The sequence below is a fragment of the Bufo gargarizans genome, chromosome 8 (assembly GCF_014858855.1).
Source record: "Bufo gargarizans isolate SCDJY-AF-19 chromosome 8, ASM1485885v1, whole genome shotgun sequence".
Taxonomy (NCBI): domain Eukaryota; kingdom Metazoa; phylum Chordata; class Amphibia; order Anura; family Bufonidae; genus Bufo; species Bufo gargarizans.
Window position 1 is genome coordinate 165,776,955 of NC_058087.1, and position 72,089 is coordinate 165,849,043.

Here is a 72,089-nt window from a genome sequence, read left to right on the forward strand (position 1 = left end):
GGACATTGATTCAACTCAGAGCTGCAAATATGTGTTTTTAAAGATGGAAGATTGATATCTCCAGATTGATAACTCCATATTACTATTGCTACTATGGAAACATATCAGTGTCTTAGTGGATATCAACCTCGGTTCATTTATGCTGCTACGATCGACTTTTTATTACTCTATTTTACTCTATTGTGTGAATTTAACATTAGATTTTAGTCATTAAATACATATTCCATATGTAAGAGTGTCTGCTAATTATTGGGTTCCTGCAGACTTTACCAAGTGTGATCAGGTTCATGCAGTTCTTACCAAATGTGTCACGGATGGTGTTGCAGAAAACAAGAAGTAACAAATAAAGATCCGACTGACTTGATCCCAAACTAAGGAACAAAAGGGTGAGCCCTATTAAAGCCCTATAGCTCTCCCTGACTGCTCAGCCCATGCAAAGATCTCTGTGATAGAAAGTTGCATGTCCACGTACCTAGACTGAGTGACACCTGAAAACCCTATAATAGTGAGGGGACACGACCACCTGCACTTAATACGGAGGGAGTCAGGGTCACCTAGAATCAAGCCAACAGGAAAACACAAATAAAGGGATAGACTTAACTGAGAAACCAGCAGTAGCAAACTTCTAGCAGTGAGCACAATCCAGGAAGTAGTATAAACCGCAAAGTGAGGCAGTATGGGAGGGGATATAAAGGGAGGCAATCACTGCTAATAGATGACAGCTGGGAGATGGAGAAGAGATGTCAAAGCAAAACCAAAACAAAAGAACATTATGCAGGAGGTACTGAAGAACGTCTATCAGAACTTCTCAGAGATCTGGCGGTGACAAAATGTGATCGGGTTCCTACAACTCTTACCAAGTGTGAACTTTTCCTTTAGCTCTTACCAAGTGTGATCAGGTTCCTGTAGCACCTATTGGGTGTGATCAGATTCCTGCAGCACCTATCGAGTGTGAGTGGGTTCCTGCATCTCATACGGAGTGTGGTCGGGTTCCTGCAGCACCTACCGAGTGTGAATGCTTTCCTTTGTTAATATGCTTGTGTTCCTGATCGGTTCATCTGTTAGTGCTCCGTGTTTTGTGCCATGCCTGTGTCTCTCTGTATTTTCATCGGTGTCTCTAACCTCAGTAGGTCAGCTGCCAAATACATCAGGACCATCCCAGGAGGTAACGATCTGTTCGCTAACCTGCAGTGAAATCGACATCCTTGCAGAGGGGTTAAAAGGTGAATACTGGTGGGGATGGCCAGAATAATGCCTTTAGGGTTTGGAATAATGTCAAACTAGTTACTTGGCGGAGTGGTTCCACACGTGTCCATAACATTACTATTGCAATCAATAGGTTGTGTACTGTAATTCACTGATGTAGTGGGTATAGCAGTGATACTTTTTGTAGCCACTCTCTGCCATGGCTAAAACCTGAGATTCCTAAATGTAGTGCAGTGACCGGGCCACAGGGGCAGTATGTGAGTGTTGTGTGGCCGATGGGTGTAGTAGTTGTTTACTCACTGTTCTGTAGAGCTCCCTGGGCCGGGGTGTGGAGTGAATGGAAGGACAGCACTAGTTCCTTTGGGGCACACTCTGTTGTCCAGGGACTCCCGCCAGATAGTGGTTGAGGTGCCCTTGGTGGAATGGTTTAAGGTGCCGTGGAGGCAGGGTCCCTGGTGTTCATGACGCCAGCACCGTTAGGTGCAAAGGAAGGTGGTAGAAAGAATGAGGAGTCAATGGTTGTAAGCAACTGAACTTTTTACTTAATTTCCTTGAGGTAGTTAGTGCAGTACATTTACATGGCAAGGGTGACAACCCACATGATGCATACCCGATTGGCTTAGCTGCCATCCTAGTAACTGTCACGGCCATGGCCATGACCGTGACTCCTGAACCGCATGTGGTTGTCAGCGGTTATTTGCCTCACCTGTGGTTGCCGCTGGCAACAGTATTTATGTGGCAGCTTGCTGTGTTGTGCGTGCGGTTGCACTTGGCAACTTGTGTGATTGGTGTGCACTTCCCATGTTTGGTGTGCACGGGGTTGTTTGTGTGTTCACTTCCCCTTTAAGTTGCTGTATTCCCTTCTGTGTGTGTGAACACTGGGTGTGTCTGTGTGGGTGTGACTACTTGGGCCTATAAAGCCTCAGTGTTTAGCACGTGTCTGAGGGGTACTTCAGCCATGGCTAGCTGGAGTAGCCTCCTGTCTTATTTCACCTGCCAGTGGGGGCCACCCTTGTGGTCATAAGTTTAAGTTATATGTCATGGTGTTCAGTTGATGTTTTCCTTTATTATTCTGTGCAGCTATGGATCTGGGTTCCTGTGTGTGGATGTGTGTGTGCCGAGTTCTATTTGTATTGTTGTGGACTTCAGCTTGCCTGCACACGGATCCAGTCAGCTAGGCTGTGGCAGGTGGCTGGAACTAGTGCAGCACCTGCCATATCCATAGGCCTGTTTCTGTTCCCCTTTTTCCTGCAGCTTGGCCCATGAGACTCCTGTTCCTCCGTGTCCAGAAGGAACAGGTCGTCTTACCCTTCACTCCTAGTTCAGGGACCGGTCAGAGGGTGAGTAGGGATCCGAGGTTCCTGCGCATGGGCCCTCCTACCTTCAAGGTTGGCCCATGCAGCTAGGAGTTAGGGACGGATTAGGGATGTTCTAGGAGGTGACCTGCTCCCTAATTCTCTCGTCCTGGCCGAGCAGTGGTTAACATCTTCTGGCATCGCACGGCTGAGGATTTTCCCCATCCTCAGCCGTGACAGTAACAGGCTTGACAATGGGTGCATTGAGATTTTCCTTTGGCTGGTATGAGAGAGCTCCCTTCTAACTGTCCTCACTATGTCCACACTCTAGCCGCCAGATACTGGATATAATAATGACTCTTACGCCTCATGCACACAAACGTATTTTCTTTCCGTTTCCGTTCCGGTTTTGTGGACCGTATACAGAACCATTCATTTCAATCTGTACGCAAAAAAAAGGAAGTTACTCCTTGCATTACGTTTCCGTATGTCCGTACTTCCGTTCCTCAAAAAAAAATAGAACATGTTATTGTCTGCATTACGGACAAGGATAGTAGTGTTCAATAAAGGGCCAGCTGTTCCGTTCCGCAAAATACGGAATGCTCACGGATGTCATCCGTATTTTTTGCGGATCTGTTTTTTGCTGAACGCAAAATACATATGGTCGTGAAGCCTTACTTGTGTTTGGAAAACCACAGGGTGGTCTCCCTAACGGCAGGCATGAATCCTCTGCTCCATTGTTTGCACTGGTTGCTTTCAGAAACACTGGTCCACAATGTCCATAGAGGTATGTGGTAATGGACAACCTTGCGCCAAGTCATTCGGCTGTGTCCAGGTGCTTTTAGGCTTCTCCTAGTCACTGGTGCTGTGGAGTCCATAAGCCAGGGGTGTTGCTAGGGTCTCAAAAGATCCGGGGCCCAAGCCCCAATGCATATGGCCCCAGTCAACGCCCCCTGCCTGCACTAGCACTAAAGACATTTTACTTGCTTTACTTGCTGCATAGACACTATAAAACATACAGGAGTATACAGCAGCACATACCTCTCTCATCCAGAGCCTCCCAAGTGGCGTCTCTACTGATCTTCTCTGTCATTATCTTCTACATTAGGTCAGGACAACTTCTCTCAGCCAGCCCTTGTCTCTGCAGAGTGTGACACACAGACATCTTGCTTCCTCACATTTCTATCATCACCCCCAACAACCTGGAGTTCCAACAGTGTTATCCTGCTGCTCGATGTGCCCCCCAATACCCCCAAATACTACCCTGAAGAAAAATGACTGCCATACAAATAGTCCCCCCCATAGTAATAGTGCTCCTCCAAGTCCCACCAATAGTAATTCCCTTCTAGAATGCCCTCATTAGTAATACTAACACCTACAGTGCCCTCAATCGTGATAATGCTCCCCAAGAGTGCCTTCATTAGTAGAAGAGCCCTCCAGTATTAATAATGCCCTCACAGAGCCCCCAGTAGAAATAAGGCCCCCCTATTGTTCCCCCCAGTGGTAATAATGCTCTCTACAGCCCCAATGTGTAAACACTCCTATAGAGCCCCCTGTAGCAATCAGGACCCCAATAATGTCCTCTGTATTTATAATGCCCCCCTGCAGTGCCTCCTATAGTTATAATCCTCCCTGTAGTGCCCTCAGAAATTATAATGCCCCAGACATTCCAACATACAGACCCAATAACATAATTTCCCTCCACCACACAGTCACACCATCTCTCCTGCCTCCTTCAACATACAGTCCCATGTACAAAACATCATTCCCTCCCTTCAGCCTCATCCAACACACAGTCCCATGTAAGAAACATCACGCCCTCCCAAACCGCCTCCGTCATACAGTTCCATGTGAGGCTACATGCACAACAATGTAAAAAAAAAAAAATAATAATAATAAAAATTGGCGTTTAGAAGCAGACGCACTGTCATAACCATTTTCTAACCCTTTGTGCATCCATTTTCTCGCTATCTGGCTGTTTAAAAATGGATGAATTTAATTGGCTTATCCCAACCCCCCATAATGGCCCCAATTGTAAATAATGCCCAAATATTGGCCTCTAGCATTATAATAATGTCCCCCATAGTGGCCGCCAGCATTAATAATATGGCCCACAGCATTTTTTTTTTACTGCAAAAAAAAAAAAAACATACCTCATCCACTTTTCCGTGCGGGGACACTTGCTCCTCACTGGATGCAGCAGGACCTGATGTGATCGTGTGATGTCATCACGTTTGGAGCGCAGGTCCTTCTGCATCCAATGAGGAGTCTGTGTCCCTGTGTTCAGTATTCGGCGCAGGCGCGGTGAGAAGGCTGGCAGCCTGCGATCGTCTTTCCCTCACTCCGCCTGCGCCGAATGCTGAACACAGGGACACAGACTCCTCATTGGATGCAGAAGGACCTGCGCTCCAAGCGTGATGACATCACACGATCAAGGTGGGAGAACGGAGCCTCTAGGAGCAGGAACAATGCCCCCCCCCCCCCTGCTCCTAGAGGCTAATTAGCATATTATAAATAGTTAGATTTCTGGCATAACGGGGGCGTAGATAAAAATAGGAATAGGCTAGTTAGGTTTAGCTGACATTAGCACATCGCTAATGTCAGCTAGCTTAATAGGGTTAAATCTGGTGACAGAATCCCTTTAATACATAGAAAATACAATGGCATAAAATGACATACATGAGATTTAAGGAGCCCACTTCCAACACAGACTTGGACACTGCAGGAGGACCTCATACACTCAAGTTTTCCATGTCAACAACTCCATTTAAGAATATTAATTGCCCCCTAAAAAAGCACAAAGGTCAGCATTTTTGTCACACCATTTTTATTAATTTTATAACATATTTTTTTAATCACATTTTTTTCATTTAGATCAAAACATGGCAAAAAATGATGAAACTAGCAATTTCCTATTTACAAAATACAACAGCCTCAGCATTTTCCGCACTCAAGTCATAAGGGAACCCAAAGACGTTGAAAAGAATTGCTTATGGGACAATGGAAAATGCCAAACGAACGTGCTAATTCCCAGTCCTGCTACAATAAACCCTCTGTTACACTTCCTAGAACCACTTTCCAGTGTTAATATTACTTATATCAATCCTGCTAAAGCTCCTTCTTTTTTTCCTGAAAGTACTCCCACAGCCACTTACGGATGCAACAAAATGCAAAGCGAGAACAAACTGCGGCAGTATAGCATAATACACGTTCCTTTTACAGTCAAGGCTGAAACTTTTATAGGCACCAATCGGAATTTATTAATATATCCTCTATTTGAACTTTTGGGAGGAAAATTATTTGTTTATTCTCGGGCCAATGCAAATAGAAAAAAGAAAATAACTATATTTTTGCTCTGTTTCATTGAGCTTCCAAGTTTCCTTAGTTTCTGCGCTCACTTTTTGTTTGGCGTTTCCTTAATTAACTAGATTGAGTCCATTTCTGTAGCCTTCAGCTCATTAAAGTCTTTAATTACATGAAAGTGGAGTTGCCTTGCCATTCGTTGTATCCTGTATTATCCACTCCATGATTAGTTCTGTAATTGTCACTTTGAAAGGACAATTAAAAAATGTTTAATGACATCTTATGCGGGGGCCATTAGATAATAGGCATGTGGGTATGATACGGTATTAAAGGTATCACAGCTTGTAGGTTTCCCATCCCTGGAGGTTTCTGTCAGACAGATGTTTCGTAGCAACTCTTTATTATTTTGTCTATAATATTTGTCCAGTTTCTCACAATACCAGATCAATACATTAGAGCAGGGATCAGAAACCTACAGCACTCCAGCTGTTGTGAAACTACAACCCCCAGCATGCTCTTTTCACTTCTGTGGGAGTTCAGAGAACAGCCAAGCAAGTGTGCATGATGGGAGATGTAGTTTCACAACACCTGGAGTGCCGAAGGTTGCTGACCCCTGCATTTGAGCAACAAGCTAGTAAAACTTTTAAAAGGTTGCACTACCCATCACAACCACTAGGTGGCAACATTTAGAAGCATGCACATCTCTTGACAGAATATCACTAAGGCTACTTTCACATATGTGAACAAATTAGCCTATGTTTTATTTTATTTTTTCAAAGCTTGTCATCCCACATCACTTTTTTGGGATACAGTATGTCAAGCCATAGAGGAATGGCAGAGAAGGAGACATCTGTAGATTGGAGGCATACAACTATTGATTCAACAGCTCTTAAATGCAACACAAGAACAAGCATTTAGCTAATAGTTGATCCAAAGAGTATGGCCAGCTCCAAGGGATAGCGACACATATTCATTTTTTTCCAATCAGTTATTTTTTTTTATATCTATTTCTTGAACATGATTATGGAAGGGTTGGGGGGGGGGGCATTTTGCCTGAGCTGTTTTTAAGCAGCAACCTGGGCCATAGACACAATGGACAGGAAGGGCCCTCATTGACTTCCATGGGAGAATTTTCTAGTCATACTCTGTGCCATGTGCAGAGGTCAGGAGGGAGCGGATAAGCCTTGACGATCACCATAGTGAATGGTGGATCATGCGTTATCTATACAAAGAGGTGCTATCTGTCATTCTAATCCTAGATGTATTGACAAGCAGGTAAGTGCAGTAAAGTGATCCATATAGACCAAGACGTGGCTTTTATTATAAGGCTTAGTGGCCATTGGGTAAAATGCAGCATTTTATGTTTTTTGTTTAAATAAAGATATTGAAATGGAAAATAAGATTCTTTAAAAATATTTAGCATAAAAACGTAATTTAACCCCTTAGTGACCAAGCCTGTTTGGGCCTTAATGACCAAGCCAAATTTTGGAAATCTGACGTGTCATTTTAGCTTAGAATAACTTTGTAACGGTTTTGCACATCAAAGTAATTATGACATTGTTTTCTCGTCACATATTTTACTTTACTTAGGTGGTAAAATTCTACCAACAAAATATGCGTATCTTTATTAAAAAAGTGAACATTTATGAAAATTTGTTAAAATTTTCCTATTTTCAACTGCAATATGTCACATACATGCATAAATACAGTCCTGGTCAAAAGTTTAAGACCACTTGAAAAATGGCAAAAAAATCATATTTTACATTGTTGGATCTTAACAAGGTTCCAAGTAGAGTTTCAACATGCAACAAGAAGAAATGGGAGTGAGACAAAACATTTTTTGGGCGTTCAATTAATTGAAAATAACGATTAAACTGAAACAGGCTGTTTTTCAGCTGATCCAAATTTTAGGACCACATGCCTTTAAAAGGCCAAATCTGTGCAAAGATGTGGATTCATTGTCATTTTCTGTCGGGTAGTCACACGTTGTGATGGCAAAGGCAAAAAAACTCTCCCTTTTTGAACGTGGTCGGGTTGTTGAACTGCATAAGCAGGGTCTCTCACAGCGCGCCATCGCTGCTGAGGTGGGACGCAGTAAGACAGTCATTTGGAATTTCTTAAATGATCCTGAGGGTTATGGAACAAAAAAGGTAAAGTGGAAGACCCAAAAAAATTTCATCAGCACTGAGCCGGAGGATCCAATTGGCTGTCCGTCAAGACAGAGAAGTCGGCCCAGTTCTCCAGGAACCCAAACCCCTCCTTCCTACACCAGTTATTGAGCCACTTGTTAATCTTCCTAATCTCCCGTTGCCTTTCTTGTGTGGCTCGTGGTAAAGGCAGTATTTCGGAAAATACTACCTTTGAGGCCCTTGCCCTAAGCTTTTGACCTAAATCCCTAAAATCATTTTTAGGGACGCTCCAGCTACCTCTAACTTTGTCATTGGTTCCGATATGGACCATGACCGCTGGATCTTCTCCAGCCCCTCCCAGTAATCTGTCAACTTGATCAGCGATGTGTCGAACTCGAGCGCCAGGAAGACAACACACACCCGGTCTTTGTGACAGATTGCCCTATCTGTACCCCTAATATTTGAGTCTTCCAATACCAGCTCCTGTCTGGCCTGCCCTGCTCTCCTGTTTGCCATAATGCTCTACTGTGAAACAGTGATTATCAGCCTGATTTGCAGAACCTCAATACAACCACATTTCAGGATCCAAAGATGATTTAAGTCTAGGTCAGTAGAATGCATCCATAAAACAGCTGTATGATGCATACAGTTGGAATGAAATATATTTTGTCATAAGAAATGATTATGCCTGATATATGGAAAACTTTCAATAAAAAGAAAATGTTACACATAAAACAGCTGTATGAAATGAGTCAAACTGTGATCTCCTACATGGGCAACAAACCCTGTGTGACAAGTTATAATGGGCGCCCCTGAATGACACATAAATCCTACAGAAAGTCTTACACAGATCTGTGACCTGACTGCCTTATTAAGTGTAGTATCCCAGAGCGGGCACTACCATTCCTTCATCCTGCTACTGTCTCTATTTATTCTAGGTCCTCCCATACTGTTCTATGTGTTATGTTCATGTACTGTGAAGAAAGGGGGGGTTATAGCCAGCTCACCTCATCGTCCTGCAGCAGTGCACGGGGCGGACTCAAGCCGGTCCATAATCAGTAGAAGAAAGTTGAAAAAATTGCTCCAGCACCGCAATGTATGGTATGAAAATCCCGGTCTTTATTGACACCATGAAATCCAGGTGAGTACAGCAATAAATGACAAACACTGGTGATCCCAGGAGCCCCGGATCTACGCGTTTCGAACCGTTAGGTTCTTAGTCATGATCCTAAGTGTCTTCCATGTTCGAAGCCTTAAAAACTATCCGTCCGCCATTATCCCCTCCTAGTAAGGGAGGGGCATAATGGAACAGGGCGGGCAGCAGAATCGGCCAGGTCCATGGGAGACACCTGTGTAAACCCAATCATAGGTAACATAGTTTAAACCCCGCAAACACATTCTATAAGTCACATAAAAAGTATATACACATATAAAACCTCTTACTATGGATAACTAATATAAAATCTTCTGTTGGTTGTCTCTCCAAGCATGCTTAGTAAGGTGTTCTTATTCATCATGAATTATAAATCAGCAGGCACAATATTCAGAAATCAAAACAAAAAACCAAAACCAAAGATAACTATAAGGATCCCTGAGTTTTGGTCAGTATCCAAAAAGCGGCAAATAATCATATTTTACTAAAGTGTCCCATTTGTGTCATATATTTCTTTGATGTTCATCCTTTCATTTTATTCATCCATTATATTGGAATTAAGTATTTTATTTTCTTCGTTGAGCTCAAGAAACGCATTATGTGAACTAGGACAAAATGGGAAAAAGAGAAACCGCTTTTATCGGACATAAGATATTAGGTGGTTAGTCCATAAAACCAAACCAGAAGTATATCATATATCATGTGAACAGCTGCTTCACAAATCTCCACAGTACATGCATTAATATAAAATACATGTATGTGGAAAAAGCAGACCATCTCACATAACAATAAAATTATTGCAGCGAAGGAAAGACAGAATTATCATAACAGCCGATCTACATATATATGATATTAACTCCAAATGCCTATCCATTTTGCATATGCACACCATGGGCAGGTTGTAATAATATATAAACTAGTATCCTATTGTTATAAGGACTTTTTTCTCTTTTTTCAGAGACATACTGGGTTATTATATGTTCATGTACTGTGCCTGGTTCACCAGCAGGTGGCAAGGTATCTGGCAGAGAGAGCTCTATAGATAGAATTGAACTTACCATTCCATTCTCCCACTTATGGGCAGAAGTGGGCTAGTCCTGCTTCCTACCAAGGGATGGGGTTGAAGGAAGCTTTAGTCTAGTGTAGAGTTGGAAGGAGATGAGGAGCCCCCTGACTCCTTACAGTTTACAGACAGAGTATTACAAAGGGGTCAACAGCCAAAGAAACCCTGCTCCAAGGTACCAGAACTGTCAGAAAGCCCAACTACCAGACCAAAGCCAGAATCTAGCACAGCAGTTTACCCCAAAACCTGCTGGAGCCAACAGAAAGACCAAATATTGTCAAGTTAAAGGGGTTGTCCAGGTTCAGAGCTGAACCTGGACATCCCTCCATTTTCACCCCGGCAGCCCCCCTGACATGAGCATCGGAGCAGTTCATGCTCCGATGCTCTCCTTTGCCCTGCGCTAAATCGCGCAGGGCAAAGGCATTTTTCTGAGTTCCGGTGACGTACCGGGGCTCTCTATGGGGCTGACAGGAACCCCGGTGACGTCACCGGCACTGATGGGCGGGATTTGGCTCTGCCCTAGCCAGTAAAACGGCTAGGGCAGAGCTAAAGCCCGCCCCTCAGAGCTGGTGACGTCACCGAACACACTGCTGGGCGGAAGTTACCGCCCGGCAGTGTGTTATTGTAAACACAAGAGCCTGTGCCCTGCGCGATCTAGCGCAGGGCACGGGAGCGCATCGGAGCATGAGATGCTCCGATGCCAGGCTCAGGAGGGCTGCCGTGGTGAAAATAAGGGTATGTCCGGGTTCAGCTCTGAACCTGGACAACCCCTTTAAGCTGTTGAACAAGTCTGGACTCAAATATCACTCTCCTCTTTATTGCTATGGAGCCTAACCCTGGGGAGCGACAATATCCAGGTGTCATACCATGACACCCACAAAACTAATACGGCCTCATCACCACTTGGCATTCCTAGAACCTGGGATATGATCGGCCCTGGGGGGGCGGCACGCTGCATAAGCATATGTGAATAAGGACTACCAGGATGAGCAGTGCTTATGATAATTCATATATAAAGGTTGATGCTTTTGTTGAAGGCATGGGACTGTGGAGGAAGAGAAGACATATTGGATGTTTTTTAGCGCATACCAACAATTGATAATGTTGGAATGTCTTGGTTTATATTAATGATGAACTGTCCGAGGTGCTGAAAACTTTGTTGGGGTAATTTATACTATAAGACAGAAGCCACACAATATATGACCATAAAATGTACTGCAGCACTTAAAGATGAAATTGAAGACATTATCAAAAGATTAAAGGGAACTTGTCACCAGGATTTTGTGTATAGAGCTGAGGACATGGGTTGCTAGATGGCCACTAGTACATCTGCAATATCCAGTCCCCATAGCTCTCTGTGCTTTTATCCCGGTTCCCTTTAAATACCTTGTCTTTAGGACAGGAGCTTCATAGGTTTAGTATTCTAAATGTCAAAGGTGTTATCCCGCAAACAGCACTTATCAGCTATCCACATGAGAGGTAATACATGTCAGATTGCTGGAGGGTCTGACCGATGGGACCCCCAAGATTCCTTTCTAAATGTGCAGAGAGCCCTTAAGGAGCCAGCACAGAGGATAGGAGCTGTAGTGGTCCTGATGAAATGTTGTGTCGCACTGTCCTACCTCTAGCTGTCGCTCCTTGGGGTTCAGTGCAGTGAAAAGGTGATGTGAAGAAACCATGCAGAGATAGTAGAACAAAGAATGTCTTTCTTTACTGAGTGCAAAAATGAAAAATAGTGGCACTTCCAGTAGCATTTCGCACAAAGTGCATTTTCTCATCCCAGATAATGGGGTATGGTGGCTGGTATAATGGCAGAAGATGACACACAGAAGATTGCTCTCCTGATTACCTTCCCTATGGCTGTACTCTTGCTCCTGTAGGTATCCACTGTATGATGCAGGCTTCCAGCTATGCCTGTCATGAACTGTGGTGATGGTGTCTTAATGTATTCCCCACCACCTTGCAGCAGAGTCTTGATTGCTTGTGTAGTGTCCCTCTACGTAAAGGTGGGCACTGCTAAGGGTCAATTGGGTCATGTTGTCCCCCACCTCCTGTGGGAGATTGCTATTGTGTTTTGTATTGTATGATTGCATAATTCCATGTTAAAGGGGTTATCCCACTTAGCGTTTTTATACTTACCTGCTGCCACCGCGCGTTCACTTCCTGGATTCTGGCTGGGGGCGGGCTTCATCTTGATTGAAGTCTTCTCCCGGCCGTGCCGCGCGCTGGACTGAATGCGCACGCCGCCGCGCATGCGCAATGGTGACTTATTCCTACAGAGCCGGCGTGCGCGTTCGCAGCTCTGTACTATTCTGGCCGGGAAGAAGTCACCGTCGCGCATGCGCGGCAGCGTGCGCGTTCAGAACAGCGAGCGGACCGGCCGGGAGAAAAGAAGGAGTCTTCTGGGCAAGCGCGACCTTCCGGCTTTTGGAGAAGAGCAGTGGTCGTAACCAGGGGAGACCGAGTCACAACAATCAGGTAAGTGGGGATGAATTTTATCCTAATCGGTGGGGATTTGTTAATAAAGTATATTTACAAAAATGATCACTGTCAAATCATTAACAGATTTAACAGTGATCATTATGATGGGATAACCCCTTTAATTCCTGTGTACCAGGCCTGCTAGGGGTGTAGTTTCTCCTCCTAAGCTGTAGAGGGAGCTAGGGAACCCCCTAGTATATATAGTTAGGCCCAGACAGGAAAGAGTTAGTTCAGTCTAGTCCAGGAGGCTAAGTAGTTCAGTCTAGCCTGCCTGAAGTGCTGAGCAAGTAAAGCTCAGAGGTTAGTCCAGGAGAAGAAGAACCTCCTGAATTATCCTGCACCGTGCAAAGTACAGAGCAGTGCTAATCCTATCCAGCCAAGTGGAAAGCTGGGGGGCAGAAGTTTATTGTCAGCAAGAGGATTTATACCAGAGGAGGTTTCCCTAGCCAAGGATAAAGCCAGCTATTAGGCATACGGGCCTTGGAGAAAGCCAGACAGGATCTGCAGAAAGTACAGCCTGATCTGTGAGTTTAATTCCCCCTGAGTTATCTTGCTAGCATTCTACCTACCACTTATGTAAAGCCTGCCTGTTACCAAATATTCTTCTTATGGTTAGGACCCACTCATAGAGGCAACCTTGGCGTGGTGAGTGGGCTTATTGCCTTTTGATCAAAATGTACACAAATGCCTAATTTAGCATGTAGTTTGGAGGTGGTACACATGCGCTATTTAGTGCTGTCTCCTGCAGGAATGCAGGGATGAGATCATAGCATTAGCAGTGGATGTGCGATTCATTTCTTCTTTTCTCTCCTTATTTAATACATAGAATTCTGTCCCTGGATCTGCACTCCTTCCACTAGCCAGGTGATTTTAATTATCCTAGTATTCAATAGTAGGGGTTAAATTAGCCTATCATGCTCTCAGTTGGAGTTCCTGTGAGCTTCAGAGCAGGTGAGCTTTGACAGCTGTTCATATGGTGCGGTGCTGCAAGGGGGCCACTGTGCTGTTTTCTGGCTGGTTGGTGGGGCCCAGAGCTAGGTATGGCATGGTCAAGCAGCATGGGTGCTGTTTGGCCACTGGGTCCCGCCGCCGGCCGGGATGGCGCCACAGTGCTGGTGGTCGCCGTGTAGCGCCGCGCCAATTTTAGGTTAGGACCCACTCATAGAGGCAACCTTGGCATGGTGAGTGGGCTTATTGCCTTTGATCAAAATGTACACAAATGCCTCATTTAGCGTGTAGCATGGAGGTGGTACACATGCGCTATTTAGTACTGTCTCCTGCAGGAACGCAGGGATGAGATCATAGCATTAGCAGTGGATGTGCGATTCATTTCTTCTTTTCTCTCCTTATTTAATCTTCTTATGGAACTGTCTGGAGTTTGTACATAGTTGAACTTTTCAGTAAAGAAGGATTCTAGTTCACTACAATCGGGTGTACCTCCATTATTCCTCCTGACAATCGGTGTGCCACCGTTACCGGCACTGGCGTCACGAACTGTAAGGGATCTTGCCACAGGCACGCTAAACTTTCAACACCCAGGGCACCTCACCTATCACCCGGCCTGGTCCCTATATCTAGAGAGTGCCATAGAGTATCTACGTGCCAGCCTCTTCATCACTGCTGTACGCCTGCCCAGGGTATACTACAAACTGTGAGTACTAAGAGCAACCCTCGGTCTGTTAACTGACCCCCGTGGCCTCACATTCGCTCACCCTGTAGGACTGGCGTACTGCACCTTATTACTCTACTAATACAAATACACCGTAGCTTACAAATCTTTTGTAGCCTATGACACTGAGGTCTCTCTGGGGCACTGTTGTTCTCCTAGATGACCCTCCTCTGTGATCCACATGGCGTGAAGGAGGTGGAGATGGATCACATGCTACCTCATTCCTCTCTTTATTTTCTATGGCTGACCCTAACTAGCTCTGCCCCTCCCTTGGCAGGAAGCCAGATCAGCCCATTCCTACCAAGAGGGGAGGAATGGGATGGTAAGTCCCATACGTGTTGCCATACACTGCCGATCATACCCCGTCTGCTGGTTAACAAAGTGTACAGCATGACATTACATTACATTACAGTAATTAGTACTCCCAGGTTTGCGGTACTACAAATGGAGCGGTAGTGCACATGTTGGTTCTACTTCTCCATTCACTTCTAGGAGACTGATGTAGGTAGTTCTCCATTAGTGCCACAGAAGTAAATGGAGCAGTGAATCAACATCTACACTACGACTACTTCCTGTTCTCTGGATGGCTGGGGATTCCAGTGATCTAACATATATTATGTCTGCTGTGGACAGGTCCTAAATTCTATTTGTGGGAAGGTCCTAAATTCTATTTGTGGGATAACCCCTTTAACGTGTAGGGTTGCGATGTAGACTAGATTTACCTGTAGACTGTCTGTCATCCGGCATGGATGAAGAATTTCAGCAGGCAGAGAACTCTTCCAGGAATATCTGGGAAGACGGATGTACAATTACAAATAATGATTTGCACAAGCACAGAACTCTTGGACCATAGCTCAAAGTAATTAAAGAAGCCAAATTTCATTTGTTCAACCACCTCCTCTCAATTTCGGATACTCTATTATACAGAGAAAACAGCTACTCTGCATTCCTATCATCTCACCAAAAATCTTAGCATTCCTTATGCAGGTGTCTGTTGTCCTCAATAACTCATCTTCTATAGGAGGCCACCCTAAAGCTGGCAGCCAACTATTGCAAACACTTCTAGGCACTAGTGTCAGGCGTTATGTGGCACAAGCGTTAAACGGGTTGCACATGATTATAAAAACACCACAACTTTTTATTTATTTTTAAACAGCTTCCACTGTTTTACAGCTTCTGTGTGGCATTACAGCTCAGCCTCATCCACTTCTGTGTTTCTGGAATGCAATACCTTACGTGGACAGGTCTGGCTCTATTTCTGGAAGAAAGCAGCCATATTTTTCTAATCCTGTACAATAATTGGATACCTTGCATATGGAGAAGCCCCATCGGAGCTCAGCTGTCCAAGAGAAGCCGAGTTAAATTATGAGATTCTGTCCGCTGCTTTTAGAGGGCACTACTACATATGGAATTATTATTGACCTCAATGGGAGCTGTATGAATTCCTATGCAGTGAGCTCCCCCTAGTGGCGCCTGCAAGCAGACTGAATTTTATCATGTGGGTGACCTAATTGGAGTAAAAAGAATTAAACTATAGGCACATTTACCTGCCTTAGACTCCATTAACTCCTGCTCCATCCCAAAGGCTGAAAGTTATGAAAGGGATTGGCCCATGAAACACATCTGTCACCTTTCAAGTAGATGGAGTCCTACTGCTTAGACCCCCACTGACCTCATGAGCAATCGGGTGGTACGAATGCATGACGACCACTCCATTCATTTCTTTGGAACTGACGAGGATAGCCGAGCACTGCACTGAGTAGTCCCATAGAAGTGAGTGGAGCAGAGGTCACAAATGCAGGGGACTCATGGAGCCCTGTTCTCATGATCGTGGGGAGTCTAGCAGCAAAACTCCCAGCAATGAAAAATGTACTCATCCCATGGACAAGTGATACATTTTGTTTGTGGGCCAACTGCTTTTATTGCTACAGTATCACCAATTATTGTATCATCTCATACCACCAGGGTTGCCTACTGTGCAAAAATTTCCAGGTGAGGTGCATTTTGTTTTTTCCAATGTTGGTACTGATGGACATGGGAACCCTCTTTAAAGGGTATCTGTCAGCAGTTTTGTCCCTATGACACTGGCTGACCTGTTACATGTGCGCTTGGCAGCTGAAGGCATCTGTGTTGGTCCCATGTTCATATGTGCCCGCATTGCTGAGAAAAATGGTGTTTTAATATATGCAAATGAGCCTCTAGGAGCAACAGGGGCGTGGCCATTACACCTAGAGGTTCTGCTCTCTCTGCAACTGCCGCGCTCTCTGCACTTTGATTGACTGGACCAAGCAGTGTAAACATCATCACACCTGGCGCTGTTAAACAAAGTGTAGAGGGCGCAGCAGTTGCAGAGAGAGCAGAGCCTCTAAGTGTAACAGCAAAACCCCTGTTCCTCCTAGAGACTCATTTACATATATACAAAAAAAATCTCAGAAATGTGGGCAGATATGAACATGAGACCAACACAGATGCCTTTAGCTGCCAAGCGCTTATGCAACAGAGCAGCCCGTTTCATAGGTGCAAATCTGCTGACAGATGCCCTTTAAAGGGGGTTTCCATGTATATCAGTACCAACAGTGGAAAAAACTGGTACAGATCTGCTGACAGATGCCCTTTAAAACAATGGCTCATACAAAGACAATGAGTGAATAAGACAGTCTGAGGCATAAACTGAGTAGAAACATACAATGCCATTGAACCATGCAAGAAATAATATCTCCTCCGGTTCTGCAGCGCTGCAAAGGTAAGGTAGACTTGCACCATTACCCACCTCAACGCTGGAGGCAGCGTGCAAATCTCACCAACGGGAGCCTTGATTGCAACAGGATCATCTTCCAAAGCAGTAACGAGGAGCATTAATCTCACACCACACAGGAGCAATCTAGTCCTTATGTGACAGTTTTTCCAAATCAATCCAGCGTCTTGGTCTGAAGCGTTGTCTTAGAACCCGCATGGCTCCCGTCCATTCTTCCGCGCTCATTATTTTTGTATTCAGTATCCGTAATTACACTGCTAACCGAGAGACTTTACAATCTGGCACATCCCTTTACATGCAGTACCATGCCCAAAATAAGTGTTCCCCTGCCATCCTCATCACGCCAGGGACTGACTGGCGGACCGGCAAGATTTGTCTTCCAAGGGTTTCAAATGTATATTAAAATAAAATTGACAAGGAGATAACAAGGCCTAATTTAACAGAAGAAAAGCCATTAGTTGGCGAGCCAGCCGTACCTGCCATCTGAACCGCCTTCCTGCTGAGAATGTCATCTGTTTGTAATCTGTTATTTGGAGCTGAACTGATGCAATTTATTCTTTTTAATGTTGCACATTTATCCATCCGCACCTGACGCTGCGTTTTTCTCTTTTATTTTTAATTTTTTTATTTATTTATTGAGCTTTTTGGAGAGTAAAATACTCAGCATGGACAGAGATTGAAAGACACAAGTTGTTGTCAGGCTAGCTCTATGAGTAAATTTATAGGGGAGGCAACGCGTTTCATACAATGTAATGAATCGGGACGTGAATAACAAGTCAGTGGCGGGAGGTCGTCCGTCAAACTGCTTTTAGCACTAGGTCCAAAAAAATCGTGAATTTTCAGCAATCTAATTTTCAGAGACAGTCCCAACTAATTCAGGCTGTCCCAGACCAAAATGGTGGAGCTTATGAAAAAAACGACCATAAGTAGACTTTTTGCATTGAGTTTGGGTTATCCCCCAGGAGGGGGAGGCTTACATGCCCCAAAAGTAGTGTTGAGCGCGAATATTCGAAAAGCTAATTTTTATCGCGAATATTGGCACTTCGAGAATTCGCAAATATTTTGAATATAGTGCTATATATTCGTAATGACGAATATTCGTTTTTTTGTGTTTTTTTTTAACACAGTACACATCAGGTGATCATCCCTCCCTTTTTCTAGCTTGTGGGCCAATGAGAAGGCTTTGTCACAGCTTAGCAAGATCCCTAGCAACCAACAGAAAGGTTGCCTATCCCACGCCGGTATTTTGCATTAATAATACATTGCCTATTTTCTCAATCAAGAATATAATCTTGAATTCGCAAATATATGACGAATATTCTACAAAACAATTGTGAAATATTGCGAATTCGAATATTGCCCCTGACGCTCGCTCATCACTATTGCTAAGTATGAAAATGATGTGCTGGTTTTAAAGGTCAGCATAGCATTTGTGAATTCCAAAACCCCTGCATAGAGAGAAATTTAAAGGCTGGTGACACCTTCAAAATTATTATTGAATGACTTATTTTGGGCTTAATTTTTTTTCCCCAATTGGTCTCTATTAAAAATTTTCAACCATTTGTCCAGCACCTTTTCACATATGCTGGAGGCTGCTCTGTCCCTTTCACATTGAAATCCATCATGTCTGATGTAATCCTTATCTCTGTGTTTCTGACAGCTCATAAACACTCAAAGGGCTGACTAGAAAGGATTTGAAAAAAAAAAAAACCTTACTCACCAATTATCGAATGTGAGGTTTTTTTTTCAAATCTTTTTTGTGGATATTAGCAATCTCCTTCAAGCTGAATCCTTATCAAGTTAATAAGAATTCAGCTTAAATGAGTGTTTATGAGCTCTCAGGAGTGCAGAGGAAAAGAGTCACAGATCGAGCCATTAGGCGTATTCCTCAGGCAGGGCTGGAAACTTCATTCATGTGAAGACATTGGCACCCTGCAATCTCATTTGCGGGGTTCTGATGGGAGACAGGGAAAGCTCTCTCCCTCTAAGCCACTTAGATGCCTCAGTCACTATTAATCTATGTGAGGTCTGAGCCCTAACTCTCTGGTGCATGAGACAACTGTACAGTGCTTAGACTGGACCAGGGGTGGCCTAGCCTATGGCCCCTTAGTGACCAATGTAAAAGGGCATATGGGTGGCCACTGAAGGGTTAAATAATAGGATTCTGTCTTGCTGAATCAGTCATTAGATGGGAGTTGAGAGTTTCCTATATATATATTGCACAGTATAGGTGATAAATGCATGATCACTTCGAAGGTCCAACTGCTGGGACGCCCACTGATCATGAGAATGGTGGTCCCCTGGGTGCATTATACCACAGTGTGTATGTGTGACCACTGCTCACTGAAGGAGACAGCCAGGATCTGTATATGACAGTCCCATAGACAGTGAGCGGAGCTCATGCATGCACACCACACCAGAGGCTTGGGTGCCTGAGCTTCTCCTGGTCACTGGGTGTCCCAGCAGTCAGACCCCCCAATGATCAAAAATTTATCACCTATCCTCTAAAGAGCGGATACATTTTATTGCATTTATTATAAAGGGTTAACTAATTCATAGACTATGCCTGGGGTCGGACCCCACTGTTCCCAAAAATGAAATGGCTGCTGCACCTCTCAAGGAATATTTAGAAAATTATTTATTTTACTTACGGCTAGGGCTAAATGCACACGACAGTGAAAAACGGACATGTGATTTATTTATTTTTTAACGGCAAGCACACGTCCGTTTTAAGACCAATGGTAGTCTATGGGGTTATTCACACGACAGTTTTTTTTGACGGTCACTGAAAAACGGACAAAGTTATATAGAAGTCTTTAACTGCAGTAAGTGCACAGAATTTTTGTATTTTCCACCTATGTTCTAATACTAGATGCCTTGGTCCCATGGGGCAGCAGAACTCACCATGCTGAAGACAGACGTGCTGCATATCGGGGGGGGAGACCTGTTACCATAGCAACAGGAACCAAGTAGAAAAGTTCTTTAGAGTTTTGCCAGTAACTTCCATTTGGTTTAATGTATCGTCTGTCATTGTAGATAGATGATAGAAAGATAGATGATAGATAGTAGATAGATGAATATATCGATAGATATTAATGTGTTTGTCTTACATACAGGGCCGGCCTTTGGGGTGTGCGGGCTGTGCGGCCGCACAGGGCGCCATAGCAACAGGGGCGCCGGGCAGCCGACAGCTCGCAGTGTAATGGCGGCGGCTTGGCACAGGGAGATGATCGCTTCCATTGTGGAAGCGCTCATCTCCAGTCATCTGTATCGCCGTCCTCAGGACAGCGATACAGATGCCTGCCTGTGCTGCGGTGGGGGAGGGAGAGGCGTGTCCCTTTCAGAGGCCGGCGCAGGCGGCGCGATGACGTCATCGCGCCGCCTGAGCCATACAGCGTGGGACACAGGCCAGAAGAGGCCTGCATCGCATCACTGACATGGAGGTAAGTATGTGTTTTTTTTTTTTTTTTTATTATGTACAATACTTTTACTGGCGGGGGCTGTTATTACTGGCAAAGGGGGGGCTGTTTGTTATTACTGGCAAAGGGGGGCTGTTATTACTGGCGGGGGCTGTTATTACTGGCAAAGGGGGGCTGTTATTACTGGCAAAGGGGGGGTTGTTATTACTGGCAAAGGGAGGGCTGTTATTACTGGCAAAGGGGGGGCTGTTATTACTGGCACAGAGGGGCTCTTATTACTGGGGGCTCTTATTACTGACACAGAGGGGCTGTTATTACTGGGGGCTGTTATTACTGACACAGAGGGGCTCTTGTTACTGGGGGCTGTTATTACTGGCACAGAGGGGCTCTTATTACTGGGGGCTGTTATTACTGGCACAGAGGGGCTGTTATTACTGGGGGCTGTTATTACTGACACAGAGGGGCTCTTATTACTGGGGGCTGTTATTACTGGCACAGAGGGGCTCTTATTACTGGGGGCTGTTATTACTGGCACAGAGGGGCTCTTATTACTGGGGGCTGTTATTACTGGCACAGGGGGGCTGTTATTACTGGGGGCTGCTATTACTGGCACAGGGGGGCTGCTATTACTGGCATAGGGGGCTATTATTACTGGCACAGGGGGGGGGGCTGTTAATACTGGCACATGATTGGGGGCACTATAGGGGCATCTACTGAGGCCACAAAGAAGGGGTATTTTATATGGGCTCTCTGTACAGTACAATTTTATACTGGGACACATGGTGGGTACTATGGGGAAGGGGGGAGAGGAGTACTATGGGGTCATCTACGAGGGGCACTAAGAAGGGGTATTTTATACTTGCAAATTATGGGGGACACTAAGGGCATCTACTGGAGCATTTTATACTGGTACATTATGGGGGGCACTAGGAGGAAGGAGGGTGTGGAGAACTATGGGGTCATTTACTAGGGGCACTATATAGGGGTATTTTATACTGGCACATTATGGGGGCACTATGAGGACATTAGCTCAAATGGGGGCATTACAAGGGGGTATTTTTTGCACTGTCACATTATAAGGAGAATTATTACTACTGGGGGGGGGGGGGCTTTATGGTGGGCTCCGAGATCCCCAAGGGCCAAGCCAAGTAACTGTAAGTTTTCATGTGAAATATGTTTGTTATACACATATAGCATACACTGTGCCACACAATATTTTTATTTTATTTTTTTGAGGGGGGGGGGGCGCCACAAGGTTAGCTCGCACAGGGCGCCTGAACACCTAAGGCCGGCCCTGCTTACATATTTTCTTTCCAAAGGCTGTATCTAGGGATAAGTTACCAGGTGTGGGCTGGTCCCACATACTGCTAGAACCAGTGATTTAGGTACATGGAATGTAATGGCTGCAGCAGCTAGGAGGATCAGAGTAGTGAGTCTAACTTTTTTGAGTGCTTGAAAGAGCACCTTTAAGCAGGATCAACTCTATTAAACCATACTAGTTGTGCGATAGGGTTGACCCTGCTGATTGTAATGATACCTGTCATGTGAAAATCGGCTTTGGCATTCTGGAGAAAAAAGACTTTTGCTCTTTATGCAAGTGAGAACTTAACGGCATCTAGGGGTGGGGCCTAGACACTCCCACACTCCTCAGTCACAACCCCTGGCCACACCCCTCGGTGAGCTGAAGCCTTGATCGGCATAAAGAATAAAAGTATTTTTTCTCAGGAACGTCACATCGGATTTTCACAAGACAGGTATCGTTTTAATCAGTAGGATCAACCCTACCAGGCGTTATGCCTATCCTAAAAGGATAGAGGTGCTCTTTAAGGACAGTCAATGCTTTTTTTCTGGATCAGACCCTTTGAAGTATGAAATCCACAAGCATTCTCAATTATTTGCTGCCATCCTACCCTGAGACTGTCCTACAGATGCACTCTCAGGATGGAGCAGTGGAATATATCATTAGGTGGCCTGAACACTAATGACATGCTGGATAAGATTAAGCCCCATCGCTCATTATAATGTATTTTATCTGGTTCTTTTCCGTCGTCCATCACCCAGGTAATGGCATTGCTGTTATACATCACTGGGGTGATGGCACTAGCAATGCATGCCATTCCTAGCACAGTGCTGGACATGTCTGAGAGCTGGAGTGATAAATAGATGGACATGAGAATATAAAGGGCACCGGGAACACTATCTCCTAAGAAGCAGGACAGATGAAAGGAATGCCGGAGCCTGCACTGACACCGGAATTAAAATGCGGATATATATTAGGGGTATTTCATAAATGGAGCCTGGCAGGAAGGATGATTTGTGAAATGCCAAGGAGTCATTGCTAAACTACTTATAGGCTTATTTAAGACACTGGCACAATCATAGCAGATACTGTAATACAAAACAGGTATCGGCTGTGATCAGTCTGAAGCCAGAAAAATAGGATGCATAGAAGCCTGTGGAGCCTTGCTATAGCTCTGTATGCCTTTAGTGGCATATTGAATCTGCATGTTCCCATATATATATATATATAATATAAAAAGGAGGGCACTCTTATATCTGGTAAACATATTAATTTATTTATTCAAAAATAGATTATAATAAACGTAGTATTTAAAAACTTTTAAAAATAGAAAAAATATATAAAAATAATTATACAAATGTCATAGCTTTCTGTATCCTTATACTTGACCAACAATAAATCTATAATAGTGTAGTTTCCAGTGGAACACAGTACTAGTGGATAAGGATATAGATAGAGTGCATTACCATCACAATGTACAGGATAAAATGTTCTGCTGGATACATAAATTGCTGAGCACATAAAAAATAATAGAACAAATAAGTAATATAGAAATACTACTATCACAATACTAAGTGTATCAAAAAATCCCACTGGATATAGAGCACTTTTGCAAGAAGAAAGAACATTTTGCATAAATTGGCTGAGTACTTCGGATCTTTGCTGAATACAAAAGTGCATGCTGAATACATAGAACTTCACACTGAGTACATAAAAATTGCTGGGTATAGAGAGGAATTTTTATCCATCTGTGCCCTAATATTTAGGCATTAATCAGCCTACTGTGTTATAATTGCCGTTAATTATTCCAGATACTTAATATAAATTTATATACCAAATGTATCCTGTTCTAGTACGCAAGTAGCGTTTGGCAATGTCATCCAGTGTAATCCGTATAGGCAATTCTGCAAAGCGATTGATGACAATGTCTAGATTCGGCCCATATAGGGTTAATGGCCACAACACAGTATGGATCATACTTAGGTCTCAATAATTATATCCTGTATCCAACTTAAAGTCTATTCACAGTGTGTGTAATGCTCCTTTCCCTTTGATAGGACAGTTCTCAATCAACAATGTTACCAAAGGTTGGGGCGAGGTATGGGGGGGTCAGTGGTTACATTACCGCGACTTGTTTATGACCGGGAATATTCGGCTATTCAAGGCAGAAGTAAATCGCGGTATCTTCGGTGTATATCTTCGCCTTACTAGTCTCGGCGTCCCAGGTGTTCTTGGATTGCCGGCCCCTTCTCCTCTTCGCTGCCTCATGTTTGAAGTTCCGGAGCGCTCCTATTTGTTGTAGATGAATATCATCTGTAGTGGATCCAATGTATCATATGATTATTATTCGTGCATGTATTATCTGCCTAAAGCCCAGACGCGTTTCGGAGCATACTGCTCCTTCATCAGTGGGGGAACATGTTCCAGTATATGCCATCAAAGCAGTGATGGGGCCCTATAACAATATAAAAAATGTAGAAGGTTCTGTAGGAGCATAAGAACACTACTTATGGTGATGTCACATAAAGGTATATTGTGCACACGTATCACAGAACAGGGGTGTGCACACAGTGATGTCACAGTAAACATAATGCATGCAGTGATGTCTCTATGCAGGGATAATGCATAAAGTGATGTCACAGTACAGAGATAATGCCTAGACCCCAGGCATCTCAAACTCGCGGCCCTCCAGCTGTTGCAAAACTACAACTCCCAGCATGCCCGGTCAGCCTACAGGTATTAGCCTACAGCAGGGCATTGTGGGAGTTGTAGTTTTACAACAGCTGGAGGGCCGCGAGTTTGAGATGCCTGGCCTAGAGTGATGTCACAGTACATGGATAACGCATACTGTAGAATGTTGCCACAGATCAATAAATAATGTACAGTGTTGTACAGAGAGATGTAAAGAGATAATACACACAGTGATATCCTAGTAATGAGACAATATAAACACTGATATATTAGTAAAGAGATAATAAACAGTGATGTCACAGTACAGAGATAATAAACACAGTGATGTCACCGTACAGAGATAATACACACAGTGATGTCACAGTACAGAGATAATAAACACAGTGATGTCACAGTCGAGGGATAATAAACACAGTGATGTCACCGTACAGAGATAATACACACAGTGATGTCACAGTACAGGATAATAAACACAGTGATGTCACAGCACAGGGATAATAACACAGTGATGTCACAGTACAGAGATAATAAACACAGTGATGTCACCATACAGAGATAATACACACAGTGATGTCACAGTACAGAGATAATAAACACAGAGATGTCACAGTACAGAGATAATAAACACAGTGATGTCACAGTGAGGGATAATAAACACAGTGATGTCACAGTACAGAGGATAATAAACACAGTGATGTCACAGTACAGGGATAATAAACACAGTGATGTCACAGTACAGGGATAATAAACACAGTGATGTCACAGTACAGAGATAATAAACACAGTGATGTCACAGTACAGGAGATAATAAACACAGTGATGTCACAGTACAGGGATAATAAACACAGTGATGTCACAGTACAGAGATAATAAACACAGTGATGTCACAGTACAGAGATAATAAACACAGTGATGTCACAGTACAGAGATAATAAACACAGTGATGTCACAGTACAGAGGATAATAAACACAGTGATGTCACAGTACAGAGATAATAAACACAGTGATGTCACAGTACAGGGATAATAAACACAGTAAGGATGTCACAGTACAGGGATAATAAACACAGTGATGTCACAGTACAGGGATAATAAACACAGTGATGTCACAGTACAGGAGATAATAAACACAGTGATGTCACAGTACAGGGATAATAAACACAGTGATGTCACAGTACAGAGATAATAAACATAGTGATGTCACAGTACAGAGATAATAAACACAGTGATGTCACAGTACAGGGATAATAAACACAGTGATGTCACAGTAACAGGGATAATAAACACAGTGATGTCACAGTACAGGATAATAAACACAGTGATGTCACAGTACAGGATAATAAAAACCGTTGTTTTACAGTACAGGGATAATAAACACAGTGATGTCACAGTACAGGGATAATAAACACAGTGATGTCACAGTACAGGGATAATAAACACAGTGATGTCACAGTACAGGGATAATAAACCACAGTGATGTCACAGTACAGGGATAATAAACACAGTGATGTCACAGTACAGAGGATAATAAACACAGTGATGTCACAGTACAGGGATAATAAACACAGTGATGTCACAGTACAGGGATAATAAACACAGTGATGTCACAGTACAGAGATAATAAACACAGTGATGTCACAGTACAGGGATAATAAACACAGTGATGTCACAGTACAGGGATAATAAACACAGTGATGTCACAGTACAGGGATAATAAACACAGTGATGTCACAGTACAGGGATAATAACACAGTGATGTCACAGTACAGAGATAATACACACAGTGATGTCACAGTACAGAGATAATACACACAGTGATGTCACAGTCGAGGGATAATAAACACAGTGATGTCACAGTGCAGGGATAATAAACACAGTGATGTCACAGTACAGGGATAATAAACACAGTGATGTCACAGTGCAGGGATAATAAACACAGTGATGTCACAGTACAGGGATAATAAACACAGTGATGTCACAGTACAGGGATAATAAACACAGTGATGTCACAGAACAGAGATAATAAACACAGTGATGTCACAGTACAGGGATAATAAACACAGTGATGTCACAGTACAGAGATAATAAACACAGTGATGTCACAGTACAGGGATAATAAACACAGTGATGTCACAGTACAGAGATAATAAACACAGTGATGTCACAGTACAGGGATAATAAACACAGTGATGTCACAGTACAGGGATAATAAGCACAGTGATGTCACAGTACAGGGAAAATAAACACAGTGATGTCACAGTACAGGGATAATAAACACAGTGATGTCACAGTACAGGGATAATAAACACAGTGATGTCACAGTACAGAGATAATAAACACAGTGATGTCACAGTACAGGGATAATAAACACAGTGATGTCACAGTACAGGGATAATAAACACAGTGATGTCACAGTACAGGGATAATAAACACAGTGATGTCACAGTACAGAGATAATAAACACAGTGATGTCACAGTGCAGGGATAATAAACACAGTGATGTCACAGTCGAGGGATAATAAACACAGGGATGTCACAGTACAGAGATAATACACACAATTATGTCACAGTACAGAGATAATACACACAGTGATGTCACAGTACAGGGATAATAAACACAGTGATGTCACAGTACAGAGATAATACACACAGTGATGTCACAGTACAGGGATAATAAACACAGTGATGTCACAGTACAGAGATAATATACACAGTGATGTCCAGGGGCGGACTGACAAATCATGGGGCCCCCGGGCAATAGGAGATTATGGGGCCCCTGTGTCCCAGCCCACCCTAAAGCCACACCCACACACAGTCCCACCCACATATTGCTCCACCCACATCACCTACACTTGGTACAGAATTTCTCTTCACTAAGTTCAAAATAAATGTTTACTAATAAAAATAAAAATATCCCGCCCTCCACCACAACACAAGCGTATCTCAGACTCTGTGTATGGCATAGCTCCACAGCAATACAACTCACAGTAATGTGCTATGTGCAAGTACATCACAGATCACCTCAGCAATAAAATGCATAGAAAAGTGCAGTGTGTGAGTATCGCAAGCTCTACAGCAATATAAGTCACAGGAATGTGCAGTGTGTGAGTAGATCATAGCCAACCCACGGCTTTCCCATAGGGAAGCATTGGGAGGCTATTGCGCATGCGTGGCTTCATAGAGATGATTTGAATCAATGCATTTCTATAAGGAGTGTTTAGCGTGGATGCCAGTGTTGCATGTTGTGCAACACTAGACTAGGAAGCACCTCTAGTGGCCGTCTGATGAGTGGCCGTCTGATGAGTGGCCACTAGAGGTGTTCCTTGGCAGTAATGTAAATACTGCAATTTTTTCGTAAAAGGCGTGAAGCCCGTGCTGTGGACCGCAAATTGCGGTTCGCAATGCACGGGCACCGACTGTGGCCCAGCTGCATGGGGATCGCTGACCTTGAATGGGTCCGCAATCTGTCGGTTCCGCAAAAAGATGAGCAAGTTCTATCTTTTTGCTGTGCGGAGGATCGGAACGGAACCCCAGGAAGCACTCCGTAGTGCTTCTGTAGTGTTCCATACCGTGCTTCCGTTCCGCATCTCAGGAATTGAATGCGTCCACATCTGTGATGCAGAATGCACACAGAATGGTGCCCGTGTATTGCGGACCGCAATTTGTGGTCCACAGCACGGGCACGGGCTTCACATGGTCGTATGAACAAGCCCTTACTCACATAAAACAAGTAATATATACTGTACAGTGAATTACTTTAAATTCTTACAGTTCTGAAGACTCCAGCGGCTCAGGATCAGTGCTCTGGGCAGCTGGGCTGGAAGTGGCCACCGCTCTGCAGTTCAGGAAGGAGACCTATAAGATGCACCTAGGTTTTAGAGGGGGAAAATAAGAAACAGAAATAATTTTCATTACACCTCAGGTCAGACCACCAATCAGACCCCCAATGTTAATCAGACCTCAGCTGACAGCCCCAATCAGACCCACAATGTTAATAAGACCCCAATAAGACCTCAAATCAGAACCCCAATCAGACCTCAGTTCAGACCCAATGTAAATGACCCCCCAATCAGACCTCAGATGAGAGCCCCATGCCTCTCATCACCCTCATATCAGCCCCCATGCCTCTCATTAGCCCCCATAATCAGCCCTTATGCCTCTCAGCCCCCATTATCAGCCCTTATACCTCTCATCAGCCCCCATTATGCCTCTCAGCCCCCATTATGCTGTGCGAGGACCAGGAAGTGGTGCATACCGATCCTTCACCACTTCCTGCTCCTCTGGTACTAATCTGTGCTGACTAATCAGCCAAAATGGAAGCTCTGATTAGTATCACGGAGAGTTCTTCACTATGATGAGTGAAGGATATGAAGGATATGATCAGTGGCGTGACTAGACTTCTATGGGCCCCAATATATTTCATTTATTGCCCTCCCTGTATATATTACATTTTTTACCCCCCCCCCCCATATATATTTCATTTTTTGGCGCCCCTCATGATTTATTTAGTGCGGCGTGCCACTGTGCCGCCACTGCCAGGTGCCCCCTGCCACTGTGATATGAAGTCGGCGGTGTGCACATACACTACACATACAAAACAATACTTACCTACTGTTCTGCTCTGGACTTCAGTTGACGGGGCTGTCGTCTTCTTCTTGCGCAATCCAGTTATCTGGCGTGTGCCACGTCTTCCCGCGATCTCGAGAGATCTGGGGCTGAGGTCACGGCCGGGTCCCGCAGAAATAACAGCAAGAATGGTGCAGCGCTGGAGAGGGTATGGGTGGGGGCGGGGCCGGGGATGGACACTGGGTAAAGTAATTGCGCAGCGCTGCGGGCCTGCCGGCCAGGCATAGAAGCCCCGACCTGCGACTGGCCATTAAAAGCGCTGTGAGTTTGACTGTCACTTGCGGCAGGTTGCGGGGCCTGACAGGGTCCCCTAGTGGCTGCGGGCCCTCAGACCATGCCCGAGTGCCCAAATGGTCAGTCCGCCCCTGGTGATGTCACAGTACAGAGATAATAAGCACAGTGATGTCACAGTGAAGAGATAATACACTCAATGATATCAAAATAAAGAGAAAATGCACACAGCGATATCTCTGTAAAGAGGTAATTAGAAATGAGCAAATCAACTTTGGGTGAAACATCCGAAGTCAATTCGCATAAAACTTTGTTAGAATAGTGTACGCAGCGAGCGCTCCATACAGTATTAGAATGTATTGGCGCCCATGAGTTATTACTTAGCGAAGTCTTGTAGGACTTTGGGTAATAACTTCAGAAAGTAATTTCTACTGTAAAAAAACTGGTACCACTATGGCCGATTTGAAGTTTTTCCATCACTTCAACTCTCCAAAAAAATGTAATAAAAAGTGATCAAAAAGTCATACACGCCAAAATGAAATCAATGAACACCACAGATGAGCCCTCACAAAACTTCGTAGACGTAACTATAAAGTTAAAGTTAAAGGGGTCAGAATATGGAGATGAAAATAATTTTTTTTTCTTTTCCGGTATTAAAACACAAGAAAAACTATACAAATGTGGTATTGCTGTAATTGTACTGACCCGGAGAATGAAGAGCACAAGTCAGTTTTACGGCATACTGAACACCGTAAAACCCAAACCGATAAAACTGTGGCGAAATTTGTTTTTGTCAATTCCACCACATTTGGATTTTTTTTTTCCAGCTTCCCACTACATCCTATGCAATAGTAGATGGTGCCATTAAAAAGTACAACTTGTCCCGCAAAAAACAAACCCTCATACTGTTATGCGAAAGGAAAAATAAAAAAGCTACAGCTCCAAGAAGGCAGGGAGTAAAGAACTAAAAAGCTAAAATAGAAAATCGCTCTGAAGGAGTTAACAGGAAGAAAGCATTTCACCAATTAATGTAGGAATATAGATGATACTTCTTTGTAAATAACATCACCACCATTAAACTATTGTCTTCTATGTTACCTCAACTATGCATTGCAGAACATGACTCAGGTCGTAATGAGTAATCTGGAATCCTTACTGAGTTGCAATCAAGCGCAGTGTTAGTAGCCGCATGTCCCCCGGGAGAGACGTCATGACTGGTAAAGTAGAAACATAACAAGAACCAGGAGATCACACACAGACAGGTGGACACTCGGTTTCTATTGAGCTGTACGGTTGCAATTCAAGGTTGAAGAGGTGAAGATAATAAGAGGAGGTGAAGTACAAGAGCAAAGCTGAGGTAAAAGCGAAATCTAAAATTAAAGCGTGGGTTAATTGCAGTAGTAGGGAAGATAAACCCCGGACGGATGAATGTTCACTTAAGCTTCTATCTCATCTGCGTTACAGATCTCCGACAGGCTGTTCTGGCAGAGAATCTGCCGAAGCTCTTTGGATTCGGCATAACCGGATGTTACCATGTGCCCGCCTGCCCTCATTGACTCTAATGGGATCCGGTGGCGATCCAGCCACTACCTTAATATCAGGAACAGCCTGTGGAAAGCTCTAACACTAGTATAAAACTATGCCTTACGCTAAGCACTTTACCGTTAACAAATCAGCAGGAAGTGGAGAAGAGGTTACTTGGTCTCATCATGGCCCTAGCACTACTGTTTATGTCCGCTCAAATCCCGGCATATTTGCTGCGTAGCAGCTGTATCTCCACCAGATCTTATTATAGTCAATGGGGGCAGGTGGGTACATGGCAAGATCTGGCTTTGCAGGATCCAGAGAGCTCTGGCAGGCTGCTTTCTGCTGGAACAGCCTTCTGAGACCTGTAACGATAGTGTGAAACTAGCCTTAATATACAAAATTTTCCTTAGGCCTCCATATACCTAGAGGCATGTGGATGGAGCCTGTAAGGAGGATACAATGTATATGTGCCTCCTTACTCCATGTGCCACCATATGGTGCCACTTAGAGATGGCCTTGCGGTTCGCCTGGTGGCCGTTTTGCGGCGAACTTTGCACGTTCGCGATTAACAGAACATGTGAAGATATGGCGATGTCCACCGGCGCCAATCTTTTGCATTGCACCGAACATTGATCCATGGCACAAACATCAGGTGGGACAGGACAGCCAGTTAAGATGTTTCAGCACATGGACACCCCCCACTCTATAACAAAACCCGAGCTGTCAGCCATTTTACATTCAGTGTTTTGCCAGTGTAGGGGGAGGTTGCTTTGTGGAGCAGGGACAGGCTGTTAGGGACACCAAACGTTAGCTAATAAGGCCACAAAAGTCCTTCTAAGAACTAATATACAGGTCCTTCTAAAAAAATTAGCATATTGTGATAAAGTTCATTATTTTCTGTAATGTACTGATAAACATTAGACTTTCATATATTTTAGATTCATTACACACAACTGAAGTAGTTCAAGCCTTTTATTGTTTTAATATTGAGGATTTTGGCATACAGCTCATGAAAACCCAAAATTCCTATCTAAAAAAATTAGCATATCATGAAAAGGTTCTCTAAACGAGCTATTAACCTAATCATCTGAATCAACTAATTAACTCTAAACACCTGCAAAAGATTCCTGAGGCTTTTAAAAACTCCCAGCCTGGTTCATTACTCAAAACCGCAATCATGGGTAAGACTGCCGACCTGACTGCTGTCCAGAAGGCCATCATTGACACCCTCAAGCAAGAGGGTAAGACACAGAAAGAAATTTCTGAATGAATAGGCTGTTCCCAGAGTGCTGTATCAAGGCACCTCAGTGGGAAGTCTGTGGGAAGGAAAAAGTGTGGCAGAAAACGCTGCACCTGCTTCCACAAAATACTGATTAAGGGGTGTTATATACCTGCTTCCACAAAATACTGATTGAGGGGTGCGATATACCTGCTTTCACAAAATACTGATTAAGGAGTTTGATATACCTGCTTCCACAAAATGCAGATTGAGGGGTGCGATATACTTGCTTCCACCAAATATTGATTAAGGGGTTCTATATCCTGGCTCCCACAAAATACTGATTAAGGGGATTGATATACCTGCTTCCACCAAATATTGATTGAGGCCTTCGATACACCTGCTTCCACAAAATACTGATTTGATTCAAGTCAAAATAACCACGCCCCCTTCTCTGCCCCTTTGCTGTGACTGACAGCGTTTATGCAGGGAGTTCGGCAAAGCCAGCCGAACTGCCGGCTGTCAGTCACAGCGAAGGGGCAGGGAAGGGAGCATGGTTATCTTGACTTGAAGCAAGGAGGCCGCAGCCCCCTTGACTTCAAGCATGACTAGAGAAGCGCGCCGGCAGGGGATAAAATAACGTTTTCTGAGCTTTAGCCGCATCAGCCTTCAGGAAGAAAATTATTGTCGGAACCAGCTGCTGGCTATTGTCAGATACTGCAGGCGGCTTGGGATGGTTTTTGGAGGTGACAGGTTCCCTTTAAGAAGGGATCTGGCCTCCCATCACCGAGCCCAGTGGCAACGCTGTGACAACCCACAAAGCCACACTCCCGACACTCCATGTCCTGCCTCTTCTCCTTCTCCTCTCTCCTCCCATTTTCCTCCACTCCACCTTCCACCGTGCCGTCAGGCTTCCGTGGCCCAAATGTTCGAGCGTAAAAAGTCGATGACACCGGATAACCCTCTTGCCCAATGGCTGACCGCTGGCTTGTCGGAACTGCTAGCCCGCCAACTACTGCCATATAAACTGGTGGACTTGGAGGCCTTTAGAAAATTTGTAATCATTGGCACACCGCAATGGAAGCTCTCCGGAAGGAAACATTTCCCCCAGAAGGGCATCCCAGAGCTATATGGCCACGTTCAGCGGCAAGTGAAAATATCTCTTGCACACAGTGTCGGTGCCAAGATACATCTGACCACAGACACGTGGTCTAGCAAACACAGGCAGGGAAGGTACATAACTTTTACTGCACACTGTGTGAACCTTCTGACGGCCGTCAAGCATTTAACCCGTAGCACCCGTGTGGATTTGGTGTTACCGCACGGATTACATGCAGATCTGTCTCTTCTTCTCCTCCTCCATCCTCCGTCTCCTCCTCGGCTGACTCCTCCTTTTCCACTACTACCACCTCTTCCGCTGCACCCCACAAGCTCACATAAACCTATTCAACGTGCCAGATGAGACGTTGCCATGCTGTGCTGCGGGTGTTGTGCCTGGAAGCCAATAGACACGCCGGTCCTGCACTGCTTTCGACTCTGCGGTCACAGGCCGATCAGTGGCTAACCGCGCTCAATTTGACAGTTGGTAAAGTGGTGTGCGACAACAGTGCCGATCTGCTGAGCGCGCTGAAGCAGGGCAAAATTACACACGTGCCGTGCATGGCACACGCGCTGAACTTAGTCGTGCAGCGATTTGTTGCCAAATACCCCGGGGTCCAGGACGTCTTGCGGCAGGTCAGGAAAATCTCTGGCCATTTTGAAAGATCTTACACGGCCATGGCTCGCCTTGCTGATGTTCAGCGGCGATTCCACCTACCCATGAGACGTCTGATTTGTGACAGCCCTACGCACTGCTTCAGCAATAACGTGCCATTAACGACTACCTGTACGAACTCTGCAGCAGGACAGGTTCTGGGGAGCTTGGTTTCTTTTCACCGTGCCAGTGGCTGCTCATGCGGGGCACATGCAGACTTCTGCGGCCATTTGATGAGATTAACAAACTGGTCAGTCGCAGCCAGGGCGCCATCAGTGACATCGTATCTTACGCCTTCTTTCTGGAGCATGCATTGTGTCGTGTCATTGATCAAGCCGTCGAGGAGCAGGAGCTGGAAGATGAGAAAGTCACAATGCTGGATGAATTCCCAGGGGGGCTACTCCATCTGAGACAAGTCAACAGCAGTCTGAAGAGGAGTCAAAGGAGGATGGTGCCAGGGCGGAGGAGGAGGATCAGCAAGACAGAGGACGACATTATCCTGGACGATGAGCAGGAGCCAGGCCACTTCACCGCTTCCAGTTTAGTGCAAATGGGGGCCTTCATTCTTCAGTGTTTGAAGAGGGACCCCTGCATAAAAAGCATAAAGGGCAAGGACTAGTACTGGGTGGCAATGTACTTAGACCCCCGGTACAAACACAAAAAATGGCTGACATGTTACCAACATCACAGAAGGCTGTCAGAATTCAGCATTTCCAGACCCTGCTGCGAGAGATGCTGCATTCTGCTGAGGAATTTCCACCCACAGCAAAACAGGTGCAGGTACCAATCCTACCGAGCCTGCAAGAAGAGGGCGGTTTGAAGATATGTTGGTCACTTCGGATATGAGATCCTGCTTGCAGCCAACCCATCGAAAGCCGCCCTCCAGATGCAGCCTCAGGGAATGCCTAGACTGACAGGTGTCCGACTACATTGGGTTAACGGCCGATGTGGACGCTCTGAGAAGGCAGAAACGCCTGGACTACTGGGTGTGCAGGCTTGACCTGTGCCCAGAGCTGGCAGAATATGCCATGGAACTCTTGGGTTTCCCCTCATCGAGTGTTCTGTCCGAAAAGACGTTCAGTGCAGCAGGGGGGATTGTGACCGATAAGCGCACTCGCCTAGCTCACGACAGTGTGGACTATCTCACATTTCTAAAAATGAATGAGACATGGATCTCGGAGGAATTCAACGCCTGTGACGACCACGTGTAATAAAATTTCCTCATGCCAGCCCACACATGTCCGCCACCACCCAGAACAAAGAATGGTCTTGTCTTATGTATATACAGCGGCATAAAAGGCTTTTTCTGTCAGGTGAATGCCTAATTTTTGTGGCCTGTACTGGCGTACATTAAAATTTTTAGTCAGTGACTGCCTAATGTACTTCCAGCCACATAATCACAAGTTTTTTTCTGTCAGGTGAATGCCTAATGTTTGGGGCCTCTACTCCTGTGGCCTACAGTAAAATGTTTATCCAGTGACCGCCTAATGTACCTCGAGCCACATAATCACAAGTTCTTTTCTGTCAGGTGAATGCCTAATGCTTGGTGCCTCTACTCCAGTGGCCTAATGCAAAAATTTTATCCTGTGACTGCTTAATGTACCGCGAGCCACAAAATCACAAGTTCTTTTCTGTCAGGTGAATGCCTAATTTTTGGGGCCCATAATCCTGTGGCCTAAAATAAAAATTTTCTAGGCTCCAGCAGAGCACAATCTTGAGAGTTTCCCTTTTAAGACACATAAAAATGGCCCCTCACTAAAATCATATTTTTGGTGGTAATTTTTGCCATTGATCCCCCTCTGGTATATGACTGTCCATGTTATTGGACTATTTGTGCACTTCTAGTAAGTATTTGGGGGCTGGAAATATGACCTGAAGGTTTTTCAGATTCGCCTGCCATTAAAGTACGCCGCGAACGCACGGTTCGTGAACATTTGATTGTGACGGACGATGTTCGTCTATCACTAGTGCCACTGTATGGTAATGTAGTAGGATTGCTTCAGAAGCAGTCCTCCATAATATGGTATCCATTAGCATTAGGTACATGTGAAATCAGAGGCATATGAATTTCCATTAGGTCGAAGCAAGATAGAAGCAGTTTTTGGGTTTGGGGTGGCTCCAATGCTAAGCTTGGTCCCCCGCACACCATCGAGGTGTAACCACTGATTGCTGCTCTCTGGAAGGGATGGTAAGGCGTGGTGCACCCCAATGGGAAATAAGTCCAGAGAGTCAGGGTCTGTAGTAAACCAGGGTGCTTTTTTACTGGAGGAATTTAGGTGCAAAACGATATTGTCGAGGCATAGGGCTCCAGTATCCTCCCTGGCAGAAGAAGAAGGGTTTGATGGTGAGGAAAGGTCTGAGTTAACTCTCCCTCTCTCTCTTATAAGGCTGGTATCCTGGCCAAAGGCTGGTGATCCATGGTCTGTGGTCTGGCAGAGTCTGTTCTTCTAAGCACTGTTCCCTAGCCGCAGAACACTAGGGCCTCTGACTAGTCTCCTTATATACAGTTTCTGGCTAAACTATATCCTTCTAGTGGGAGGGGTTGAGTGGAGAATCTCAGCACAAACTAATACAATGTTACAGCTTCTGTCTCTCATAGACTTGCATTAGAGCTTCAATGATACTTAATGGCAATGACAAGAGTTTTTCCAGACAAAAACTGATTTTCAGACATAACATAGCTAAACCAGAACTCAAAAAAGGACAGTCTGTCTGGTTTTGGTGGTAAACAAGTCTGACCTTTTCCCTCCAAAACATGTTCGTATTCGACTTTTATGATAACTGTGGAAAATTACCAGCTTTTCATTATTAGGTAGAAAGTCTCAAAAGTCTTTCAGTATTGATTAACCATTTCTACGGTGGCAAGCAAACACAGTGTAAATGAACAGGATATATATTACAACGTACGTATAAAATGCAGTTACACAGTATTAAACAGTATAATTCAATGCAAGTTAACCCTTTAAAGTGAAATAAAGAAAGGAGTTGATAACTTTGCATAGGGGAAATGAGCTAATGTCCACAAATGTCCAGACTTCAAAGTAACCCTGCTCCAGGACACTACATAGAATTCACAAACAGGTTCAATTCAGAACCAGGAACATAGGAGCAGTGACCAGAGTCCAGGAACAAGTCCAGGAACCAGGAAACAGGAAACAGGAGGCTTTAAACAGCAATACACTAAAATGACTAAAAGACACAAGACATAGACCTCATTATTTCCCTTTAACCAAAGGAGATTGGTCACAGCTTTTCTAAAACATGTACAATAAATAACAACTTGTCCCATTATTATTATCTTGTGTCTTGTTGATGGCCCAAACTCCATGGTCCAACCTTGGACCACTGTGATGACTGCAAACTAAAGCAATGTCAGAAGAACAGCAGAAATCAGAAAGCCATCAAACGCTCATTACATTTGATAGTTCCTATCAAATAGTGTCCTTTTTTCTTTAAATTGAGTTTGCCATAAATGGTTTAATAAAATATTAGAAATTCATTACAAGAGTGGGCGCACTGAAAAAGTACAATAAAAAAAAAATCTAATTAAGAATCAAAACTCCTGTGGGTGCAGATACATGACTGAGTCGGCTACCTGTAACATATTTACTTGTCACAGAGTGACAACTCCCAGCGCTGGGAGTTAGGACTTTTCTAATGATTTCTGAATAAACAGGCCCCTTTAACTTTTAATTAATTTGCTTTATTACAAGACAGTACAATATAGTAGAATGTGTCCTATATGAGATTGCAAAGCACTGCATTGGTTGCATTTTGATTTTAATGTGATTAATTACGTGTCTTAATTATCATGTCCTCCTCCTATTAAATTTATTTAAACCCTCCTACAAATACAGAAATAAATGTGTTTTCAGCAGAATGTAAGGAAGAATTAAAGAGTTGTCCAGGGTTTTTCTCTTTAAACATCCACCAGTGGTACCTATGAACATAGCTAAACTTACCTGATCCTTGCTGCTCCGTTCCAGCTGCATGGTTTTCAGGCTGTTTTTACTAGTGTTCAACGCGAATATTCAAATAGCGAATTTTTATCCCGAATATTTAGAATATAGTGCTATATATTCGTTATATCGAATATTCAGCATTTTTTTCCATCTGAACACATGATTCCTCTCTGCTTCTTGCTTGTGGGCCAAGGAGAAGGAAGCAATGTCAAGTTCACAACAATACTTAGTGCACCAACCAGTAATCTGTAGTCAGACCTGCTAAAATGTGAAGTTGCACGTAGTGCGAAAAAATATTCTAATCACTGCCGATTAGCGAATATATTGGAGCACTTGACTCTATCTGCATAAAAAGCTATTGTAATGTTCTGCCGTGCCAACCATTTTCTCCAGTCTCAGAAGAAACTCATGAAACTTCTAGCAGCTTGAAAAATGTAGCCAAAGTGACCCACGCCTGTATTTTGCGTTACAAATTCGCATTACGCCATTTTTACATTGCCGATTTTTTGCATTCAATAAAATAATCTCGAATTCGCGAATACATGACGAATATTCTACAAAATATTTGTGAAATATTGCAAATTCGAATGTAGCCCCTGCCGCTCATCACTAGTTTTTACTGCTTTTCCAGTCCGTGCCTGTCAACGTGTTCCTGGACGAGGTCATCTTTTCCACTCTCATCAATGACTAGCCTCAGCAGTGATGAGTTCCTAAATGGTACGTGACCCAGCAGTGACGTAAGCATTGAGGTCAAACATTCGGTGGACCCTGTCCAAGCAGAAGTTGACGTGCGGGGACTAAAAGTTTAATGAAGAAGGACAGGGGTGCAACAGAACTGAAACACAGTAGCAGGGAGCAGATAAGTATAGCTTTCACAGTTACCCCTCGGAGGAGAAATTTTTCAAAATTCTGGAAAACCCCTTCAAAGCTAAGAAAACCTTTAGACAATTTTTTTATGATTGTATTTAACTCAAATGATATTTATAAGAAAAATGCCACACCTGTAGCATGCCATATTTTAGAGGCACATGGTGGCGATCCAAGGGCTCTCAAATTCTCAGTTCTGGAATTGGTACCATTATCGCCTAGGAGGGGGGACTGGGACCGGAGAATCCTCCAGAAGGAGTCAGAGTGGATTTATTGGTTCCGGTCCCAGTCCCCTCTGGGCATCAATGAAAGATTGACCTTCAGTTGCTTCCTGTGAGGGACTTTACATTTTCGTCTCCCTTCTCTCTTTTTTCCTTCCCTCCTTTCCTTTCTTCTCCTGGGATGTTCTATTCTGTACCTGTCAGTGAATCATATATTAGGTTCCTAACTGAGCCTGTGATGCCGGAAGCATCCAAATTGTGTGATATTTGATTGTCAGAGGAGATATATCATTCCTCTAGACGCATTCAATGTTTTATCAACCCCCAGTTATCTTTGGTGGATTTGGTGACGATCAAAGGAAATTTGGAAAAGTAACAGAACTATCTATTTCCTCGATTGTACGAATGAAGACCTTACTGCTGTGTCCTTTTGTGGGACATGTGTACTTGCTGTTTTATGGAAAGTGTACTGCTGTATGGATGGGATGGTGGCAATTAGAAGTATACATTGACTAATTGATTGATGCCTACTATTTCGCTTTAACACAATGTCTCTAGTTTCTTTAGTACCTACCACATATCTGCAGTACTAATATCGGTAATTCCTTAAAAATGATATTTTTGCCATCCTTTGGAAGGTGTGTTTTAGTGTGGACAGTATTAAGAGTATTTATTATGGTGGCAATTAAAAGGATGGATTGATTAACCTATTGCTGCCCAATACACTATTTCAACTTAGGGTCCGCTATCTTTAATATACGTACCATTTATTTAAACTTGGGTTGGTGAATGAGCACCATGCCATCTTATGGGGCCGTCTTTACATCGCTCTATGAGCGGACACCGGGTGGAACGCATATGCGTTCTACTGTCCGCAAGTACGCATGACTAACTGGGCCCAGTGATTTTTACTTGCTGTTTATGCGCTCCATTCGCCGGATATGGAGGCGGTTAGAGTGCACCACGTGACCGTAAGTATCCGGGCCGGCGTCCGCGCTTGATTTGCAGGCGCTGGCAGGTGTGATTATACGCAATTATCTAGCCATATTTAAATGGGACACGGCATGCCTAACAATGTTGTGCATCCACAATGGAGGAATCCTAGGAGCAGTCAGGAGTTCATTGAAACGGCTTATGTCAGTGGCTGTAGCCTTTGGCATTATATATTGTTGGGCCATATTGTGAATTATGAGGTATCTTGAGAGTGTGTCTGCTAGTTTCTTTTTTGTAGGCATCTTGAGCTGTAAGACACACTCTCCACATAGTTCTGGACAGGCTTTTATCCTGGCTTGAATATACAATCCTCCTTGTTCCACTGTTCTGGCGGCATTATACAACTGGCTAACGGCTTTGTAAGTGACACCCTGTATCTTTCTCATTTGTAGGGGTGAATTTCAATTGATTCGGTCGTTCTGAGGATCTGTTTTTCTGCTTCACTTTCAGATTTATGTTAGCCCTGCCTGTCTTCAGGACCTTCTATATGGGACTGGTTATTTTTGTCTGATTTGAATTTACCGCTCTTGTTACATCTGAAATATCCTTCTTCATCTCTGTCTGACCTTATCTTTATATCTATACGTCTATGTACCTATATCTACAATTTTTTATTTATTTTTTGTCTATATGTGATCCACCCACTATATTGACCCCCTGAGGAACCCATTGCTTGGTGGAAACGCGTTGGGGTATGAGGACCCAGTTAGGGTCAGTGAGGGTGTGTTGGGGTACGAGGACCCATTAGGGCCATCTAGGGTGTGATAGCCCAGGCACGAGGACAGAGAGTCCCCACCATTAGGGGTCGTCTCTGTGCTGAGTTAGATTATAGGGTAATCTTAAGGAAAGAATTCCCTACCCTACACCTAGATCTGTACCTTCATTATCATTGAGTATTATCTGGAGTATATACGTATCTGTTAGACGATTTAAGTCATATTATAGAATAAATGGACTATTGACCGTCACTTAAATTATATCTTGGGGATTTTTTAGCAACGTAAAAGAAAGTGTATTTAATTTTAAGGGTTGTTATTTTTGCTGGAATTTGTTTTTGTTTTTGATTTGATGACTCAGATATAAGATAGTGTATATCGGTAATTGCTTGAATTTTTGTCTGGATTTGTGAGTATGGCCGGTTTCCTTACAGGAACAGTGTTCACTGAGGCTTTAATTAACGAGGCTAGACATATCTTTTTAGAAAAGGATATTCCAGGGCTAGCCACCTCTGCTACTTGCAAATTAGCCTTCAGAGATCTATATTTGGGATACAAAGAAAACATTAAATCCTGGTGGGAAATAAAATCTTTGGAGGGCTCTTTAGATAACAAAATAGTACCTAAAGGACTCCGCACTCCCATAATTCCAGCATCACGTATCTCCTCCCCCTCCTTGACTGTGAGGTGGGAAGAGGAATTAACACAGAGCTCTTTGAAACTGATGAAAATTCTCCTTGAAGAAGAAAAACAGCTATTTGATAAAACATCAGCTAAATTACAGGAATTGATTGATGCGGCTCTAAAATTTAAAGGTGACTCTGATTTTAATAAATGGAAGTCGTCACTGCAGACTTCTGTAGAAAGATTTCAAAATTTGCTGAAAGAACGCAAACATAGACAATTTATAAGAGACCTTGGTGAATTCAAGGAGAATAAAGCATATAATCTGAAGAATAGAAATATAGCCCCATCAGGTTCAGAGATCTCTTCCTCCGATATTGATCTCTCTGACACAGCGTCACAACAGAGGACAACTGGTGGAGGCTTTAGCAGAGCCGCATTTACATCTAGGAGACAGGGGACAAGATGGCAGAGAGTGGGGAGACGAAGAGGGTACACACAGGGAGCCAAATTCCCTACTACTTCTTCCTCTTCCTCCTCATCTGTCCCACAGGTCAACACTCCAATTCCTTCCCCTTCATCTTTTTTGAGAAGAACCAAACACCCTACCAGTTACGAGATCGTGGCGAGGGGGGGGGCAAAACAGGACTCCCACGAAGACCTACAGATCATAAACCCTACGACACGTAAACTGAGTGTGATAGAGACTAATGAATTGAAGAAAGGGCTGTCATTTGTACCTACGACCAACTTTAGCCTTTTTACATGGGTCAAAGATCTTCACCTTTTTTGTAGAATGTTTAAATGGCAGACGTTTTTTAGACATACCAATAGACAGACATATGAGAAATTGAGGTTAAATGAAAGTGATTTTTTAAATCTTCAGGTCTTAATGGACCTGAGAGAAGAAGGTGCACGGAATCCGGGTCAAGGCCCATTCACTTACATTAAACCAAAGAGCACTATGATGCCCCCTCCATTTAATTATGAGCATATAGATATCTTTCTCCAATTAATTATCTGTGACCTTGAACATTTCGAGAATATACGCCCTAATGGGTTTAATTTATCTATAAAGGAAATGGAGGCATTGCGAACTTTGGAGAAGGATAATTCTATTATTATAAAATCATCGGACAAAGGTGGGAACCTGCTTGTGTTAGATCACGGTCAATACCAGAAAATGTGTCTTGATATGTTGAAAGACAGAGAGGGCTACAGCATTTTGCCATCAAACCCTACAACAACATTCTTAATGAACTGAAGGCCATTTTGGATACTGGCCTGAATAGCATCGTTATCAGTAAGGCGAAATACAAGTTACTTCTTCCAAACACTCCATATATAGCGACTTTTTATGGACTGCCGAAGGTCCATAAAGGGACTAGCCCCCTCAAGGGCCGCCCCATTGTCTCTGGTGTCGGTTCTGTAACACAGAACTGCGGTATTTATCTTGATCAAGTTCTGAGACATTTTGTTCTCTCTTTGCCGTCCCACACCAGGGACACAATGGATTTTCTCAACAAAATTGAGATGATCAATATTGATCCTGAATGTTTATTGGCCAGTATTGAAGTGGAGTCATTGTACAGCTCAATTCCCCATGAAAAAAAACTCACTGAAATAGCGTACTATTTGAAAACTAGAGGTACGCACTGCAAGGTGCATAATCTTTTCATTTTGAATCTGCTTGAATTCACTCTGACCCATAATTTTTTCTCTTCAATACATAATTTTACCACCAGCTTGTCATGGAACCATGAACCAGACGTGCAACAGAGATAAGTGGAAATAGAAGGCTTTATTGAAAAGCAAGCTGTAAGCAAAAGTCCAAACGGATGGCTAACCCGAAGCAGGGTCTTGCGTAGACAGAGGTCAGGAACCAGAAGGGTAGTCAGACGAAGCCTGGATCAGGAACCAGCAGGGTAGTCAGACGAAGCCAGGATCAGGAACCAGCAGGGTAGTCAGACGAAGCCAGGATCAGGAACCAGCAGGGTAGTCAGACGAAGCCAGGATCAGGAACCAACGGGGTAGTCAGACGAGGCCAGGATCAGGAACCAGAAGCAGCAGCAGTCTTAGAAGCATGTGAACACAGGAGGACCAAGCAAGGAACTGAAGCCACAGACCTCCTATATATGAGCTAGGCATCCAGCTCCTCCCAGTGGGAAGGAGAAGCCGCAGGGTGGGAGGCTACAAGAAACCCAGAAACCAAGATGGCCGCCAGCACATGTCAAACGAAGGAGAACAGTGAGAAGGTAAGACCATGACAGTACCTCCCCCTCAAGGGCCCCTCCTCCGCGGAGTAAGGAACGGTTTCTGAGGGAAGCGTGCGTGGAAGGCTCGGAGCAAAGCAGGAGCATGGACATCTGCGGAGGGAACCCAGGAACGCTCCTCTGGACCATAACCACGCCAATGGACCAAAAACTGCAACCGACCGCGGACCAGGCGTGAGTCCAGGATATTGCTCACTTCATATTCCTCACGATTGCCCACGTGGACCGGACGGGGCCGAGGAACCGAGGAAGTGAAACGATTACACACCAATGGCTTCAACAGGGAGACATGAAACACGTTGGAGATCCGCATGCCAGGAGGAAGCGCAAGGGCATAGGCTACCGGGTTTACCCTGCGAAGCACTCGGAAGGGACCAACAAAGCGAGGCGCCAGCTTGGGAGTGGGCACTCGAAGGTTGAGGTTGCGGGTGGACAACCATACACGGTCTCCGACCTGGTAGGAAGGAGCGGGCGCTCGTCTGCGATCAGCCTGGAGTTTCTGGCGCTGCGCAGAGACCTCAAGGGACCTCTGGATCTGTACCCAAGAAGCACGTAGGACGGAAAGGTGATCCTCCACAGCCGGAATATCCTGGGGAGAGAATACCTCCGGTAACACGGCAGGTTGGAACCCATAATTGGCCATGAAGGGAGACGTCCCAGAGGAAGAGTTCACCGCCGTGTTCCTGGCAAACTCAGCCCAAGGCAGGAGGTCAACCCAATTGTCTTGGTGATCGGAGACATAGCAACGAAGGAATTGCTCCAAGGCCTGATTGGATCGTTCTGCGGCCCCATTGGACTGAGGGTGGTAGGCCGAGGAGAAAGAGAGATGAATCCCCAACTGGGAGCAAAAGGCGCGCCAGAACCTGGACACAAACTGACTCCCCCGATCCGACACAATCTCCTTGGGCAAACCGTGCAACCGGAAGACCTCCCTGGCGAAAATCGTGGCCAACTCTTGTGCAGAGGGTAACTTCTTGAGAGGAACACAGTGGCACATTTTGGAAAACCGATCCACAATCATGAGAATGACCGTATGGCCTCGGGATGCAGGGAGGTCCACAATGAAATCCATCCCCAGGTATGACCATGGGCGCTCCCCGGTGGCTATGGGTTGCAAAAGGCCCAACGGAAGGTGCCGAGGGGACTTACTCTGGGCACAAACGGAGCATTCCGCTACATATGCGGCAATGTCGGAACGTAGAGAAGGCCACCAGAACAGACGTGAAACAGCCCAGGACAGCTGATTCTTTCCAGGATGCCCGCGGCCTTGGAGTTATGGTAGGTTCGCAACAACCGAGTGCGCAACTCCTCAGGCACAAAACACCTGCCGTTGGGTCTCCCAGAGGGAGCACCAGATTGAGCCGCCAAAATCTGCTCACCCAGGGGAGAGGTCAGGCTGGTGCGAATGGCGGCCAGGATCTGATTCGGAGGTATGACCGAAGTCGGAATCGACTCCTCCCCGGACAGCTCGGAGTACTGCCGTGATAAGGCATCCGCTCTGATGTTCTTGGAACCGGGTAGGTAGGAGACCACGTAATTAAAACGTGACAAGAACAGAGCCCATCTGGCCTGACGTGGTGTTAATCTCTTGGCCTCAGAAAGGTAGGTCAGATTCTTGTGGTCCGTCAGGATGAGAACCGGAACCACCGAACTCTCGAGCAAGTGCCTCCATTCTTTAAGGGCCTGCACGATGGCCAATAACTCCCTGTCACCAATCTGATAGTTGCACTCCGCGGAAGACAGTTTCCGGGAGTAAAACCCACAGGGAAGCAGAGGACCCTCGGGTGTTCTACGCTGAGACAGGAGGGCGCCTACTCCCGTCTCAGACGCGTCCACCTCGAGGACAAAGGGCAACCCAGGGTTGGGATGCGACAGAATCGGAGCCGACACAAAGGCGGACTTTAGAGCCTCAAAAGCTCGGATGGCCTCGAGCGGCCAGACCTGGAAATTACTGCCCTTCCTGGTCAGATCCGTGAGAGGCTTGGCTAGCATAGAAAAGTCCCTGATGAACTTCCGATAATAATTGGCGAAGCCCAAAAAGCGCTGCAGGGCACGGAGACCACTGGGCTGGGGCCACTGTAAGACAGCCGAAACCTTCTCAGGATCCATGGAGAACCCCTCAGCGGAAATGATGTAACCTAAGAAGGTTACCTGGGATCGGTGAAACTCGCATTTCTCAAGCTTACCGAACAGCCTGTTCTCTCGTAACCGTTGCAACACTCGTCTGACATCCATAATGTGGGCCTCCATGGATTCAGAATATACCAAGATGTCATCCAAATAGACCACCACACACTGCTGCAACAGGTCACGGAAAACATCGTTGATGAATTCCTGGAAGACTGCGGGTGCATTGCACAACCCAAAGGGCATAACCAAGGATTCATAATGACCGATCCTGGTGTTAAACGCGGTCTTCCACTCATCGCCCGCCTTGATCCTTACCAGGTTATATGCCGCCCTCAGGTCGAGTTTGGTAAAGACCGTGGCCCCTTTGAGGCGATCGAACAGCTCGGAAATCAAGGGTATCGGGTAAGCGTTCTTGATCGTGATCAACTCACCGCCCTTCTTTTTCACAAAGAAAAATCCAGCCCCTGCCGGGGACGAGGATTTGCGAATGTGTCCGCGTGAAAGCGCCTCCCTCACGTACTCCTCCATGGCCTCATTCTCCGCTACCGACAGTGGGTAGACTTTGCCACGAGGAGGAACGGCACCATATTGTAACTCTATGGCACAATCGTATGGGCGGTGCGGAGGTAGGGCAACCGCGCGCACCTTATCGAATACATTCCGGTACTCTTCGTATTCAGGAGGCAACAGAGAGTCCGAGGAAGTACACAGCAACTTGACAGGCCCATGGATGCAACTAGCCCCACACTGCGGTGACCACGAGAGGATCTCGGCCGATCTCCAATCGATAGTCGGATTATGCTTCTGGAGCCAGGGGTACATAGAAACATAGAAACATAGAATGTGTCGGCAGATAAGAACCATTTGGCCCATCTAGTCTGCCCAATATATCTGAATCCTATGAATAGCCCCGGCCCTATCTTATATGAAGGATGGCCTTATGCCTATCCCATGCATGCTTAAACTCCTTCACTGTATTTGCAGCTACCACTTCTGCAGGAAGGCTATTCCATGCATCCACTACCCTCTCAGTAAAGTAATACTTCCTTATATTACTTTTAAACCTTTGCCCCTCTAATTTAAAACTGTGTCCTCTTGGGGTACCCCAAGACCACCGAGTAGTGTGGAGACGAAATCACCTGGAGACAGACCGACTCTCTGTGAACGGCACCAATGGCTATCCCCACTGGAAGGGTCTCATGAGTCACGTGTGGCAGCAGAAGGGGTCTGCCGTCTATCGCCTCAAGAGCCAGTGGGGAACCTCGAGGCTGCAGAGGAATGGAATTGGCGGCAGCGAACACACTATCAATGAACAAACCACCAGCACCAGAGTCCACCAACGCCTGGGTCGTCACAGAGCACCCGACCCAGGAGAGGACAACAGTGATCAGTGGTTTGTCAACACGGGAAACCGGGGACGAGGAGACTCCACCCAAGATCTGCCCCCGACAGGATCTCAGGTGCGAGCGTTTCCCGGACGGTTCGGACATGCCAACCGAAAATGCCCACCGAGACCACAGTACATGCATCGGCCCTCGCGTCTCCGGAGTACCCTCTCCCCCTCGGACAGGCGAGCAAACCCCAGCTGCATGGGTTCACCCCCAGACAAGTCATCCCCAGGAGGCGTGGGAGGAGAGGGAGGCACGGGTGGGACAGCAAACGTAGGCGCCAATCTGTTAGAAGGCCTCCGCAGGCTCTCCTTAAAGGAAGGTCTCTCCCTGAGTCTGGTGTCAATCAAAATCAGGAAAGAAATAAGAGACTCGAGCTCCACTGGTAGGTCCTTAGCTGCAACCTCATCCTTCAAGGCATCCGAGAGACCATGAGAGAAAGCAGCGACCAGGGCCTCATTATTCCAGCCCACCTCTGCTGCCAGGGTACGAAACTCAATGGCGTATTCAGCTACGGATCGTGAACCCTGTCTGATGGACATAAGGAGCTTCGCAGCAGAGGCAGCACGAGCCGGCACATCGAATACCTTCCGAAGAGAAGCAACAAAACCGGAAAACTCGGCAACCACCGGATTGTTGTTCTCCCATAAAGGGCTGGCCCAGGCCAAGACCTTGTCCGAGAGCAGCGAGATCAAGAAGCCCACCTTTGATCTCTCAGTAGGAAAGGCATGTGGCAGCAACTCGAAATAAATGCCCACCTGGTTAAGGAAACCTCGGCACTGAGTTGGCTCTCCCCCAAAGCGCTGTGGAAGGGGGGCAGAACCGGTCATACCCCAAGACACCGCAGGCGCAGCAACAGGTGTCGGGGTAGACTCTGGCGCAACAACCGGAGCGGCAGTAGGAGCGGGCCCAGGAGCGACAACCGACCCATCGGCAATGGAAGCGAAATGAGCCGTGCGTTCAAGCAGGGTTTGCAACGCCACAGCGAACCGACCCAACAGGTGATCCTGCTGATCAAGTCTGGCAACCAGCGTAGGTAGCGAGGATGGCCCTGTACCGTCAAAATTCATGGCTTGGTCCTAATGTCATGGAACCATGAACCAGACGTGCAACAGAGATAAGTGGAAATAGAAGGCTTTATTGAAAAGCAAGCTGTAAGCAAAAGTCCAAACGGATGGCTAACCCGAAGCAGGGTCTTGCGTAGACAGAGGTCAGGAACCAGAAGGGTAGTCAGACGAAGCCTGGATCAGGAACCAGCAGGGTAGTCAGACGAAGCCAGGATCAGGAACCAGCAGGGTAGTCAGACGAAGCCAGGATCAGGAACCAGCAGGGTAGTCAGGCGAAGCCAGGATCAGGAACCAACGGGGTAGTCAGACGAGGCCAGGATCAGGAACCAGAAGCAGCAGCAGTCTTAGAAGCATGTGAACACAGGAGGACCAAGCAAGGAACTGAAGCCACAGACCTCCTATATATATGAGCTAGGCATCCAGCTCCTCCCAGTGGGAAGGAGAAGCCGCAGGGTGGGAGGCTACAAGAAACCCAGAAACCAAGATGGCCGCCAGCACATGTCAAACGAAGGAGAACAGTGAGAAGGTAAGACCATGACACAGCTCAGGGGGACGGCTATGGGGAGTCCCTGTGCCCCCACTTATGCCAACCTCTTCCTGGGCTGGTAAGAAGACAACATGGTGTTTCCAGACCACCAGGTGTGGTGAAGTGATAAAATATCCTTCTGGACACGCTATAAAGATGACATCTTCATGATTTGGAAGGGGAAGGCAGATTAATTTACAAGTCTAATTAATGAACTTAACAACAACCAAATAGACATGAGGTTTACATACGAGATACAGTATGAGACAATCACGCTCTTAGATGTCAGGGTGCAGAAACAGGAAGACAGACTGAATACCATTATCTTTAGGAAAGCGACAGACACTAACTCTATTCTTCATTGGGAAAGTCATCACCCACCGGCACTCAAACGAGGTATCCCTAGGGGACAATACCTTCGGGCACGGAAAAAAAACGTTCCACAGGGAGGCTAGACAATTACTTAATAGGTTCTGTGACAGAGGTTACCTACAGTCAACCCTGAAAGATGCATTAAAATATGTGCTTCAACGGGATCGTACTAGCCTTTTGGTTCCTAAACTAGGGAATGCAGTTAAACAAGCCTCGGTTCGGTTGATATCTAGTTTTGATGCAGCTAATTTACAAGTAAAGTAAGTTTTGAATAAATATTGGTCTAGTCTATCTATGGACCCCGATCTATCAGACGTGGTTACCAGCTACCGGAGCATTACATATCGTAGAGGGAGGAGTCTGAGGGATCGGCTTGTACATAGCCATTATGTTCCCCCCACTCTAGCCGGTACCTGGCTTGATCGCAGACCAATCGGAATGTTCCGATGTGGATCATGCAAGGCTTGTGAATTCATCTCCACCTCCAAAACAGTTACGTGTTCAGTGACTAACCAAGTTTTTCGAGTCAGAGAATTTGTGAACTGTTGGAGCCAAGGGGCCATTTACATCTGCCAATGCCCATGCCCTAAAGATTATATTGGCAAAACCATCATGAAACTGAGAAGAAGAGCGTGTGAACATGTTACTGATATTTATAAGAAAAATACCACACCTGTAGCATGCCACATTTTAGAGGCACATGGTGGCGATCCAAGAGCTCTCAAATTCTCGGTTCTGGAATTGGTACCATTGTCGCCTAGGAGGGGCTTCAATGAAAGATTGACCTTCAGTTGCTTCTGTGAGGGACTTTTTTCCTTCCCTCCTTTCCTTTTTTCTCCTGGGATGTTCTTTTCTGTACCTGTCAGTGAATCATATATTAGGTGCCTAACTGAGCCTGTGATGCAGGAAGCATCCAAATTGTGTGATATTTGATTGTCAGAGGAGACATATCATTTCTCTAGACTCATTAAATGTTTTATGAACCCCCGGTTATCTTTGGTGGATTTGGTGACGATCAAAGGAAATTTGGAGAAGTAACAGAGCTATTTATTTCCTCGATTGTACGAATGAAGACCTTACTGCTGTGTCCTTTTGTGGGACATGTGTACTTGCTGTTTTACGGAAAGTGTACTGCTGTATGGATGGGATGGTGGCAATTAGAAGTATACATTGACTAATTGATTGATGCCTACTATTTAGATTTAACACAATGTCTCTTCTTTCTATAGTACCTACCACATATCTGCAGTACTAATATCGGTGGTTTCTTAAAAATTATATATTTTCCATCCTTTGTGTTTTAGTGGGGACAGTATTAAGAGTATTTATTATGGTGGCAATTAAAGGGATGGATTGACTAGCCTATTGCTGCCCAATACACTATTTCAACTTAGGGTCCGCTATCTTTAATATACGTACCATTTATTTAAACTTGGGATGTGAATGAGCACCATGCCATCATATGGGGTTGTCTTTACATCGCTCTATTAGCGGACATCGGGTGGAACGCATATGCGTTCCACTGTCCACAAGTACGCATGACTAATTGTTTATGTGCTCTATTCGCCGGATTTCAATTAATTCGGTTGTTCTGAGTTAGCCCTACCTGTCTTCCGGGCCTTCAATATGGAACTGGTATCTGGTTGAATTGACCGCTCTTGTTACATCTGGATTATCCTTCTTCATCTGTCTGACCTTATCTTTATATCTATACGTCTATGTACCTATATCTACAATTATTATTTTTTTGTCTATATGTGATCTGCCCACTATATTGACCCCCTGAGGAACCCATTGCTTGGGAGAAACGCATTGGGTATGAGGACCCGGTTATGGTCAGTGAGGGTGTGTTGGGGTACGAGGACCCATTAGGGCCATCTAGGGTGTGATAGCCCAGGCACGAAGACAAAGAGTTCCCACTATTAGGGGTCGTCTCTGGGCTGAGTTAGATTATAGGGTAATCTTAAGGAAAGAAATCCCTACCCTACACCTAGATCTGTACCTCCACTGATGGATTACAGGGTGGTCGTAACCATGGAAAGGAGCAGTGTATAACGTGATAGAAAAATGAATTCAACCAGCAAAGGAGGCAATATGGACAATCACAATACATTAGTAAGTGCCTTGTATTAACTTAATCTACATGATAAATGCCATCTGCTGAAGTAAGACAAACCTTTTGAAGGGGTTGTACAGAGAAAACATTATTTTTCTTTCAATCCAGCATCAAAATGTCATCAAAAATGTCTATTTCATGAGACATTTAGCTAAATACCTGTGTTTAGTGCCACCTGCTGCTTAAAGCTCTCTGCCTTTACTGTGTCCACCTTAATAACAGTGCCAAGGTGGATGTGTATTTGCTGTTTTGATGCTGTCTGAGACCATGCAAGAAGCCGAAGCACTGCTTTCCTTTACATGGTATATTATAAATCTGACTTCTTACAGCCACCACAAGAGGGAGCTCAGTGCATAGGAATTTATATATTGATCTCAACGTAAGTTGTAAAATCTCTATGCACTGAGCTCCCTGCGGTGGCTGCAGGAAAATTCTGCAGTTAGGGAGCAGGAAGAATTCAGTGCCAGGACCCCTCATCACATTCCCATGGCAGTGGTTGATTGATCTGCTTCCATGGTGAGTATGCCAGCGATGGGCTCTAAAGGTTCAGCAGAAGACAATCCCATTGGAGGTGACTTTGAAGCCAATAACTTACTATTAGACAACATATTTCACAGATGATGATTCACGAGGTGGATCCTGAGAACCATGTTCTTTCATTGGCCCATGGAACTCCGGTTGATGATTTTTATGCCAATATTTCAGATCGCCCATGTGCAGGAACGGTGCTTTTAAAGTCTATGTGAAGAAGGGGGTTTGTCCAGCCTTTCTTTGAGAAGTTCCAAATGCACTTTATTGAGTATCAAATATTAAAAGTATTGAGTAAGGGCTGAAATTGTTTTGCTGCCTGAAACACGTAGACCGATGCAACCTGTACTTGGATGTTTTTAATATTTGATACTCAATAAAGTGCATTTGGAACTTCTCAAAGAAAGGCTGGACAACCCCCCTTCTTTACTTATTCTTATTGCTCCCAGTCCGGGTGAGGGAGCGGTCCGTGTCCTTATGGTTGGAGTCTCCAGGCAGGTGAGAGCTGCTCTAATCACGCTTTGCCTTTTAAAGGCTATCTATAAGGTCCACGGACAGGACTACCTGCACTGTTAAGCAGGATAAGCAGAGTCATCTTGTTATTATTAGACAGTGAGGCAAGCACTGTATTGGGCTATATCTGTCAGTCCATTAGTCTTTAATGGGTTTCTGTCATGAGAAATAACGTTATGTAGCTGACTGACATGAGCGATGTGCTAATGTCAGCAGTACATAGCAGTATGCTTTGTAACTCCCTGCCTGCCGCGTTCTCTTAAAATAAAGACTTTTAAAATATGCTAATGAGCCTCTAGGTGCTACTGGGGAGTTGCTTCAGCACCTAGAGACTCGGTCTACACACCCTTTGGCACGCCCAGGTCTCGTGGATTGACTGTTGAGTTCTCCTCATCGTCACGTAAGTCCCGCACCGTCCCGTTTAGTATTCGGTGCAGGCGCAGTGAGTGAAGGACGCGCTCCTGGTGCCGGCTTCCTTCCTTTGGCGCAGGCACAGTGAGGAAGCCGGCGGCAGGAGCGCATCCTTCACTCACTGCGCCGAATACTAAACGGGACGGCGCAGGCGCGGGACTTATGTGACGATGAGGAGAACTCGACAGTCAATCAATGGGACTTGGGCGTGCCAAAGGGTGAGTAGACCAAGCCTCTAGGTGCTGAAGCAACGCCCTAATAGCCCCTAAAGGCTCATTAGCATATTTATTTTAAGAGAACTATGTACTGCTGACAGTCAGCTACATAACGTTATTTCTCATGACATAAACCCTTTAAATGGCGTGAAAATCACTATGCCGGACGATCACTCTATTCAAATCGGTGGGCACAGGACTCCTGTTTTTCGGAATCAGTTCTCATGATCACCTGAGGATAGGTGACCCGTTATCTACAGACAACAATAGAAAGAAGTGTAGTTACCCTTAATGTCACCTGTCCTGGATCCAGCTCTATGCACTCCCTACCCCGGTCTGGGGTCTCTGCTTTCTCTGCATGTTGGGCTTCCATGGCAACACGATATACAGCGGTTTTGTCATGAGGATGGGTTATTTAAGCCTGCCTATGACAACAGAGCATGTCAGATTATTCATGGGTTATGCCGTCTCAAAGCATGTCCACAGCTCAGCATTAAATAGCACTACCATAGCTTTGCTACTCCAAGAATGTTTTAATCCTGCTTCATTGCTGCACGTCTATAGCTCGACATTGTAAAGACTACTACAGCTTTACTACTCCAAATGTGTTTTAACTCTGAGTCATCTTTGCATGTCCACAGCTTGGCATTGCACAGCACTACTGCAGCTCTGCTACTCCAAGTGTGTTTACGTTTGCTTCATCGAGGAACATCCACGGCTCTGCATTGTACAGCACTACTGCAGCTCTGCTACCCCAAGTGTGTTTTGATCTTGCTTCATCGCTGAACATCCACGGCTCAGCATTGTACAGCGCTACTTCAGCTCTGCTATTTTAGTTGTGTTTTCACTCTGTTTGCTGCATGTCCACAGCTCAGCATTGCACAACACTGCTACAGCTCTACTACTCCAAGTGTGTTCAACCCTGCTTCGGTGCTGCACAGTTCAAGCTTCCAATCAGCAGCTTCTCCAGATTAAATACCTCTCTAGATCTGCTACGTCCTCTGCCCTGCTGCAATAGCGCCAGCTGTCTATACAGCTCCAGAACTGCTCATCTGGACCAGGAATTTAGTGGCTCCACCTTACCAGGTGAGACATAACACATAATGGTCACCCCTCTTCCCCAGGCTCACATTTAATTAAAGCAATCATATGTTCCCTTTAAATTGGAAAAACAATCACTTGTTAACTAAAAAAGGAGGGGGATAAGCGGCTATCAAGCATCTCTGACGCTGCTTATCTCTATCCACTGACCAGATGTTTAGCAGATCCAACAAATGCATGATGCCTATGGCCAGCTAAGCAGTAAAACCAGCACCCGTGAACAATAATGTGTCCCTCCGCTCGACGGGAGCTTTGTAATTACAAATTCTTTGAGTCTGATGAAAGCTCCTCGATGTATTTCGCTTAGAGGTAGAAAATATAACTGAAAACAAATTTACATATGGAATAGCGTGTGATATCTTCAAATGCACCTAAACGGGTCTGTAGTGCTGCCAGTGGTGGAGAGCCTTTCATCCCCGACAGCGACAATCCCTGAACGTCATTTTTGTCGGGGTGGGCTTCGCTCACAAATAAAGCGCGGTCTAATTAGTCGCATTAAAACCTTTGAGCTTCGAGTCCCTCTTGTGATATTGTTGCGGTGGATTCCGCTTTCATTTAGCGCTCGCTTCTCTGAAGAAGTTTAAATTGCAATATGTTAGCTTGATAAGGCGAGGAACAATGCTGTCTGCTTTCTCGTTGCAGGAGCTAATTAACTCCATCAGCTTTCGGCTCTGCAGACAATGGAAACGCGCCGTTTGAGACAGCAAATAGTCACAAAGTAACACTGCAGTCATTGTACTTGGTTGTCCGGGTATTTGGTGAGTTTTCAGGCTTCTTGTGCAAGGGCAGGGGAAGTGGGCAATGTCCACACAGGAAGGATATGCTGCAAAATTGCTGCTATGTCGAGGTGGACTGGTCATAGACCCTAGAGGGAGATTTGCAAGTGGGCCGGTGCCCAGGGAGCCGTCTGAGCCTTCCTGATGATCTGATGCTCTCAGCATTAATGAATGCTAGGAGCACCAGGTGATCATCAGGTACCTGACCAACAGCTGAAGGTGTCCCCCAGAATAATGTGGTGAAGGCGGCAGTATTTTGTGCTGCACTGTGGTATTTTGTTCTGCTGGGGCAGTATTTTGTGCTGCACTGTGGTATTTGGTTCTGCTGGGGCAGTATTTTGTGCTGCACTGTGGTATTTTGTTCCTCTGAAGCAGTATTTTGTGCTGCACTTTGGTATTTTGTTCTGCTGGGGCAGTATTTTGTGCTGCACTGTGGTGTATGGTTCTGATGGGGCGGTATTATGTGCTGCACTGTGGTATTTGGTTCTGCTGAGGCAGTATTTTGTGCTGCACTGTGGTATTTCGTTCCTCTGAGGCAGTATTTTGTTCTGCTGGGGCAGTATTTTGTGCTGCACGGTGGTGTATGGTTCTGCAGAGGCAGTATTTTGTGCTGCACTGTGGTATTTCGTTCCTCTGAGGCAGTATTTTGTTCTGCTGGGGCAGTATTTTGTGCTGCACGGTGGTGTATGGTTCTGCAGAGGCAGTATTTTGTGCTGCACGGTGGTGTATGGTTCTGCAGAGGCAGTATTTTGTGCTGCACTGTGGTATTTGGTTCCGCTGAGGCAGTATTTTGCACTGTGCTGTGGTGTGTGGTTCTGATGGGGCAGTATTTTGTGCTGCACTACTGTATTGCAGGCCCCGCCTACTTCTGTTGTCCCTGCCTACTTGTGTTGGGCCGCCTTCTGTCAATTTGGATCTGCCTACAACATGGGGCCACTTTTAGGTTTTTTTTCCAGGGCCACCTTCATTTTTCAGTCCGCCCATGCTGCCATGGATTTTCATGTTGTAAATCTGCAGTGTTTCACAGTGGCTAACATGTTAAAGAGGTTCTCTGAGAATTAAAATAATAAAATTACTAAACTTATTTAAATATTACTTTATTATAAATATATTCCCAAATACCTTCCATTAGTTATAATGGCTCGTTTGGTCTGGGGAGCAATAATTTGGATAATTAAAATAGCCGCCGTCCTATCAGTACACACAAAACCTGTCCTAATCACACATAAGGACAAGATACTTCACAACACTGAGCTAAAGAGCTGCCTCATCCTCCTCTCTGCTCTGCTTGTCAGGGATTATGATCCTTAATACAGCTGATGAAATCTTCAGCTGAATCTGTGCAGGAATGGAGTCCATGGGGAGACATGAAGTACGGAGAGGAGGGTGAGGTGTGACTAATGCACAGCAGCACTTGTATGCAGTCTCTATTACCACAGCCTCACATTACTACAGTCTGTCCTGTCCGTCCTCTCTGTACTTCATGTCTCCACATGGACTCCATTCCTACAGAGATTCAGCTGAACATTTATTGTCTCTATTTAGGATCATAATCCCTGACAACTGCGATGGGCGGGCAACGGCCATGGGTCCCTTAAAGCAAATGCTTTTTGTGATGCCAGTTGCAGTGAAGCAACAAGGGCACAGGGCCCCTTTTAGTGATGTAGATGGTACCCAGTGTATCCTGAGGCTCCAAGCTTCTGCCTCCATATCCAGCTGAGGTGAAGGTGCTCCAGCTGACCTGGGCAAGGCACGTCCAACAGTGACGTGCACCTGCTTCCTCCCCCTAACAGAGGGTAAACTAGACAGCCACTAAACTGGTGCCCACCCTTCCTGCAGGAAGTGGGACTCCATTCTATCTACTGTCCACCTACTGGTGAACCAGGCATATTAAATGTAACACAAACAGTTTCAAACAAAGGAATGCGATAATTACACAAGATGGCATGGTATTAGACCATTAGAGATAGTAGTGAGGTGCAGAAGTGGTAATGCCACTCTGGGGCGTTACACGAGCAGAGAGGAGGATGAGGCAGCGCTATGGCTCATTGTGGGGAAGTAACTTGTCCTGCTGTGTGATTAGGACAGGTTTTGTGTGTACTAATAGGACAGCGGCCATTTTATTTCTCCTAATGATTTCTCCCCAGACAAAACAAGCCACTCTAACTAATGACAGGTATTTGGGAATATATTTATGATAAATTTATATTTAAGTATTTTCATTTTCTTAATTCCCAGAGAACCTCTTTAAGGAATCTTATCCACATACAGCGCAAAAAAATCCAAAATGTAAATTGAGTTTTAAATCTGTAGAGTGTCAGTTTATGCCGTAGATTTCCATCATGGACTTCATGCTTTTCAATGCATAGGGAGAAATCTGTGGCCAATCCACAGCAAAATCCACAAAAAAATCCTCAGGGGAACATTGCCGAAATTCCGCTCCGTAGCCATGCCCTTAACGTGTACACCTTTCGATCTCTACATGCACGGCCAAGGGAGCACTAGAGAAAGAGTGATTAGTCACTGTGAGGACTACAACCACCCTCATTGTCCTCCTTATACTTACATCCCTTATACTTACATCCCTTCACTTACATCCCTACCTTTGGATACTGGAACTTAAAGGGGTTAGCCCATCTGGGACATGGATGGCATATCTTTATGGTATGCCATCAATGTCAGATAGGTGCAGGTCCCACTTCTATCTCCAGAATGGGGCCTCCAAAGGAGAAGGAGAGCACGCCTCACTTGCATGACATGCTCTCCATTCATCGCAATTGGAGTTTCGAAAATAGCCAAGTTAATGTTTGCCCTTGCTTGACTCTTTTCGGAAGTTACATAGTGATGAATGGAGATCGCACCGCGCAAGCGCAGCCGCCTCTCCATTCACCTCTATAGGACTGCCAAAAATAGCTGAGCCAGTGCTTGGCTATTTTTGGAACTTCCATAGCGGTGAACAGTGAATGGAGAGTGTCTTCTTCTGCGCAGCGGCTCTCTTTTCCCTTCGGGGTCCCATTCTGGAGATAGAGGTGGCGATACAGGGGTACCATTCTGGAGATAGAGGTGGCGATACAGGGGTACCATTCTGGAGATAGAGGTGGCGATACAGGGGTACCATTCTGGAGATAGGACTGGCCATTTGATCTGAAATCTGCACGCCACAGACTGGAAATTGCAGAAGGTCTTAATGAGAATGGAATTGCACGCCTCCAACTATGAAGCAATATGCCATCAATGTCCCAGATGGGAATACCCCTTTAACTGATCCCCAAGAAATTTAAAGGGGTTGTACAGGATTAGCATAACTTGGCAACTTCCCCCCAGAAACAGCGCCACACCTGTCGATTGGTTGTCTCTGGTATTGCAGCTCATCTCCATAGATATGAAATGAAACCTACGTAAGACGCGGCACTGTTTTTGAAAGAAAGCAGCCATGTTTTTCTAGAAAGCTTTTAATAATTTGCCTAATATTCTTCAGCCCTCCGTTTGACAATAGCATATATATATTTGTATTGACAATCTTACATTGACTGCTGGAAAGACTAATGTAACAGGTCCAGCGGTTTAATAAAAGAGAAAGAAGCATTGCAGATGCTGTACTCCATTTACAGATGGCATTCATCATGGCTTACGTAGTCATTGGATTGAATATTAGAGATCTCGCCATCTCAGTACGGACACGCGGCATGAAGACTCCTCTTCCACGATAAACTGTCATAATTATGCCTGCGTTTTCTCCTGCCCTGGCATTAGCGTTTCATCTCTTCTCATGGTTGCTGACGCTGATCCGCTCATTCCATTGCCGCTTTCTCCTTGACCTCTACCGAGAATGATGGGACCTGTTGCAAATTTGTAAATGAAACAATAGCCCGCAGGCTTTACTCAGACATGGAGAGTATGCTGAAAAGAATCTCACGGTAAATAAATTTTGTTTCATGATTTATTGCGCTGTTAGCATTCGCCCATGTCCTTGTTCTTTCTGGTAACTCTGAAAAAATAATAATGTCTTGATATCCATTGAAGAGCGATTCACTTTAAGTGAGACAAAACTATATAATATAGTAGGAGCAATTTTTTTAAAGGGCTTCTGTCTGCAGATTGGTGCCTATGACTAGTGTTGAGCGGGAGGTGCCATATTCGATTTCGACGAAATTCGCGAATATTCGCTAGAATATTCGTCGAAATCGAATATTCGTCATTATTCTAGTTATCGCGATTAATATGCGATTTAAATAATCGCGTATTGCGATTATAACTTAAGGCTACTTTCCTATTGGTTTGATATCTAGAATTAGCGAAGATGACGAATATGACGAATGTATTCGTCATATTCCTCAGAACGAAGATAACGAAATATTCTCCATCTTCGTTTTAGCTCCCTATTCGTCAACTTCGCTAATTCTAGCAATCAAATAGGAAAGTTGACTATAGAGACAACTTAAGTTTAATTCGCTATGCGATTATATTATTTTTTTCTTTTTTTATAAATAGAATAATTATAATAATTATCAAGTATTATAATTATTCTATTTATATAAAAAAAAGCTAAGTAATATAATCGCATAGCGAATTAAACTTAGCTGTCTCTATAGTCAACTTTCCTATTTGATTGCTAGAAGTAGCTTAGAATTAGTTGACGAATAGGTAGCTAAAACGAAGATGGAGAATACTTTGTTATCTTCGTTTTGTGGAATATGACGAATACATTCGTCCTATTCGCTAATTCTACCAAGCCAACCATAGTAAACAAGGTCCAAGTTGAAATCGCATTTCGATTATTATAACTTGAATTAATCGAATTGCGATTTCAACGTAATTCTCAAATCCGACAGTACATTCGAGTATGGAGACGTTCCCATGGTGATGGGGACGCTCCATGAGCACGGAAGTCGGCAGAAGCGGCAACGGGCACTGACTGGAGCCAGGAATCCTAAGGACAGGTAAGAACTACTTTAGGGAAGTGGGAAAGAAAAAAATATAACAATAAAAAAACTAACAAAAAAAAACAAATATTCGAAATATCGAATTTATAGCACTATATTCGAAATATTCGTGAATTAGCGAAGTGCCGATATTCGCAAAAAAAAATTTGATATTCGAATATTCGCGCTCAACACTACCTATGACACTGGCTGACCTGTTACATGTGTGCTTGGCAGCTGAAGGCATCTGTGTTGGTCCAATGTTCATATGTGCCCGCATTGGTGAGAAAAATGATGTTTTATTACATGCAAATGACCCTCTAAGAGCAACGGGGGCGTTACTATTACACCTGGAGGCTCTGCTCTCTCTACAACTGCTGTGCCCTCTGTACTTTGATTGACAGGACCAGGTGTGATGACATTTTCACTGCCTGGTCCTGTCAATCAAAGTGCAGGGGGCGTGGCAGTTGTAGAGAGGGCAGAGCCTCTAGGTGTAACCGCAGTGCTCATTTACATATATTAAAATAGATTTTTCTAAGCAATGTGGGCACATTTGAACAAAAATACCCCCTTATAGTTGCAGCGTCCCACTACGTGTGTGTGGGCACTGCTTAAAAGTACTTTTTATCTTGTCAATTGCATTATGTTGTATTGTGGTACTTTGTATTTATGTATCTGCAAGATCCCTGTAACCAGGCAGATTAGGTGTAATTTATACATCCCACCTCTAGATGGGGATAAAGCTTAGGTCATATATATATACCTAGGTCAGGCAGGACAGTGTTGAGACCGGAGTTGAGATGAGTTCAGTGGAGAATGTAGTTGGCAGAGTATAGAGCAGATCTGAGGAGATCAGATTAGATTAGTGGGAGAGAATGTAGAGTGAAGACTCCATGACACAGATTAGTGAGTGGGGCCAACTTCGCTATGAGGTGATACTAAGATGTGAGGCGCAGAAGAGTGCTTTCCTTCTGTGGCCGGAGAGAGTAGGAGAGAGTTTGCCTCCCTGGAATAGAAACAAGCTTCCTAAGGAATCATCGGTGATAAGAGCCATTATTGAGGGGCACAGACACCTTTGCGCATGGTGGAGGACTTATAGCTTCTGGCAGTCACACCATACTTCTGAGAGACAGATGAGTTTGCCAGTCTAAATGTTCAGCTTGTAGGGAAAGGACAAGGAATAGGACTGAGCACATCAATAGGAACCAGGTACACCTAACCCACAGGTCCAAGTCAAACCTAAAAAGCCTAGAAACAGTGGATTTGCAGAATCAACTCTGTTAACATCAAGAGACTGTATTTTTGTACTGCTGCAACCAAAGTCATCAACAGTAAAAGTTGTGAGTTGCATCTTACCACTGTCTACCTCATTATTACCACTATATGTTGTACCACCATTAACGGTACTGGCGTCACGACAAAAACCATCAAGGGACTCAGCCACTCAACCACCATCTTGGCTGATGCTTCCTACCACAGAGCGTGCCCCGGAGGATTTCGTGCTGTCCACCTCAACACTGTACTGCCATCCCAGGGAGGCATTCTGCTAACCGTGAGTAAACTGATGAACTGTGTGTTATATTATTTGGCCCCTCATCGGTCCACCGTGCACCTCACGTGTTCCCCCTGCGACTGGCTGGCTGCATAGTGTGTAACAGTACAAAAATACCCCCTTATAGTGTGTACCAGTACAAAAAAAGTCCTTTATAGTGTGTGCCAGTACAAAAAATGGACCCCTTATAATGTGTGCCAGTACGAAAAATGCCCCCTCTAAAATGTATGCCAGTGCAAAAGATGGTCCTAGTAATGTGTACTAATAGTAAAAATGGCCCTTATAATGTTTGCTAGTACAGAAATGCCACTTTTTTTATGGCCCTAGCAGAACCAATGTCCCCATACTGCTCCCCCCAGTTATAATGACCCCCCCCCCCCCATAGTAGCTAAACAGCATGCTTCCTAAGAAATATAACAAACACAGCTACTTGCCTTTATGCCACTGTCAGCACATAGTACAAGATACAGACCTCTTCTGGTCTGTGTCCTGAGCTGTATGCTGCCCGGCTTAGGTGGCGCAATGATAATAACGTCATTGCGCCACCTGTGCCGGCCTCTGATAGGGAATGACATTGCTCCTGGGCCCCACCGCATCATTTTACTTTAACGCCTTGTAATGGCACACATGAGGGGACATTTCCGGAGGACGGCGATACAGTTGGATAGCAAATGATGAGCACTTCCACAATAGAAGCACTCATTGCCCAAAGCCCTGCCGCCCCTTACTTGTTCCTAGGTGGCTCCGCCTGAGGCAAACTCCTCACCTTGCCTCATTGGCAGTGTGCCCCTGCCCAACACAGTGCACACACCCCAATTACACAGCTTCCTGCCGCCACCTAACTTCATAAAATAATAAGACGGGAAGGCACTTATAGGTTAAAGGGCTTGGCCACCCTAAATATCAAACATCCAAAGTGCCCTAGACATTAGCAAAAACCATGAAGTATTTACATCATGTGACATGCACTGGCTATATGTCATTTTCTAACCTGTTCACCATGACGCGCTTCCCTGGAGGAGCTCCCTCAGACCGGCTGTGTGGGAGGAGCAGCGGCAAAGTGAAAGTAAAAATCCCAGCATGCATTGCAGCAAGCATGTTCAGAGCAGCGGTCACATGACGTCCCCGCCCACCTGTGTTTCCATAGAGACAAGAGCCCCTCAGATAATATCAGTAACTCAGTCATCAGTGAATAAGTGCTGTACAGACATAGCAATAGGAAGCAGGCCCCAGTCCCAGCAGCACACAGCAATATGATGCTAATGTATCACACATATGTTACTGGGGCGGAGGGAGGGGGCCCTGGTCATAAACTTGCTGTACGGCCTAGTCGTTTCTGGTTGCACCATTGGATGTAAGCCATGAACAGAATGAATAGAGGGGGAGATTTATCATTTTCCTAGAGAGGGTGTGACCAGTCGCCCTAACAAATTTATGTTCATTTTCGCCAGTTTTCTGGCTCCAATGAAGCCAGAAATCCACGGCAGCTCTTAGCTTTAGGTGCATGGACGGCCATAGGAGGGGGGCTGTTGGGGACAGATCTTTGTTGCACAAGAGCTCTGATGAATAAACTTGTACAAATCGATCTGCTCACATAGAGAGGAGGATCCTGTCTGTCATCACACGACTAAGGCTACTTTCACACTAGCGTTAGCAGGGTCCGGCAGGCTGTCCCCTGCTGGATCCGTGCTAATGCTAGCCAACGAGTGCCGCCGGAAGTCCGCTCCGGCCCCATTCTCATTCACTGATGCCCACCACGCTGCGTTTATTGTCAGGCCGCCTCTCAGCATGTTTGACGTGCTGCGGTCGCATCTCCGACCTGTCCCCATTAAAGTGAACAGGGCCGGAGCGGGCTTCCGGCAGCACTCGTGGGCTACCGTTAGCACGGATCACTGTATACACTGTACAGGGGGTCACGGATCTCTATATTCAGTGGTGGGGGTCACATATCAGCATATACAGTGTGCAGGAAGGAGACGGCACACATTTATAGATGGTGAGACCAGTGACTGCTGCTGATATCACTGACCTCAGCCATACTGACAGCTCACACGGGGTTAAAGCTTATAAACTGTTGGTCCGGCTGTAATAAACATGTCTGTGATAAGAACACAGAGCAGAGGGGCCATAAACAGGACAGGCACTGGGATTGCTCACAGTTTGTGGTCCACAGCACTTCCCTGGCTCTGCTACATCCTCACATGTTGGCAGGATCCTCTCAGTACTTGGGAAACAGAGGGGGCAGAGCCTGCAGTCAGATCAGCCATCACAGCTTCCCCTCAGTCTCCCTTCCTTTTGCAAAAGTTTCTTTATTTCAGCTTGTAACAAGCGTCCCTGCTAAGCCCCTGCCAGCCCTGCACAGGGTGCTTTAGGACCCAGACAGCAGCACACTCCTTCAGGCATGGACGAGGTTTCTCCTCCGTGGCACCTGCAGGGATGGAGGAGGGAGGCTGCTGCGAGAGCAGTACATGAGGGGGCATGGCTGCCAATAGCAAGGAAACCAGGCAGATCTGCTTAACAAGATATATTAGTAAGTGTCATATCTCCTTACTTTCTTTATAGTTTTGATAAGTGCTAACAGAGTGGCCAACCCCTTTAATTTTTTGAAATAAAAGGGATCCCCAGCCGGATGAATAATGGTCACCTTCTAATGTTGTGAAAGTGTGGCACAATGCTAATGTAGGCAGTGGCACTGTTTGGTGGAGCCGATGTCCTCAATTTCCCACGCAAGCAGTAGCCAACCGGCAGGTGAAGAAACAAAAATTTGGACTGGTCTGACCTTGATCGAACAGCTATTCCACACAGTAACACGACCACTGGAGTGATGATGAATATCCTTTGTTTCAAACGCTGGTACAACAGTGTGACAATGTGCAGTAAGCCGGATTGGGGTATGCACTCTGACGCCAATAATATGCAATGGCTGGGTCAGGTGTAAATGATCATTTATAGTTTTGTTCGTGACGCCAATTGCAGCGTGCGCAGGGTACTAACACAGGGCCCTTTAAGGTGGTGTAACTCACGTACCAGGTTAGGAATGCCAGAGTGGTGTAATGTCTCTGTATGGTAGTAATAATGGTGTCAACGGTGTCTCCTACCTGGGTACGGCTGGACTCCTGGATCCCGGCTCGCTTGCAATAAAATGAGTGTGTTGCTAGTAGGAGTAATTGAGGGATTTGCAGCAATAATTGAGATCCAGACTTTGAGTAAAGTTCAAACTTGTCTTTACTTAAAGCAGCTTTCATCCAAGCGAGATACAGCTTTAGTCTTTGGGTTCCGGCAGGTATTGGCAATGTGTGGCAGGAATCTATCTTCTGCTCTATCATGTGCCTGGAGCTCTTTGCAGGATAAGTCGTCTGCTTGTGGCTCTGTAATGTGGCAGGAATTTAGATCTTCTGTACTTACAATCTTCTGCTATCTTGAGGACTGACTAATTGAGGAGGAATTTGCCTTCTCCTGGTCTCTGGACGGTACTCACAGTTGGCTTCACAGGGTATGCTTCTTCCTGGAACTGGAGTGATCTGCTGGCTTCTACCAGCTGAGGCTGCATGGCTCAGGCTGGGGATGATGATCAATTGTCTCAGCTGAGGCAAGATCCTGGACTTGGATCCCTAAATCTGGGAGCTCCTACTCGCACAGCCTTCCCCAAGCAGGGGTAACTGAACTTCCTTCCCTCCCCATGAGGCAGGATGTGGGAACATTCCACACCTCCTCACAGAGGGGGGAGCTAAACTGGAATGTACTATTCCAGTCTATAAAAACTAAACTGGCTAAGTCCTTGCTAACATTGCTGCCACCTGCTGGTGAACATAGAAATTACAGCAATACATATTTTACAAGGATTATAATGCACATTTGTGAGGATATTACATGAAATTACACAAGATGACAATGTGAATACACTTAAGAGATTGTAGCGGGGTAAAAGAGTTTCGTAACATAACTCTGGGATGTTACAAATGCGTTTTGAAGCTCTACGGCACACCTTTTTCAAGCCTGAGGTAGAACAACAACGAGCCATGGCTGACATTAAACTGTTTGTTGTTCTACCTCAGACTTGAAAAAGAGCTCTGAAACGCATTGTCATACTGCTTTACCAGCATTTGAAATAAAGGATTTTGATCATCACTCCAGTGGTTGTGTTAAGGCTCTCAGTAGATGTCCTATCAAGGTCAGACCAACCCACTCTAAGTTCCTCATTATGATTTCGTAAGTATTAAATGTCACATTCCTCAAGTGATAACCTATGGTCACAACTCACGATGACCCAGAACATGCAAACCTGTGTGGCCGCTGAAAGAGTTTAAGTTTAGAAAATTACCTCTCTACCTTTCATTTATCACCTCCTACCTTTCCTTATTGAAGTTGATGGACATTTGTCTTTTTAAATGCATCTATAAATCAATTGTTTCATCCTGTTACCTGGTACAGGGTAAAAAATAAATCCTGATTAACCTCTTAACCCATAACGGCATATATATACGGCGTTATCCGTCTGCGCATGTATGGAGTGGGCCTCTGCAGCCTGGTTTCCCAACCCTCCTCTACTGACAGCAGCATTGTCCCTCTTCCCACCCCTCCAATATTAGCAGCAGTATTGTCCCCTTTTCCCTCCCCTCCACTAATGGCAGCAGCATTTTCTTGATTGCTACCTATCCATCCCTTTTTTGGGGGGAGGGAGAGGGGGTGCACTGTGTGGCACTACTTACCACCAGGGGCTCTGGGCAACATGGTATTAGGTATAGTATTAGGGGACACAGCAGGGGAATACTGTTAGAGCAACAGAAAAGAGAGTTTGTGTTGGGATGGTAGGGAGGAATCTGGAAATGTAAAGTATGAAAGGTTTATGTACAGCAAACCCTGCAGCCTAGAATAAATCATCATGGTGGCCTGGACCAAATGGAGAAGATTAGGAATGAGAACAACTCCAAATCAGAAGTCGACTGTTTTCTGAACTGGATGTAATTGTTTTGTGTTTTGCCCGTGATTGGGTCCTCTCTAATCAGTGCTGTATTCTCCTGTATGGTCTGCAGACCTGATTCAATAGTAGTGGTGTGGGGGTTTCATGTACATAAGGAATTGTGCCCTCGATATTTTAATACCCCAGCAACACCCCTGCTTGAGCCAACAAATATCCTAATTTTCATTACTGACCATTCAAAGAATGATTACAACCCACTTCTTAAGGAGCATTTCCAAAAATATCAGGAGTACAAAGTGGTGCCTGGCTGTTGAGGGAATCTAAATGAGTGAGGATTTATGCGAGACAGGTGCTAAGGAAATATTTTCTATTGTCCTTCTAACGCTGAGATCCTGTGAAATAAATAGCTCACCATTTATCACACGTCTTACTGCAAAGTGCTGAAAATTACACTTTGCCAACGGGCAGTGATAAATGAATATTTTATTTTTGATTATTATTATTATTTTTAGGCAATGCAGGTTTATTTACTACGAAAATATGGAGTTTAAAGGGAAAAGAAGAAAGGACCTATTTCTCTCCCATACAACCACACAACTCCCATCATGCACACTTACTCCACTGTTCTTGTAACTCCCATAGAAGTGAATGGAGCATTCTGGGAGTTGTAGTTTCAGAACAGCTGGAGTGCCAGAGGTTGCTGATTCCTGCATTATAGCTGTATGGGAATCATCTTTCTAAGACCTCATGCACACGAACGTGTGGCGGCTGTTCCGTGCATTGGGGACCTTAATTTGTGGTCCCCGATGCACAGCCACCTTCAGTGCAGTTGCCACAGACGGATGCAGACCCATTCAACTTGAATGGGTCCATGAACCGCGCCGCAAAAAAGTGTAACTTGTTTTGAGGCACGGAGAGAAACCCCACTGAAAAACTCTATGGTGCTTCTGTGGGGTTCCGTGCCTCCGTTCCTCACCACTCCTTCTGGATTGTGGATCCATTTAAGTAAATGGGTCCGTATCCGTGATACGTTGTGCACGCAGTAGGTGTATATTGTGACCCACTGTTTGCGGCCTGCAATACGGGCATGGCCGAGCAACGGCTGTGTGCATGAGGCCTAAGAGAGTATATTTATAAGACACACATCCTTTTATAATGTTTTTCTGTGTAGGTTCATCTTTTTATACACCATTGGTATATGACCGTCACCTGGTAGGGTTGACCCTATTAAACCAGGTATAGGACCTGGTAGGGTTGACCCTGCTGTATAAATTGATACTTGTCTTGTGAAAACTTGCCTTCGCGTTCCAGAGATAAAATATGCTTATTGTTCAAATTTAGTAAGTGCACTGAGGGGCGTGGCCTAGGGCCTCATCTTTCTAGTGTTGGACACTCCCCTCGTTGCTCTGAAGTCCTGATTTGCATAAGAATAAAAGTCAGTTTTTTCTTGGGAACGCCTCAACCAATTATCTCAAGACAGGTATCATTTCAATCAGCAGGTTCATCCCTACCTGATGGTATGCCTGGTGTATTAGGGTTGATCCTGATAGAAGGTGGCCTTCAAAGCAATATATATTCATAAGATTCATAAGAACAGAGATCCATACAGTGAACGCTAGGGCTCATTGATGCTATTGCCTCCAAGTCATAGCAAAATAGTATCACTACCATAAAAACAGATTTAATGAACTACTATCTGCAGGTCAGGGGCAAATTGGAAACTTAAAGGGGAGAGGTGAATGATGAATTGCTAGCAGTTTGCAATGATGGTCCAGATCGGTGTTACCAACTGGGGAGGTGTCCCTGCACAGTCTGACACTGGAAGCACTGATTGGATAGTGTCAGCCTGTGCATGGACACCCCCCCCCCCCCCCCAACTGGACCTTCCTTGCGAACTGCTAGCAATTAATTCCTAACTTCTGACAGGAGTAATTGAGGAATGGTTCAATGTAGACTCATGAGAACAGATGTTTCAGAACGGTACATTGGTGATGCAAGTACAGTAATTACTAAAACAGACATATCAGGATAGGTGACAGGTGCTCTTTGAAGTGAAAATGGAAAAAAATTCTAAGAGTAAGCATTTATTGCCGGCGGGGTCAGCAGATCATCGCCCATAGTCCATTGGTGGTAGGTGGGGCCAATGCAAAAATAAATAAAATACTCCTTTAAATGGGTTATCCCATTACTAACGTAAAAAATGAAAATCAGACATCATATAGTACATGACAGTCTCTTTCTAACAAAGCTAGAACCTCACATGGATCCAGAGATCTCCCCATTTATTGCTCTGCTAGATTTATATCAAGCTGAAGCTCAAGGGGAGTGTCTTTTCTGCAGCAGCTAAGGGGGCGTGTCCATTCTCCACCTATCACAGCTCAGGGGCGTGTCCATTCTCCACCTATCACAGCTCAGTAGACAGTCGAAGGATGACACTGAACACGTGCGGCCATCTCAGTGAGCCGGACAAAGAAATAAGAAAAAAACAAACAGCAGGTGGCGCTGATACATTTTATTGAATAACTCAGCAGCTGTGCTAAATTTGTAATTACATGCAATTACAAAAGTATTCAGATCCAGGTGTTGGTTTGAAAACTTTGGGATATTTTTTGTGGGACAACCTTTTAAGACAATTAGTTGTACCACCGCTATGGGACTGCCAGAAATAGCTTAGCTCTTTTTGAAACTCCCAAAGCAGTGAATGGAGCGTGGCCGAGCATGTGCGACTGCTCTCAATTCATTTTGGTGGCCTTGTTCTGGAGATAAGAGCTGGTCCCAGAGGTAGGACCTGCACCTATCTGACACTGATGCCATATCCTAGCGATATTCCATCTATGTATGAGATAAGCCAACCCTTTTAACCAATTTTGCATCGGGATCTTCAAACTAGGCCCCCTATTCTCAATAATTCTTCACCTGCGGTGTGAAGCTGTGTTTTTCTAATTTCTCTAGCCCTAAGTGCATTTTGGCTTTGGCTTCTAAAATCATTATCTTCCGAGCGGCCATGCTTCTGCATCGCAATCACTTGCATCTCCCTCGCAAGAAGCTACGGATTAAGGAACGCACCTCCGTAGCTGGTCATGCGAATACTGTAATTAGGCACACCTGTACATCTATGAATATGCATGCAGGCTGACGATCATCATTTGCATGGGCGAGGGGTTGTCGGTAATACTACATTTCAGCGTCCGTCCTACTGTCTGCTGCCAACAGCTGGCACCTAAATTGCGGTAGGAGACGACGTACAAAGGGACAAACGGTGGGCAAAGCCAAATCGTAAAGCCAAAGGGAGCCAAGCCAAGACATTACCGATTCCATGGCCGTCCTCTCCCTCCTTTTTGTCGTAGCCTCAATTGTTATCAGCGAAACAATGCAATGCTGGAGGCACAATAGGAAAATGGTAATTGTAGAGCAGAAAATAAAACGCTTGCGAGAAGTGAGACGAGCTATTCTCCGAGGATGGGAGAGAACAGGCAGAAAGCAAAAACATCTTTATAAGACATCCTTGTGTTAAGAAATCTTAATTACATCTAATTAATCCACGTGCTCCACAGAAGCCGTATCGACTAGAGCCGGATGTGAGAACTTTCTTCATCGACAGGTTGGAAGCCGCCCAATTTTTCGCTGACCCATCGGTACCTTGAAAAATCCATCGTAATTAGAGATCTGCACTTAATGGATAGGTGAAGTCTGCGGTACAAGTGACTTAAAAGTTTAGTGGGAAGAAAGTACAGAATGTGATGGACTTTGTTATTTCGATGGTTTGCATCCCCTATGATTTTGTCAATTGTATTTTATGGCAGAAGGAAATGCACACTGCGGGAAATATCTACGTAGTCTGAATCTATCTCATGCAAATGACTGGTTTCGGTGTCCTCTCTAAGCTATAATTTAGAATGAAGTTGTTACAGGTTGTATGGGATAAGAAAAAAATCATGGCTGCTTTATTACAGAAACAGCACCATTTTTATCTGGTGGCCATGCCTGGTATTGCAGCCTAGTCCCATTAATTTGATCCAGGGACATGAATGCAGCTATTTCTGGAAGAAATATGCAGTGTCGGACTGGCAGATCATTACTATCATGGTTTACCCTTCATCTATACATAATACGATTGCTTTAAATGGCATCTTGTTATTATCATTGTACACGCAGGACATGCTATTAGAAAGGTCTATTAGGTTATTTGGGATGACCCTTAAAGGGCTTGTCCCACGAAGAATATCCTATGTATATGATACTTTTGTAATCACAGATAGAGAGATATTAAATAGAATGACTGATAGACAGGTCGATACTGTAGATAGATAGATAATCGATAGATAGATAATAGATCGATAGATGGTTAACCTAATGTCATTCTGTGTATTTATTGCAAGACCGTCACACTGTGCATATCTATTTCTTAGGGGGTACTATCTCTCCTTAGGGAGAGAGCGCCTTAATCAGTGTGAGAAGACTTATAGGCTATACATGCTCCTCTGGAATTCTGGGAGAAAAGGGATGCAAATGAGCTCTTAACCAGCTCTGCCTCTAATGCCACCAGATGTAAGGCAGCTATCCTATAAGTCAATGTTCAGCTCTTTAACTAAGCCTTGAGACATGACTTGGATATTAAATAAGCCAGCACCTCATCAAAGATAATACCTCCCTAACCCTGACAGGCCTCTCACCCATTCAAGCCAGTACTCTCTGCTCTGCACTGATGAGGGGCAATCACCCCGAAACAGCTGTCTGCAGATGAGGTGCTGGCTTATTTAATATCCAAGTCATATCTCAAGGCTTAGTTAAAGAGCTGAACATTGACTTATAGGACAGCTGCCTTACATCTGGTGGCATTAGAGGCAGAGCTTGTTAAGAGCTCATTTGCATCCCTTTCCTATCTATTTCTTGAAACTGTTTATGTTATCATGTAATGTGCCTGGTTCAACAGTAGGTGGCAGCAAACATGGAAGCACTACAGTCTCATAGAATGGAGCTGTCTATTCCACTCTAATCTAAACCCCCCACCATGGAGGAGTGGTTGAGTCCCATTTCCTGCAGGAAGGGTGGGGACAGGTTAGATTCAGTCTAATTTACCCCTGCTAGGGGAAGGTCTAGCTTTCACGCATCACTTGTGCGTTGCAGCCTGTTCTATATTCAGTGTTTTTCACGAAATGCAGGTCCTATAGAAATTAATGGGGCTGCTTGAAAATCGCAAGCATCCGCAAGCAAGTGCGGATGCGGTGCGATTTTCACGCATGGTTGCTAGGAGATGATAGAGATGAGCAACCCCAGACCCCATTAAAGTAAATTCACTGCATTATTTTCCCTTATAACATGGTTATAAGGAAAAATAATAGCATTCTTAATACAGAATGCTTACTAAAATGTTGACCGAGGGGTTAAAAAATAAATAAAATGTAACTCACCTTATCCACTTGATCACACAGCCGGCATCATCTTCTTTCTTCTTCTTTCAGGACCTGCAAAAGGACCTTTGACGTTGAGATCAGCGCAGGTCCTGCTGAATGAAGATAGAAGCATCAAGTGGATAAGGTGAGTTAATTATTTTTTTATTTTAACCCCTCAATCGACATTTTAGTAATCATTCTGTGTTAAGAATGCTATTATTTTCCCTTATAACCATGCTATAAGGAAAAATAATAAAATCTACAGAACACCTAACCCAAACCCGAACTTCAGTGAAGAAGCCCAGGTTTGGGTCTGGATTAGAGTTGAGCGAACACCTGGATGTTCGGGTTCGAGAAGTTCGGCCGAACATCCCGGAAATGTTCGGGTTCGGGATCCGAACCCGATCCGAACTTCGTCCCGAACCCGAACCCCATTGAAGTCAATGGGGACCCGAACTTTTCGGCACTAAAAAGGCTGTAAAACAGCCCAGGAAAGAGCTAGAGGGCTGCAAAAGGCAGCAACATGTAGGTAAATCCCCTGCAAACAAATGTGGATAGGGAAATGAATTAAAATAAAAATTAAATAAATAAAAATTAACCAAAATCAATTGGAGAGAGGTTCCATAGCAGAGAATCTGGCTTCCCGTCACCCACCACTGGAACAGTCCATTCTCAGATATTTA